The 72,089-nt window shown below is 41.2% G+C and overlaps 1 protein-coding gene across 4 annotated transcripts; it reads left to right on the top strand.

Moving 5' to 3' along the window:
• Positions 1 to 2,999: 2,999 nt before the first annotated feature.
• On the top strand, positions 3,000 to 57,652 carry LOC102576314 (uncharacterized). Of its 4 annotated transcripts, none has more exons than XM_006270519.4 (7): positions 3,003 to 3,179; positions 18,304 to 18,384; positions 19,955 to 20,841; positions 28,724 to 28,860; positions 31,924 to 32,081; positions 44,355 to 44,467; positions 54,575 to 57,650. In XM_006270519.4, exons 1-7 carry the CDS (start codon positions 3,089 to 3,091, stop codon positions 55,091 to 55,093), a joined length of 1,986 nt encoding a protein of 661 aa, XP_006270581.2. In that variant the 5' UTR covers positions 3,003 to 3,088; the 3' UTR covers positions 55,094 to 57,650. The 4 variants fall into 4 exon arrangements, with proteins under 4 accessions (XP_059580204.1, XP_006270581.2, XP_059580205.1 ...); XM_059724222.1 differs by having other exon boundaries at positions 3,115 to 3,194; XM_059724223.1 differs by lacking the exon at positions 3,003 to 3,179 and adding an exon at positions 16,963 to 17,129.
• The last annotated feature ends 14,437 nt before the right edge of the window (positions 57,653 to 72,089 follow it).

Raw genomic sequence — 72,089 nt, forward strand, 5'->3', positions numbered from 1 at the left:
GTCATACTACAGAAGCCTTTAATTAGAGTAATTTAACACATTGTAACTTACCAATGATTTTGCATTCAGTATATTTTAAACAGCTGAGCCCTGAAAAAAATGCAGTGATTTGCTCACCACTACATATCAATGGGCTTCTGCAGCTGTGGATTCTCACACACATCTAACTTGCACAAACAGCCAAATAATTCCCTGGGAAATGGAGAGAGTTATAGAAAAAATATCAGGGGAGGTAATGGGAAAATGGATTAACTGTTGGGCTTCCTGTTCTGATTCTGGGGTGTTTTACTCGGTTACAGATGTCAGTGTGTTCTTAAAGATATATATTTTTAAAGCCAGGAACTCTTTATGGCTCTGCAAATTACATTCCATTATTAGGCTTCACAAAGCAGTTGCTTTTTGCATACAAGCAAACCTACATTCAGTGCTTATTAGTGTCCATCAATACCAGTCATTTGTCACCCAGAGAAAGGTGTTGTTTAAGAATGTATTAGTGTCATAGCAATCTGGAAGGAAAAACACAACAGGTGTTACTAGTTGTAAAAGACAAAAATGAAGCCAGCTGCAAAATGGCTGCTTTAGAGTTGCTATTGCTTGTTTCCACTAAATGTAAAGCTCAATGTAAATGTACTAAATTTCCACTAAATATAAATGTAGTTTCAGAAAAATATGTTGGAAAAAGTTTCTGTAGGGGCAACTCTGAAGTGAGAAGTGTGCATAAGGATCAGAAAGTCCCCAAGGAAGTTCCTTTAGTTTATTGTGTTTATCACCATTGTGTTTTCTATTGTATTGACCTGTGACAGTTTTGAAAGCAAAACCTCAGTTGTTGATTCTCCATTGCCTTAGACCTTGCTTAGTGGCTTTTATCGGTGCTACCAGTGGAGTGGGTTTTCTGATTTGACAGTGCTTTATACACAGTTTGCACAAGTTTAAATAATTATGGAATAGGTAAGACAGTAGAATTAAATTTAAAATTAAACTTATGGTGTTCTACATTGCACCCATCAGGAAATCAGTCATATTCTATTAACTTTAACTTTTTCATTTAAAGAAGCATGTAAGCATATTTTACATTAGGAAAGTTATTTTAAAACATAATATAAAACTTCCTGTATTAATATATCTTAAATTTTTATGACATATTGGTTCTGTACATACTAGATGAATCTAACTTGTAAGGAGTGTAAGTAATTCAAAAACCAAGACATTCCTCTAAATACACCTCACTTAGGTCAAGATTGTTCAGGTAATATTTTGAAAATGACAAGGGATGCGCAAGTACTAATTATCATAGGCATATCATGAGGAAATTCTGCACAGCCAGCTAAAACTTAGGATAGAGGAAGATGTAGAAGCATTTGTTCAAGTTTTACGCATAGATTTTTTTAACTGACATTTTGAGTCAGTTCTTTAAGTGATTGTGTTTATGATGGAGGAACAGATGAGGCTTCAGTTGATTAAAACTGGAAACAATCCATTTGGATAGCCATAAACGAATGTTATTGAAGATAAGCATAAAAAAAAAAGAAAAAAAAAGAAATACCCATGATTATTGTTTGTCTTTGAGGCAAGACAAAAAAACAATGCCAGAAGTGTTGTTTTTCCTTTCTTATGAGTGACAATTCTGCATCTTACTATTGATATCACACCAGGTGGAGCCTGGGGAGATACAGTAATATCACAGGACACATTTCAGTCACACAGTGATTCAAATCAATGGAGTTACACTGCCATGCAACTTTTATAACAGAGTGGGGAATCAGGTCCATTGATTTAAACGCCGTTACTTTTCATTTACAAAAGTGCAACTGAGATCATAATCAAGCATATAGCATCAATAAGTATTTTGCTACATTGTGTGGGAAGGTTTCAGGATCTTTACTATTTTATTGGCAATTCTTCATGAAGCTTTTCTGTAATTATGGTTTTGATGTGAAATTTCCAATGCAGTGGCTCCTGTTGGTATTGAATGATAATGTGCTAGTGCAGAATTATGGCCCTGATACACTGAAAAAACTGACAGCAATAGTTATGATACAATGTTTGATTTTTTTTCCTGCACTTAGTATCTCGTGTTCCTCTTGTGGCGTATTTACAGAGAGAAAACTAACACCTCAACATCTATAACTAACATCTATAAAATGTCAAAAATCAACAAACTAGTTTTGCTATACTTTTTGCCTACCTCAAAGGTTAATTTGCTTAGGCAGTAATTGTTGCTTGTTCTGCTTAATTATTCAGAAGGTTACCTCTTTTACTGCCAATCTGCTAACATCTAAAAATGCTGGAAAAGCTTCATAAACTACCCTTACTAGCTGTGATCTTTTTCTCTCTTAAAAAAGAGAACCTTGACTCTTGGGGGTTTTTTTAGAGCAGTGAGGCCAACCTTTTTTCTCAGATGTACAACAAATTAGCCCCACACCCTACCCAAGAGCTACTTCTATCCCATTCCCTTATCTGATTTCTTGATTTCTTCTCCCTGACCAAGCTCCCCTTGCTGCTTGTGGCAGACACCCATGTTGCAGTTCTAAAGCATGTTTTCTCCTTATATCTCTTTACTCATTTCCAGTTCATATCCAAATGGCAAAAGGCGACTTTTCTTAATGATTACCAGGCAGAGATTACTACTGAGAATAGGAGATCTAGGTAGGGGATAAAATGATTTTTATGGAAGTGGTTCAAAATCATCCCCCAGGCAGTCATTCATTAATGCTTATCTGGCTGCATTCATTGGGGTCTCTGGATCTGACCAGAAAAAAAAACCCAAAACAGGTCAGAATAGGAAGTACTTTGTAATGAGAGAAGGTTAATTTGTCTATACACTGTTGCAGGCTGCATCAAGGACTCTGTAGACTCCAACCTTTGAGAATTTGTTCAGTGCATCACATATATCAATCTCTTACCTTCCCTCTCCCCCAGAGACAATGGCTGGTAGAAGGTTTGCTCCATGATTGACTGATTCATTCCCCACAAGTGCAAGTAGGTCATGATTACAAAGATTACAGCAGGTGAGTCAGGCATGGTATTAAAAACCTACCACAGGACACTAGCTCTGCCTATGCTGTTGTAGGGATGAATTAACAATTTCATGGCAGTGTGTCCAGCTGGGTCCTCTGACTTAAATGCTCACACTGATGTGAAGACTTCTTACAGTGAAAGCCTACTACCAGTTCCAGAAGGTGGGTAGTTGTTGGGTATGTATTTAGCTAATTCTGTAACATCCTTCTTGTTGTATTCCTAATTCCTGAAGATCTGTGACTGGTTATATAAGCTTATTGGACATGCAAAACCCACACTACAAGTCCATAAAAAGAGTTAGTTTTTAATTATTTAGGAAATGGATGGTACTACTAAGGGTTTAATGGAAAAGAGCCTGGTGTAGTCTAACAACTGACTCTGTGTGGGCTGGAGCTAAATGAATCTTCTCTGCCTAGGAAAAAATTATTGTCATTTGGAAAGTTTTCAGTGTGTTGTTTTAATTCAGCAATGTGGGATATGATACTGCTTTCTCTTTACAAGGGGAAATCCCCTGGGGTGTCTTCCCTGGGACCAGGAAATGTATCATAGTGCTGTCTGTTAGTATAGATAGGAATAATCCTTGTTTAGAGGGCTTAAAAATCATCTGTTGCAATTGTTGGTGTGTGTGATGCTTTTTTGAACAAGCATACTCAGCCAAGATCTCTGAGAGAATAAAAACAAGCCAGACAACAGCAGCAACAAAACTGAGGAGAGAGGTTTACTGTAGTTCACCTGAACTGCAAAAAAACTAAGCATTTACATGTTGTTATAAGAGAACTGGACTATAAAAGTATTTTTCTTCAAAAGTGTCTTCCCTTCAAGACATCTTTGTTTATGTTAAGCCAGCTGTTTATAGATGCAGAGGCCCAGATGGCTTTCTCCTACTGATCTAAATAAGATTTAGATACCCAAACACCTTCTAAGAATCTGGAGCTTTAGAGTCTTGTAATGTATTTAGCTAGTAACAACGGTACCTGTAAAGTGGGTGTAGTCCTTGGGCTACTAACAAATGGAGCTGGGTCAGCATTCTTGCATTTTCATTAAAATTATGATGGCAAACAGCAGGAAGAATAAAAAGGTCAGCAATATTCTCATTTCCCCACCCCCTGCCTTAACCACTTCTTGGCTAATTTCTTTAACCAACTATTTTGCCAACTAATTTTAAACTCTAATGCAGGGGTGTCAAACTTATCCAGTCTGGATGAGTGGCATAGGGTCACTCTGCATCAGGCCCATGGACTCCTCCCCCAGCATACCAGATCCAGCAGCTGCTCTAGAAGGCCTGAGACCTGTGCTGCATACAGTGAAGATCTCTGAGCAGCTGAAATAGGCAGCACATGTGGCACAGTCTGGCTGGAACAGCAATGAGAGCAGTTTTGGGATCCATGCCCCATGCAGCACACCTGGATTGGATAGAGCAGGCAGTATGTGTGGTACAGTCTGCCCAGGATGACCGCTTCATGCAGCGGGACTGCTTCTCTGGCCAGACTGCGCTGCATGCGATGCCCATTCTGGCTGCTCTGGGATCTGCACTACATGCAGTGTGGGTCCCAGACTGGAAGGAGCCACCTCTGGATCAGCGATGTTGGGAAGAGGGGAGAAAGAAAGAGACGATCTATGAGCTGGATCTGGCTCACAGGCTGGCCCTGTGCTGTGCCCCATGTGGGTCTGATCATAAACAGCTAGGGTTGGAAGAGACCTCAGGAGGTCATCTAGTCCAACCCCTTCCTCAAAAGAGGATTGTTCTGGCCAAAGCTTTGTCTAGCCGTGCTTTAAAAACCTTCAAGGTTGGAGCTTCTACCACCTCTGGGTATGCTCTTCCAGTGTTTTCTTCCCTCCTAGTGAGAAAATTCTTCCTAATATCTAACCTATTCTTCCCTTGCAGCAATGTGAGACTGTTGCTCCTTGTCATCTGCCACCACTGAGAACAGTCTAGCTCCATCCTTTTTCTAATCCCCCTTCAGGTAGTTGAAGGCTGCTGTTAAATCCCCACCACCACCCAGTCTTCTCTTCTTTAGACTAAATAAGCCCAGTTCCCTCATCCTCTCCTTATGTCACCCCAGCCTCCTCACCACTTTTGTTGCCTTCCTCTGGGCTCTCTCCGATTTTTCTGCATACTTTCAGTTTTGGGCCCCCCACTACAGAACACAGTACTCCAGATGTGGCCTCACCAATGCTGAATAGGGGGGAATAATCGCTTCCCTTGATCTGCTGGCAACAAACCTGTTAATGCAGCTCAGTATGCCATTAACCTTCTTGGCAACAAGGGCATGCTGATGACTCATGTTTAGGTGCTTGTCCACTGTGACCCTGACCACCCCCTAAGTCCTCTTCTGCAGAACTGCTGCCCAGTCAGTCAGCCCCCAGTCTGTACTGATACATGGGATAGCTCCATCCTAAGTGCAGGACTTAACACTTGTCCTTGTTGAACTGGATGAGATTCTTTTTGGCCCAATCCTCCGATTTGTCTAAATTTCCCTGAATCCTAACCCTACCCTCCAGCATATCTGCTACTCCCCCCAGCTTGGTGTCATCTGCAGACTTGCTGAGGGTGCTCTGTATACCATCTTCCAGGTCATTGATCACTTTTCCCTCTAAACCATACGTGTTGGAAACTAGTAGAAATAAAAGACCGGACAGAGGGTGGGTGGGTTGGTTGGTTTTGTTTGTTTATTGTTGTGGGAGGTTGTGTTTTTGTTTTTGTTTTTTTTTTTTAATGGTGCCATGACTTACTATGCAACTGATACTGAAAATAGCTTTATGTGACCTCTCTGTGCCCTCTGCTGTCTCTGTAGAAAGCTGATCTACAGCCTCTTTAAATCCCATAATAAGGCTGAATAACATCTATATATTTCTTTTCTGTATTTGTGACAAATCACTGAGCACATTGTTAGAGGCATGGACTACATTGCACAGCAGTGTTTCCTTTTCTCTTCTCTGGGGGAACCACACTTGGAGTCCTGGAGAAAAGAAATCTGTCCATGCAAATTCAGAATTGCGGAATATTTGTGAAATGCACGCTGTTGCTTATCTTGCAGCACTAGATAATTCCTATAGGTGTTCCTTTCTGTGAACTCCCTGCTAGACTTTTTTTACAAAAAAACAAATAAACAAACAAAAAAACTAGTCTGTTAGCTTTAAAGCTTTAGAGTGCTGATGGGCTTGTATCCAAAGAGATGTTGTAACATCTAAAATGGATTGGTCACACAGTCTGCTGGTCATCGTTACCAAAATCTGTGGCAATTACTGTGAATTTTCTCCATGTCGTCTTTCTGCTATAGTGTGGTTTGTGTGTTTGGTGTTTTTCTATATCAAAATGCTTGCATAAATGGTGTACTGGACCTGGCTGAACTGCAAAATAGTGTTTTCTGCTGTGGACCTCTGGGCTGTCTTTTACTGCACGGGAGGTTTTTCATGAGAGTAAATACAAAAGAATTATGATGCTTATGCCATTCTCATTCTATTGTAACTTACCCTTTAACAGTACCAGTGCATTTGAACCTCCTTAATGTACTGCCAAAAGCCACAGCAAGCAAAAGCTGCATGTAACAGCAGCAGCTGAATAGCGTTAACTCTTTTTAGAAAATTAGAAGCTGTAGTAAAATCACTTTTGAGACCCATCAGAGAATGAGCTGCTTCCCCCCCCACAACTTTTCATCAAGATGCAGTAGAATAAAGAGTTGTATTTAGGGATCTACTTTTAATTGTGGCTCTGCAAATTGCCATTTTTGTGGTTTCTGTGACATCTCCATGATTGCTGTGAAAAATGGCATTTGGCTGTGACTTCCCAAGAAGTCATAGATTGATAGATGCTAGGGTCGGAAGGGACCTCAACAGATCATCAAGTCCAACCCCCTGCCTAGGCAGGAAAGAGTGCTGGGATCAGATAACCCCAGCCAGATGCCTGTCCAGTCTTCTCTTAAAGACCCCCAAGGTAGGGGTATCAACCAAGCCCCCCCCCCCCAAAAAAAAAAAAAAATGCTGGCTCCCCTTGTTGCTGCTATGGCCTGGCCTCCCAGCCCACTGGGAGGGGAAGGCACCAGCTGCTGGGGTGGCATGAAGGGAAGCAGCTTTGTTTTGCATGGTTCATGAGATTAGTTGCTCTTCAAAAGATAGTGAGCATTACCGCCTACCTGACCTACTCAGTTTAGATAAGGAACTAAAGAAAGTAGTACAAATAGTTCATACAAAAAGAATTGTGATCCAAGTGACTGCTTTCATATTGAATGAGAGTACACAGTTTTTGTGTGTCGTCCATTAATAATGAAAATAGCTTCACTCTTTGTTCAGTTTTTATAACTTGTTTGAAAAAACAATGGTGAAAACATAGCATGAAGTCAGTGGAGAAAACAATATGAATGATGGATTTAAATTGGCTTGGTCAGAGCTACTGGTGAAATTTGTGCAGAAAACAGGTATGCTGCTATGATTAGTGGAAACTAGGCAAGAAAGCATCTGGGAGATGCTCAGGGAAGAGGTGATCTACAGTTTGACAAGAGAAAATAGTGCTCGCAGCTAATGCTGTTCTCCTTATTTTGGAAAACTTTTTTTTTTTTTTCCTGCCTTAGAAGTGACTGAGTGACTCTTCACCATTGTTTCAGAAAATTGTGTTGTTAAATTTCCCATTCCTATGCTTATACAAACACTGCATCTAAACACCAAAAGTTACTAACTTACATACCATTGTATATTAGTATACTTCATTGCAGTCTGAAGTTTTGGCTTTCAACCAAAAAAAGGAAGGAATAGTAATACAGAATTAAGTTGCTAAGGAAAACAATTTAATGTGTTGAACAGAGTCTTTTAAAGAGACTTCTATAATGGCATAGTTCTGGAGAGCAAAATAGCAGCTTTGTTTAATTTTAGATGGTGAATTTGTGGTCTAACATACAAATATGAAACTGAATAAAACAAAATATGCCAGTTGCTCTGGTATTGTTGATTGTTTCAAGTCAATGTTTCTATTCTTTGCCCAAGTGCAGATATAAAGTGCTCTTTAAATTTTTTTTTTAAAGGGGCAGTGTTCCTCTTAATGACAAAAGACATGTACTTTGCAGAATTTATTCCTAGTTATCAAAGCAGAGGTAGTTTCTTAAGTCTGAATAAGAAACCTTTTCATCGATTTTTCTTTTCTTTTCTCTCTCTCTCTCTCTCTCTTGTGAGGCCTTATGCATGCTGGTGTGCTTCCTCAGAAAAGCAGTAACTTATAACCAGCACTGGGGCAATCCTGACCTATTCAGGATAAACTGCAGAAAGTGTACTACTCTACAGAAGCCTTTGTTTGCAGAGTGGAAGAAGTTGTTGAGGTTATGGTTTAAAATTGTGCAAGATCTACACTGCTTACATGCTTAAAACACTTGAAAGGAAGTGTTTGCGGGTACTACAACAAAATACTAATGATATCAATCTGAATTTTTTTTCGAGGCATGTTCTTCCCTTGTTTAAATCAGTTCTTTTTTTAAAGGCAATTGCAAATGATACCTACAATTTATCTGACTTGTTTTTGTTTTTTTCTTTTAATGCTGCCAATCAAAATTGCCCCATCCTGAGATGAATTGTATATCTTGGTTGAGAGCTTACTCTGTACTAAATTATCATAGTTCTTTTGCCACTGCCACCCCCTTACCCCCATGGGGTAACACTTCCCTGGGGGAAAGAAGAGACTTGCCATAGTTGGGCTGTGCATGGGAGATCCATTCCAATTTTATTACAAAGTCAATTTGCTCCACAGTAATCGTAATGTGTGTTTACACCCTTGGTTTTTTGCACAGTAGCACAATATCTGTAGAAGGATGGAGAGTTCCTTCATCCATCAGAATGGTTTTTGGTCTGGTACTTGGGTCACTTGTGCAAGGTTTAAAAAAAAAAAAAAGCTGGATTTGAATATCCTCAGCCTAAGAAGGTAACTAAGCCCATGTTCCCAGCTTCTAGGAGACTGCTCTAACCATTAAGCTGCTACATGAAAGGTGAACATCTCCTTCTTCCAGACCTCCTTTAGAAGAAGAGGTGAGCCCTGCTCAGTCCTTCAAAAGAGAGGGCATGGGTACCTATGTTTGAGGAAGTTCAGGACTGGTTGTTCTGAGTGGGTCAACATGTTCTTCTGAAGTCCTGAGTGAAGTATCAGGAGGAGGTGGGATCTTGGATACATCTCTCTTCGGTGTTCCCATATTGGCTAGCTGTAAGCAGCTATATGGTGCGAATGAGGTGACTTTTGTTCAGCGTGCTGACTTCCAGTGTTTCCTCTAAGCTGCGCATGTGCACGGCTGCACACAAGTAAAAATCTTGCTGTGCACAAACTTTTTAAGGCTGTGCACCTGCCTGAAGAGGAGCTGGACACAGCGTGGCTGAGGCACTGGGGCCAGTGTGGGACACTTACTGAAGGCAAGTTCCTTGATCGTCATGCAGGGCAGGCAGCTGCTTCTCCCCGGGATGGGGGTCTGGGGTTGGGGGCTGGTGCAAGCTCTGCTGGCTCTGGGGAACTGCTCCACTCCCCTGCATCACATTGGGGAGCAAGGACGCGCATGGCGTCAAGGCTGGGGAGTGGAGCAGTTCCCCAGAGCCTGTGCCAGTGCCAGCCCCCATCCCTGCCTTGCTTCACCTCGGGGAGGAGGTGCTGCCTGCTTACAGCTTGTAAGATCAATAACCCATGCAATCAGAGGGCACTGTTTGCACCATGACATCTGTCAGAGTCATGATGATAGAGCAGAAGTGTCTGTATTTGGCATCAAAAATCACAATCTCTATCAAAAAAAAAAAAAAGTAAAACCCAACAACCAGCTCTTGCTGCTCTGAAAACTTGCAATAAAATTTATTTATAAAAAATAAATGTGAGCTCAAAGATGCACAATCTAGTTTTGGAGGCTATCTTAAGATGTAAATCACAGGGAAACTGAATCAATTCTCCATGGAGAGGGGGAAAAATACAGATACAAAATTGGGGTGTGGGTACCTGAAAAATGTATTGAAGTTAATGCTTCACACTTCCAAGAAAAACAAATGCAAAAAGTAGGCTGTGGACCATGACAAGTAGAAAACTGGAAGCAGAATTCCCAGCCTGCCACAGAAAGGCAAAGCACTGCCAAGATCTGCCACTGAACAAGCAAACACCAGTGGCCTCAAGAAGCAATTGGAAGAGTTTTGAAAGTACTGGCTTGATTTGTGTGGTGTGGGGGTTTTTTTGTTTGTTTGGTTTGTTTTGTTTTTTACAAGGTAGACTCATAAATCGGGTCCCAAAGCAGGTTAATGAAGGTAGTAAGAGGACACGGATAAAAGCAAGGAAAATGAGCAGGTTTGGTGTAGTGGAGCTGGGCTGGACACCACTCCACTGTGCTGCTCTGGGCAGCAGTCAGCATGGAGAAGGGTGGTGGCCCAAACCCTGCCCACTACCATCTGAACACTTACTTTGGGACACTTACTGGTGGACCACTACTCCTTAGAGGGAACATTGCTGACTTCTGCAGGCCCCATTCTGAAGTCCCTAATGCTTCCCATGCACTGGGACAGGGAAGCAGAGATGATTTAACTCGTTCAATTCTGCATTTTTTACTCTAGCCCTGGCACCTAAAAGTTAAGTATTGCAGTGGTGTTCCATGCAGGTATGAGTCTGGAACAACTTGCAGAATATGCGTGTTGGTACTTGGCTTGGAAGGACATGTTTTGTAGTTAAACAGAATACTTGTATTCTAAAAAACAACCATTCATGATGCCTTCTCACTTAAGGGCTTGGTGCTTACAAATATTATGTGTCTGTTTGCATAGTCTTTTGATATATTCATATTCATGTGCATATTGCATTTTCAATCATCTTTTGAAAGTGAGTATTAGGTATATAAGAGAAACCATTCTACTGAGTAAATTCTTTAGATAAGGATTACTGTTGCAGCTGGTCATGGGAAAGCCTGTAACTCCATGCCATTTTAATTACTGCTTATACCTTACTTTTGTTTAAAAGTCATCATTCTAGCAGAACTGAAAACCAAGTATCTAGCTTTACAACACTAACTTGCACAATGCTTCAAGTGAGTAGGATACTTTAAAACTGTTTTTATAACAGTGCTGGGCTTGTCTTTGCTATACACTTAAAGCAGGGGTGGGCAAAATGTGGTCTGTGGGCTGGATCCAGCCAACAGTGGACTCCATCTCCCAGTAGCCCCTGCCTGCATGGCTGGGGCCAGCTTCCATGGAGAACCCAGCTGCAGCTGTGTTATAATAGTGCAAGGCTGGGGTCACCATAGAGGCTGGCCCCACCTGTGCTGGCAGGGGGCTGCTTCGGAGCCTCTGGGATCCTGTGATGGGGGCAGCATGGTTGGGGGCCAAAGCAGAGCTGCGATCTGCAGCCTGCACACTCTCTGGGCAGGAGTTCACAGGCAGTGGATCGTGGCTCTGCCCTGGGTCTGGACCAAGATCCCAGAGGCTGTGGAGCAGCTCCCTTTCCTGCCCTGCCAGTGTGGCTGGGGCCAGTCTCCATGGCAACCCCAGCCTTGTGTCCTCACAGTGCAGCTGTAGCTGGGGTCTTCATGAAGACATGCCCCAGACATGTGGGCAGGGGCTGCTGGGAAATAGAGTACACTGCTGGCTGGATCTGCCATTTTGTCCACCCCTGACAGAATTTGCACACAAACCAGTTTAAGTGATCATAAACTTGTTTAAACCTATAACAGAATAGAAGTGTGGTGCACATAAACCATTTTCAAAATGGCCAGAACTGGTTTAAGATAAACCTGGTTGAATTTAGTATCAGACCTAACTGATCTAGGTCAAACAGGCTTATGAAAAGTCTGTCCCAGCCCCCTTCCTAGTTCAAGTTAAATCACAGTCCCCCAGCATGCTTTTCAGCCCTGGGCTGTGCTGTCTGCTCCAGACAGCAGGGCTGGCCCTGCTCATCTGCTCCCTAGCTGGAGCAGTGAAGGCTGGCTCACTTGCTGCCTGCCCTCCCCCCCCAAAGCAAACCCCAGCTGGAGTCTGGGGCCAGAAGGGGGGTGTCCCTGTCCCACTTAGTGCTGGCTGTGACCTGTACTAAAAATCCCAGAGACACCTAGAAACAAGAAGAGGAAGTGACGAGCAACCCTGCAGAGTCCTGCTGCTGTGAACTACAAATCCCAGAGACCTTGTGGGCAGCAGGAAGAGGATGTGAATACATGGCCTATCTGTTTTTATGGTGGGTAGGAAATGCCTGAAGTGAGAGAGAGATGAATCCTTTCTGGCTGATGGGGAACTGTACTTCCCATCCCAGATCATATTTTTCAGGTAGCATAGGGACTTGAACCAAAATTTCCTACATTCTAAGGGTATTACCAACAGGCTTTCTTTCTCTGCTCAGTACCCTAAACCTCCCTGGCAAAAGTTTTTTTGTTTTTTTTTTGTTTTTGTTTTTTTGGTTTTTGCTGAGACCTGATATATTCCCGCCAAGCATCTTAGTTTTGATGAAACAGCATATTTTAATAACCGTCTATATATGCTTATCCCTTATTGTTAGTTCTGTATAGGGCAGGTGTCTTAAAATAGCAGAAATAAATGCATGTTTTTTAAAAAGAAAGATGTGAACATTAATGATAAGTGTCAGTATCATTTGAAGTACATGCAAGCAAGTTCCTTTTTTGCAGTTGGTCTTAAATTTATCTCTTGCTTCATTTTTAGCTAGTCCAATGAGAATTCTAAATGCTTTCTCAGTTATGGCTGTGGCCAAGAGTTTCCAAAAATGCAGCTGCAAAAATACCAAATGGTTTATGGGATCAGTGAAATGAGACACAGCCTTGGCTTTTGCTATGAATTATAGCTCAGCACGATTCCAATGAATTGTGGTCCATTGAGCAGCCATTAGATTACGTGAAGAGAGGTGGCCACTGCAGCATCTACTTTACTGACACAAATGCAAGGGATATTTGTCTCATGTTTTAATTTTATAGAAAAACTTGTAACTAAATCTCAAACACTGAATATAATTACTGATTTTTTTTTTTTTTTTTTTTTTTTTTTCTTTTCACTCTCAGGCAGGATGTCAGATAAACAATAGCTGACAAAGCAAGTTACACAGTCTTTTAAAAGTCAATTAATTAAAATCCCTGTTCAGTTTCAATTGTGGGGTTTTTGTTGTGTGGTTTAAAAAAACAAACAAACAAACAACCCCCCCCCAAACAAATCTTGTCTGAATCCAGTAAATGACTATCTGCTTTGTCGAACATCATTTTATGTTTGTAGAAATATGCAAAATGTTAAACCCTGCTTATGTATGAATATGCTAATAATGGCTTATTTAATAAGTCAAACTTTTTTTTAATCTTTCAGCTGTACTTTGGGAGCAACTCATTCAGTGTGTTCTGACAATGTGTTGAATTTTAATAAGTCACTGAGGAAAAACTGTCTGTATAAAGTATGTATTGCCTTTGCAGAGGTCTGGTTGTATCCAATGTGTGCAAGTATGAACTATAATTATTTGGTAGAATCTTTTTGTTATTAGCTTCTGGATTTTTTTTTTTTTTTTTTTTTTAAACCCTGTTCCTTCAAAGCTTCTGTGTCATAGAACAGGTCACAAACTTAGTACAGCACCAGCTAATGTACAGAATTGGTGACTTCCTATCAAGTAGGAACTTGGAACATATATTTTGTTACATTCTCGCCAGACTGCTGGGCTAAGTATTGTACTACAATGTAGATTTGAAATTGATAGGTGCAAGTTGGTACTCGTTACTATTTTTTATAATGGAAGGATAGAACTATAAATGAAAATGTCAAGAACAACTCTTCAGTTTCTCTTGATTTAACAAATATAAAGAAGGTTTTGGATGAATTCTCCTCACTCCAAAATGGCTTGGTTTAGATCTTGAATAAATCTCTAACCTATACAAAACTTGTAAGCTTTAGTTTATGGTAACTGACTTGACCTGAATTGTTATTGTGGCTACCTGTCAGGTGTATCAGATGCTCTTATTCCTTTTCACTCTTTGCTTTCCCCTAGAAAATAAACCTACAACAAATTGTCAAGGAATGACAAAGGACAAAAGGATTGTAATAGCAAATCATCACTTATAGCAGCAGATGAGTCTGTCTCTCTTTTTAACCCTGACTTCCTCAGTTCTTTTCTACCACACCACGTCTTGTCAACTGCAGACAATTTTTTTTATACTTCCTAGGGTGCAACAGAGTAGTAAAAACTAGATGCTCTAGCTGAATCCATTTTGCATTCTTATCTGCTGACATGCTTTCAATTTAGTTTTAATTGGAAACCAAATGGAAAACATTTTTGTGACCTACTGTGATGATTTATAGCAGGCTATTAAACATGCAATTTAAAAGACCATTATAGTTGGATCTCTGACCCCCACCTCGTCTCTTGGTCACAGAAAGCATTGACTATGAGAGTGGCAATATCTTGACAAGTCAATTACACTTGTATGCATAGTAGGCTTTTCATCTACTATAACACCTTGTAAAATCCTGTAGAAAAAGAAGTCTTTATCTACCCAGAAACTTGGTGTCCCTTTTGATAAAACAGAAAGCATTAATTTCTCTGCCTCCCATCCCTCACAATGCCTATGAGTACCACTTTATGATATTAAAGTTTAATACTGTTATAAACTAAGATTTACATGATTTTAACCAGTGGTGCTCAATCTTCTGGCCCCATAAGCCCTGTACCACTTCTGGCGTGTCTGGGGGTCAGGATTGAGCCTCGCATGCCTCTGCTGGTCCTTGTAGGCTGGGATTGAGCCCTAGTGCCCTGAAGTATTCCTACTTGGCCTCCAAGCACTGGGATCAGGCCCTGCACAGTGAATAAGTGGGATAGTATGGCTATGCCGTACTAACCCACGGCGGTGTTTCTGGTGGATCCAGAAATTTTAGCAGTAGAGAAACAGCCATTGCTTCCCCACTGCCAAATTTTCAGTCCCATGGACTAGATGACATGGTTCTGGTGGCTGGCTCTGGCCTGCAGGCCAGGAGTTGAGCCTTCATATTTTAAACTGAGGGGAACACCTCCAGACCTAAGGTTGAGGAGGACTGGGTTAGAGTGCTTCTGGAGGGGCTGGACATGTTCAAATCAGCAGGTCCAGATGCTCTCCACCCCAGGGTGTTGAGGGAGCTAGCAGGGGTTATTGCAGGGCCCTTGGCACAGCTTTTCAAGTGTTCATGGTGCTCAGGCCAGGTGCCAGATGATTGGAAGGTGGCCAATGTGGTCCCCATCTTTAAAAAAGGGAGGAGGGAGGACCCGGGCAACTATAGGCCTGTCAGTCTTACCTCAATCCTGGGGAAACTTTGAGAAGATCATCAAGGAGCACATCTGTGATGGTCCAGCATTGGGGATGATGCTCAAGGGCAACCAGCATGGTTTCATTAGGGGCAGGTCATTTCAGACCAACCTGATTGCCTTTTATGATCAGGTCACACAAGCATTGGATGCAGGTGTCGCTGTGGATATAGTCTTTCTGGACTTCAGCAAGGCCTTTGACACTGTCTCCCACCCCATCCTCATTTAAAACAAACAAACAAAAAAACTAGGCAACTGTGGCATTGATGCCTACACAGTCAGATGGATTGCAAATTGGCTGAAGGGTCCTACTCCAGAGGGTGGTGGTGGATGGGTCATATTTGACTGGGGGGGGAAGTGGGCAGCGGAGTCCCCCAGGACTCGGTCCTTGGGCCCACACTGTTCAATGTCTTTATCAGCAATTTGGATGACGGGGTGAAAAGCAACCTGTTCAAATTTGCTGATGATACCAAAATTTGGGGTGAGGTGGGCACGCTAGTAGGGAGGGAAAGACTGCAGCAAGACCTGCATAGGTTGCAGGGGTGGGCCAACAAAAACAGGACACGTTTCAATACTAACAAGTGCAGGGTGCTGCACTTGGGCAGTAGTAACCAGCAGCACACTTATAAGATGGGTAACTCCCTTCTTGAGAGCACAGAGGCAGAAAGGGATCTTGGAGGTATCACTGACTCCAAGATGAACATGGGCCAACAGTGCGAGGTCATGGTTGGCAGGGCTACCTGGATCTTATCATGCATCCACAGGTGCATCTCAAGTAGGGCCAAGGAGGTGATCCTCCCCCTCTATGCAACACTGGTCAGGCCACAGCTGGAGTACTGTGTCCAGTTCTGGGCACCCCACTTCAAGAGGGATGTGGACAACATTGAGAGGGTCCAGAGGAGGGCCACCCACATGATCCAGGGACAGCAGGGCAGACCCTACAATGAGAGGCTACGGGACCTGAACCTGTTCAGCCTTCACAAGAGAAGGCTGAGGGGGGACCTGATGACTGTCTATAAACTCACTAGGGGGGACCAAAAGGGTTTGGGGGAGAACTTGTTTCCCCTAGCGCCTCTGGGATGATGAGGAATAATGGCCACAAGTTGTTGGAGAGTAGGTTTAGATTAGACATCTGTAGGAACTACTTCACAGTTAGGGCGGCTAGGATCTGGAACCAACTTCCAAGGGAAGTGGTGCTGGCTCCTACCCTGGGGGTCTTTAAGAAGCGGCTTGATGCCTACCTGGCTTGGGTCATTTGAGCCCAGTTTTCCTCCTGCCCAAGCAGGGGGTCGGACTTGAAGATCTACAAGGTCCCTTCCGAACCTACATCTATGAAACCAGTGGTTTTCCAACTTCTTAGAGTTGCAGAACCCTTTCATAGCACTTCAGCTGTGGAACCCCTTACCCTTATCCTGTGAGCAGTGGCAGCTCGCTGCCTCCTGGTCTGTTCTGCCATTATCTTTAATCTCTTTGCAGCTCCCCTGATGACCTATTGCAAAAACCCAGGGTTTCAAGGAAGATGCTTTTGAAATTCACTGATTTGTTCAAAAAAAAAAAAATTCTCGATGGACTAGAGGCAGTGTTGCTGCAGAAAATCGCCTGTTTTCCCCAGCAAACCTGGCTTGGTTCTTGCTGCTGTCCTTTGACCTTGTCTAAATTGGTTTAGCTCTGTTTGAAAGTATTTATTTTTGTTTTTCAAGGTTTCTGCTCTGCTAAGGAAAGAATACTAGTGTAGAGGTGCTTCCTGGCAGCCATTCTGAATTTTTAAGCGTTATGGGTGTTGAACAATTGCTGTGTGTCAAAATCCTACTTCAATTTTCCAAGATGCATGTCATTCTGACTCTCTTCCTGAACAGGGCTAACCAATGAGGTATGTGGTATGGCAGACATCTGTGGTGTCACATGTTCAGCTGTTTTCTGCACTGCAAGGGAGCATTGCAGAGGGTTAGCTTTTTTTTCCTTTTTGCCCCTGGATTTCCAGGGGTCAAAAGTGTAATGGCGCATGTGGTAGCAGTGTGGGGCACCCAAACCCAGAGCCATACTTTTGCTGCTGGCCACGTTCCCTGTGGTAGGAGTGACATGGCTGCAGCCCCGGGAGGCCCTCGGGACCTCGGATATGGCTGCTGAGGCCAGCCCAGTGCTGGCCCCAGCCACTCCTACACCACCTGGGATAACTTGCTACATGACAGGGCGTGCCTAGCATGGGTGTTCCCCAGGGACAACTAGAGGCGGCACAAGATGAGCCGCCACTAGTTGTCTGTATGGAACCAAATATCCATGCACATCTGGATGCAGCCAAAGACATTAAATTACTCTTCCCCATGACTCTTATACATTGGTGCAGGTATTGGCATCAATTTGGATACAGTTTATAGATTTTGTTTGTTTGTTTCTTTTACTATCAAGTGAGAAGTAGGCAACTATTGCCCAAGGGCTGGAAGGTATCCAGCTCTAGGGCTGCCCAGATACTTACTTCAGAACTTTGCCAGCAAGCATTTGGCAGGGTCTCCGGAGCTGCAGAGTGTGGAACAGAGCAGAGTCTTGGTTGTACAATTTAGATGTTAAGCCCTCTTTTTCAGAAAGAAGCTTGGAGGGGTGTGCTATGTATATGAATGCTAAAGCATAGAGCAAATTGTTATGTGGGAGCCTTGTAGTTAAATGGCAACAAAATAGAAACACTAGTTAATTTACTACCTACATAATAACATTTGTTTAAAATTAAAATATTCCAAATACTATTTACAATGTTTCTAAAATATTTACTAGTATGTTTCATATTCTCCAGTTGACTGGAAACATTATCTACTTACTAAGATTTTTACTATAATACCCTTGAGGTGTAACTTTGTAGTTTGGTGTGGCTTCAGCTAAAAGCTAAATTGAGATGAAGGAAGACTAATGGACACACTAATTGGTTTTTCATCACTTCTTTCCCCTTTCATGTACACTGATAACTTTTTATGAACAAACATAAGTCTATCACAGAAGTTGCATACATGTAACCTAATATTAATATTGAGATTTCATGTTTTGGTTTCTTCTAGTTTCTCACTTGAGAAATGAGGACATTGCTGCAATGGCAGAGCTCCCCTTTCTTAAGGCTGACATCAGAGAGATATTTGAAAGTAAGCATAATGCCTCTTCAGCACTCATCCCAGGCTATCTACTCGGCAATCAGAGACTTAATATGGCAATGATTTAATGCTCTTCTTGAAATCCAATCTTTTGATAAAGCCTATAAGTCACAAGTAATATCTGACTTCTAACTAGTTAACAATTATGATGTCTCCTTTGTATAGAAGTATCACTTATATATTTTAAGCATTTGACTTGAACCACAGTTTTTACAGCACTTTAGATTTGAAATATAACTAACTTCTGGGAAGTATAATCTTGTATGAACTTGTAGTCTTTTACCCATCATCATCTTTAAGATGAAAGACATGAGGCAACACTTGTGACAACTGAATTTGCTTTTAGAAAAGAGTTAACCCTTCATGAAAACGCCTCCATCCAGAAGATCACAAGATTTTTTTTCATGCCAAATCGGGACACTTACTAAGTTTTTTTTTTTTTTTGTTTTGTTTTGTTTTGTTTTTTAGTTTTTTGGGGGGTTTTTTGTTTTGTTTTGTTTTTTGTTCTGCAACCTGAGATGTTTGATGACAAGTATAACATTGCATACAAGGACTTGTCAGTATTACTTCAGGTTGCTTACCACTTGCATTAAGACCCCAGCTTCAGCTATTTCTAATTTACTCAAATTGTAATCCTTGGGATGAAATTTTACATTATAAGAATCTGATAAAGTTCAGTTGCTTTGAACAATAAAATGAATATTTTTCTTAATAATTTTTCCCCGTAACTTTAACCATTCCATTGAAAACTACAGTACCCTCCATGAGCTAAAGGGATAGCCTTGTTTTTTGGCAAGAACATTGCCCTAGAGGGTTATGGGGAGTGGTGCATAGTTTTTGTTTTTGTTTTATTTTTATTTTATTTATTTTATTTTTTGCACCTATGAAATCCACCCAAATTTGACTGTTATGAATAAATGGCAACTTACAGAACATGAATAAATTATTAACTGAGGATGAGCAGTGAAGTCCTTGGAAGACTCCATCTGCATTGCTGCTGCTTAAGGACAGAGCATGCTCAAATGTTTTTTTGTTTTTTTTTTTTTTAAGCTGGAATTCTTCCTGTAATTGCTCCTCTTAGCTCCCAGGGCTGCTGGGGGTCAGATACTGCAACTACCCACAACAATTATCTTTTATGCTGTTATTGCCCTGCCTGATGATATTTTGGTAGCATGAAGTGAGGAAAGATGCCTGATTGGATTGCTCAGGAGTGAAAAGAAGAAGAATGGGTGTGAGGGAGATGTACAGGATGAAGGAAGACATGCTAGAGGTTGGGGATAGGAAGCACAGGAAGTCTGCTTCAGTATAAGAAACAGCATTTGAGCATGTAGGATTATATCATAATTCATATGCAAAAGAGTTGCAGGGCTGTTTCTGGCATTTCTGAGTGCTTTGCATCTGTCTGTCTGATCTTTGTACGTAGTAAATGAGTTGTATTGCAGTGGTATATCTACAGTCCCCAAACTTTTTAGGACTGTAGAATTGAGTCGATACTAAATCATGGATATGTAGCTATATCTGGACATCATAACTGATGGAAGTGTTTTGCTATTTTTTTCAGTTCCGTTAAAAAGCCATTTCAAATGCCAAAAGAGGAGGAAGTGCTTTTGGAGGAGGAACCAACTCTGGAGAAGAAAGGTCCAGCACCATAGGCCAAGGCTCCTTAAGGAGCACAAACCACCCAGCAGCAAATGCCTGAAGGCAACTTGGAACCAACACCAAGCTGACACAGATCCAAAGGCAGCTGTCTGCATGCAGCCACAGCAACAACAGCAGGGGCAAGGAGGCATGGCCCCACAGGTGACTGTACAGGTGCAGGGACTGGAGTTCCCACAGGTGACTGTGAATGTGCAGCCACAGATGCAGCTGCTGAGCCAACGATGGGAAGTGCCACAAGTGACTGTGCAATTGCAACAATGGCAACAAGGCCAGGGTGCAGTGACTGTACAGGTGCAGCCACAGCAGCAGAGTCAAGGTAGGGTGGGTTTCCAGGTGACTGTCCAGGTACAGCCACAGGTAGGCCATGACCAAGAAAGGCCACAGGGGACACCACTCCAGGCTGAGGGCCAAGGTGAGGAAAAGTCCCAGGCCACCGAGCAGGAGCAGCAAGAGAACCGAGATGAGAGGGAGTTTACTGTGACTGAGCTGAAGCAAGAGAAGGATGAGGACGTGGAAAAAACAGAAGTAATGAAATTTCAAGTGCCAAGTCAAGAAGGGCCGGAGAAGCAGGCACAAGACCAGAGCCAGGAGGAAGAAGAGTCAAAGGTAGTGGTTCCCCAGAGGCTGGCCCAAGAAGTGGAAGGGAGAGAGACTATAGGACCAAAGGTGATGGACCAGGTGCAGGAACAGCAGCAGGAGGACAAAAGGCAAGATAAACCACCCACATCTAACAAACTGCCACGGGAGATGCCAAATTATTTTGTCTCTATTCCAGTAACAAATGACCAGGTATTGTGAAACTAACTGAATGAAACAAAATGAGCATATCAGATGACTAAAATGCTGTTGTATCCATTGCTAGCACCACTTTATCACTTCCATATTTTTTATTTTTTTTTTTTTTAAACAGTGTGTCCAATTCTCTCTCTTTCTCCCCACCTCCCCATTGCTTTCATGTTGGTTCTTTTTTTTAAACGTTCTGTGGTTCCCTCTAATTGGGGGTGGTGTATGTGTCTGAATATTTTGCAAATCTCTGTATAGTATTTTTCTAGTTGTACTGTATGAGGTGGAAGTGGTAGATTATATGATATATGATTATATATCTTAGTATTGTGCCAAATTTTTTACTTTGAAAACAAACTCAAGTATAGATCCACTGTATCTGCAAAATCCTTTTTGGAGAAGGATATAGCAGATTACTTCACAATAATTTCAAGGCCCATCACAAGCTGGAACTGAACCCTTTTGCAAGGTTAAGAAAATAGTTTAAAATTCCATCCTGTCTTAAGAAAACTGTGGTAAGACTTTTACTCTGAATCCTCCTTTAGTTGATATGTCAAGAACAAGATTTATTTAAACTGCTTATGATGAAGGAATAATTTTGCACATTATCAGCTGAATAGAGTTAGCAAAGAAGTGTCTTATTCCCAGGTTATACAATAGGGGTGCTACTTTCGTTAGAGGAACTAGACGTCTTTTTCTGAGCCTTCTTTTTTTTTTTTTTTTCCTCTCTCTCTCCAGGATAGATGCAGGGGTTGGTTGGTTTGTTTTAGTCCAACATGTTTTTGCATGGTCTAAGCTAAATTGTGCAAATGAGAACAAGATTCGACCCTGTACTATAAATGCCGTTTATTGCTTAACTTGGTTAACCACTCCTGAAATGACTTAACAGGTTGTTCCAGTGCAGACATCAACTGGAACAAATAGCCCCAGCCCCCTATAAATTATAGAAAGGGTCTGTATGTGCTCACCTTCCTACAATCAGACTTAGGATCCTGACTATGCTGCTGAAACTTGAGTTTCTCTTTAAATTTGCTTTTATTATAATTCAGGGTGGAGGCCTATACTCAGCAGGGAACAGGGGCAATAACTTCACTGACCATCTACTTTTAAGGGTAAGGTAAGTGGTTTCTTAAATGGACTCCCCACACCTCCAGGAATATCTTTGTAACCAGTTGAAGGGGTAGACCAGTCTCTTAGCCATAGAAAACTGGTTGAAAGGCCTCTACATTTGGCACAACTGCTTTTTCCTTAATTTGTCTCTGTACCAGATGCAGGAAACCATTGGCTGACTTCAAACTAACCTTACTGAGCCATTCATCTGGGATGACACTAAGCCAGTTGGAAAATCTTTTCAAAATATCCTCTTCTTTGTGACTTGGGTAATACTTAAGAGCCCCTTGAGCTTCTATAATCTTGTCATCAAAACTTGCATCCCTAATTTCTAGGAACTGGTGCAAAGGATTGTTTTCGGATTGACCTCCTTGCTTTCCCTGGATTTGTGTGCTTTTTTTGCAGCTCTTGTTGGTTCATCCAAACTCCCCCCCCCCCCCCCCCCAAGCAATGCTTTCTCTATAGATAGAGCCAAAACTTACTGGGATTAAAATTTTTTTTTTTAAACTTTGACTGGCTGCTGTGCAATCAATGAAATGTGATTGGTGTTGTTCCATGTTTTGAGGTTGAGATGGCTATTGGTCTCAACATCCCTATAGGATTTTGAGAATTTCTTCAGCATGAAGCCATGAACATCTACCTCTTGGTTTAAATTAATAAATGAGAAAACACCCTACAAATACATTTCTTGATATTTGGATAGGTTTCAATGCTCTGTCTCGCCAATAACCTTGGTGTATCTAACTGGTATCCACCAGAAAGGAATCCATTTTACATGTACATAGGAGGACAGTCCTGAAACTGCTGGTTTTCTGTGGTACATACAGCTACCTGTCTGTCTGTGTGTTTTATTTTTCTGTATGCCATTATACTTAATTTGCGTTGCTGCTTATGATGCATCCTGCCTCCACTCTGCCGCTCCATCATCTAATTGTTTGCAATATATAATTTGACCTTTTCTCTGTTCTGCATAACTTCTCATACTACACTCATCACCATACTATTTAAATGCTTTCCAGATGTGCATTAAAATGTGACTGAACATCTGCTATATCTTTCTGTGTTCTCATTCTTTCTCCAGTGCAAGAAAGACTATGTAGTCTTTTGTAGGATTTCTTTTATTAAAGTTTCTGGTTGATTGGTTGTTAGCTTTTTTTTTGTTTTCTAAAACAAAACAAAAAACACAAACAAAAAAACAATTTTGCATTTGAGAGAACAAGGTCATGAATATACCTTGGTCTTGACAGATGATGATTTTATGATCTTTGCTTTGGGGTTATCACAAGGGCATGGCAGAAGATCATTGTAACTTTCTGTGATTCATTAAATGGATGCTGTATTGCTCCTCCAATGAGTGAACAAGTGTGGGGGATAAATGTAAGCAAGAGAAAAGAACTAACATGTATCAAATCAGCATGGTTGAAGCTGGAAATTGGAAGAGGGTTTCTAACCATTAGAAGAGGGATCTAGAGTTCAGCTCCTCCAACAGGAGTACTGAGGGCAAAGTAATTTATTTTAAGATGCGACTGTAGCAAATGTTTCGCCCAGGGGTGGTCATGTTGCCCCCAGCTCAGCTCTTGCCAAATTGACTCCCCTTGGGGCCCTCTCCCTTTTTTTACTTGCACGCCATGCTTTTATGTCATCAGTTTCTGATAAAAGGGAGGTTATCTGAGAACTTCCCAAGCCTGATCTTACTCCTAGGACCACAGATATTTGTGGTCATTGCCTTAATGTCTAGTTTTTGTGGGCTCCATCCTCCCCACTACCTGCTCCCATGCCTTGCAGGTGATCTGGTAAGAGATGACCTCTCCTGGGCTACAGAATCGCAGCCCCACTCCTCTCCACTCCTGGGCTCTCTAGCCTTGCTGACCTTACTTTCTCCCTCTGGTAGGCCTCAGGCACTGGAGCTTCCCTTCAATGCACCCTAGTCCCCTCTGGGCACTGGACTGTCTCTGGCTTTCCTAGTACCCTCTAGGCACTGGATCCCCTTCCTCCTAACCCCCTTACCCCAGCTACCAGACCTGATGATGTGCTCTAGTATCCCCTGGGCACTGGACCCTCTTGGTCTTCTTCCCTCTACCCCTGAGGCTCCAGACCTTCTAGTCCTTGTGCCTAGTCCTTCCTGGGCCCTCCACCTCTCCCTCCTACTGGCTTTGTTCTTCTGGTCTATCTCTGTCTGTCTTCCACAGCTACCAGGCATATCTGTTTTGCCCTGTCTTGGGTGCTGGGCCCCTGACCCCATTGCAAAGCAGGCCTTCGTACTCTTGGGCTCTGGTCTACTTGCTGTTTGGAATTTGGGCACCCTGGTCCTCTGCTCTCTACCCATCTCCAGGCTATGGGCTCTCTTGCTCTTCCCAAGCCTGGTCTATTCCTGGGCTCAGCGCTGCTTGCACCAGCTTGGCAGTTATCAGGAGCCTTGCTTCCAGGCGCTCTTATTTCTGTGGACTTCTTTTCACATTTTGAACCTTTGACACCCCCCCCCCCCCCCCCCGCCCTTCACTCCTACCATTTTCTTCCTTGGATGTCCCACCAAAAAAAAAAAAAATCATCAGCTGTATCTTTCAAACTTTGGCCCCAAATGGGGGGGGGGGGCAGGGGGAAGAGCTATTAGTTAACTAGGTGGGCCTTAAGGCCCATGATCTCTGGGAAGATGCAAATAGACAAGGGTAGACTGCCTGCCCAGCTCAGGCCCAAGGGTTACACATCTCAAGTCTGGCCCCCTTCTAGTCAGCTGACTCCTTAATGGACTCTTTTTTTCCCCCCCCCCCCCCCCCCCCTTTGCAGGCTGCTCTTCCAGCAGACTTTTCTCTTAAGATGACAGGCATGCACCGAGCACCCTGTCATAGTGAACTTGATCTGTTTTGGGACCTATTTTAATGCTAGTTGTCTGTAATTTAAAGAATAGTCTCTGACCCAGGAAGTTCTTTCTAGTCTGTGGCATGTACATGTGTGTGTACACAAAGAAGTGTTCTATGAAGTGTAGAATCTTTTGCTTTCTCTCTTCATTTTACTTGTGCCCCTAAGGCTGAAAACAGATGTTTGTATGATTTTATCTTGGAATAAAATGGTTTACCCTGGGATAAATACAACATCAATCTGTTGCCCTTTTTTAAAGTGTCCTGGATAAGAGGTAGTAACAGTTTATCCAAGGATATTGCAAAGTGTTGGTACAGTTATCCCAGGATTAGATAACTGAATCAATGGCAGAAAAATGGCAGCACATTCGGCTACTGTCCAACACGGGCATTAGTCTATTCGGGGACCAATGCAACATCTGTCCCTAGCCTAAAGAATTTGTTTGACTGTGAGGGCATGGGGCTTCCTGCCATCTTGCTGCTTCCTGGGCAGAAGAGAGGCCACACTGCCACTTCTGGAAGGTTAGTACTGCAGGCATGCACCCATTGTGACAGGGAGTTCCAAGGGGCATTTTACTAACCTAAGCCAATGAACTTCACTTGAACTGGTTTTGACCCAGTATTACTGTGGTTGCAGGGGCAGGGGGGAAGACTGGGACCCTTCTTTTCATATTTTAAGTGATTAGTAGCCGGTCTTCTTTTTAAAAGAGGAAGAAAAAAATTCAACTTGAGGCCCCTGATGCATTGTATTACTTGTGCAACGTACCAGTTAAATGCACAATAAAACTTAGACGCGTTACATATGCAAAATAATTATCAGACAGTAAAAATGGCCAACTAGCCACACAGACTTCTTTTGTCTGGTTTCTATCAGGCTTTACTTTGAACCTGTGACAGACATGACCAAACACTCTTTTCAGCATCCCAGGGTAGGCTACTCTTCTCCCCCCTGCCCCTGCCGAAAGTCAGTGATTTTATTTTTTATTTTTTTCTTCTGAATTCTACTGCCCCAGGGTCTCTCAGTAGGAGATGTTATGACTGACTTTTCCTCCTTTTTCCCAACCAGTCTTCAAAGCTCTTTCTTTAAAGAGCTATGAGTATCTTTTCCTGTGAGAAGCAGGAAAGAGATGCTCAATGTGACATGCTTTACTTGCACATAATAGTAATCTGAGAGAAGGGGAGACGGTTTGCTTGGAAAGCTGCCAGTAGAGACAGCATGGGGAAAGACAAGAAGCACAAACTGAAATACCTCCCAAGGTCCGTGGGCGAATTTGAGTCCTGCTGCTCTTGCTGCCTTCTGTTTTCAGGTGGATCTCCTTTGATTTTGACAAGGGTCAGGGGAGTGGCTCCTTTACCCAGGGGAGCTCAGTCCTCACTTCTTATTAGCAGCATAGCTAAAGGTGTGGGAGGGGGGAATGACAGCCCCTTTCCAGCTCCCCTTGGTTGTGAGGGGAATGATAGTTGGTTTCTAGCTCCCCTTGCTGGTGAGTTCTGCAGAGCACATTTCCAGGACACCTTTTCCCCCTCTGGATAGTTTGTCCTGTGAACATGAAGCAGGTCATGGGGCATGACGTACCTGTTGCTTGATTGGAAATAATGTCTGCCAGTGGCTTTGCTTTAGCATAAATTGCTGATCTGTTTGTTAGATACCATGATGCAGATGAGGTTAGCAGAAAGTGTAGGAAGAAAGCTCTGGTGGGATTTAATATAGAACAGTGGTTTTCAACCTGTGGTTCATGGACCCTTGCTGTTCCCCTTTTTGACAGTCTGTAGTCAGCAAAAGATGACTATGATCAATTGTAAATGTGCATATCCATATATTTTTAATTCAAATGGTCTGCACCTCCATTTGAAAGTTTTTAGGGATCTGCAAATGAAGAAAGACTGAAACCCACTGCTCCAGAGTCTTCCCCACATCCTCTTTTTTCAGGGAGCAGGAGATTATTTTGTGTAGGTCCTTTTCATAATGGAGAGTAGTCTGCACAAGATGGTTGGTTAGTTATTAGATTTACACCCTGCCCTACCCAAAAGTCTCGAATCAGTTTATAATAAGCACGCAACCCACAACCATGATTCCCCATACATCTCCCCAAAACCAGAAAACTTTTTTTTTTCCCCTGTCCAACCTTGATGCAAGCAAACCTTTCACCAACCCCAACTACCACTTGCATCCTGATACAAGAAATTTCTTCCTACCCACTCCCCCTGCCCTGACTCATTCCCAGGGGGAAATCTTTCCTCCTCCACCCTCCTGCAATGTTTCCTTCAAGCCAGCAAACCCCTCTGCTACAGAAAGTCTGTGAGTGTTACCACCTTCCTCCAAAGTCATTCCTAACTTCTTTCCCTCCCCCCAATGAACACAATGCAAATTCCCAAGCATGCTGACAATCAAGTAAAAGAGAGACTTTCTGGCCCTACATTGGTCACCACAAGAAGAGTGTCCCTAAACAGCACAACGGGCACAGCGACTTTTTTTTTTTCTTACCTCCAGAATACTTGTGGGGGTGGTATAGATGTGCCCTTTGCTATGTAAGACTTTAACCTGCTCAGTGGAACTGAAGTCATTAGTTTCCACTGCTCATCTGATACTGTGAACCACTAAGGTATTGCTGAAGAAAAATGTTTGATTCTGATCAATCTTCCTACAATCTGAGGGAGTGCCACACTCAAGGCAGTTTGATATTGGAAATACAGATAAGTAGTACCTTATTCTATTAAATTAACTGGCTGCAAAGTGAGGTGTTATTCACAGTGAGAAATTGTCCAAAAACTTGTAAGAATTCAAGTAGCTCAGTGTTGTTTCATACCGTCAAATTGGTTGCCTTTCTATGTGTGTTTTTTGTATTGAAGTTCAGCAAATATCCATTATATTTCTCCCTTATTGTACCAGCATTTTTTTTTTTTTTGATTTGCTACAAATATGTCAATCCTTCATCATGTGGAACAAAAATCAAGTTGCTCCCAAGAAGGAAGTAGATAATTCATGCTCTAATATTAAGTCATTTGACTGAAGCATATGTGTTTATGTACATATGCTTGCTCTTATATATATTCCTGAATACATACTCTGGAATTTATAATTTACTTTTTGGAACCATTTGAAAATATAAATGTATAAACAGAATTTTACAATCTTTGTGTATACTAGCATCTGTCTTTCTCTTCCCCCCCTCTCCCCCTCCCCCCAAATCCTTATCAAAGACCATTTTTTCAGAAAAAACTCTAGGTCTCATCATGTCAAGACCCAGAACTGCATGGTCAATTCCTATAAGATTCCATCCTTGGAGAAAAGCACATTTAATCTGAATTATGGGTTGGCTATTCCAGTTCCCTTTGGGAAGAGACATCAATTTAATCTGTGATCAAATTTGTAATCAGAAAATGGTATAAGATTAATTATGGAAATACTATTCAATTTCCACAGTCTATTAACAACTGACATATGCATGACGATCACATTAACATTTACACATCACTGCTAGCTTTATTCTAGCACACTTATGGTCAAGTTTAGAACTGGTATAAGATCCATGGAGTTTGCTTGGCTTATGTGTGGGACAAATTCAGAACTCAGGCTTTCAAAAAGGAAAGCATATTGGCTGATTCTTGAATTGGTTTAGCCATTCTAAACCTTAAGGTGCAAATTCTGCTTGGGTTTACACCTTTAACCACCTTTAAGTTCAAGAGGCTGTGCAAATGTAGCTGAGGACAGAATTCCAAGTATGTTTACTTGGGATTTTGAGCTATAAGTGCATATCTTCTCAGCCTGAAGAACCCAGGTGTAGGACCTTCACAAATCTCAGAATTACTTTTGTTCAGGTGAAGGTAACTGGTTCCTGAGATGTTCATTTCTTTCTTTCTGGAAAATTCTGGATTCTTTTAGTTTAAAATGATATGCTTTTCATCTGTTTACTGCATTGCAGATTTTAGACAAAATTGAAGATGTACAGGAACTCATATTTACTAAAGAACCTGCCTTGTTGAGAGCTTTAATTCCTGTTCAGACTATGCATCTTACCATCATTGTTGCTCATCTGAGAACAGAAGAAGAAGTAAAAAAGTAAGAATTAAAATAAATGCAAAGAAAAGTTTCTTTAAAATGACTCCAGGGCCTTTCCATTCAAAAAAGCCAAAGCGGAAAAATTTTCTAGGCACTAGTGAATATAATTATTCATAACTACAGTGCTAAACTATCTGCTTTGCTAAGCACTGCTTTTATGAAATCTAGATACAACATAACATTGGAGCTTTAATTTTTTAAAATGAGAAGATCTTGCCAGTGCATGGAGGAAAAGCAGCAACATGCATTTAAATACTTCTTTGTGATAATTAAATGAAAAATGCTGACTTTTCTGAGCTTTCCTGTACAAATGCATTTTGGAGTGACTATAGATTCTTAGAGGGAAGCTATGACTGGATTAAATGGAAAGTCTTTAGTCTTCCATAAAACCTAAAGAGAAGAGGAAACTGAATTGAAAGGGAGCCCTATTTTGAATGGCTATTAGTCTTTATAAGAAGGACTTCAGCATGGCCAGCTCAAATTATTCTGAATGTACTTAAAAGTAATTTTCCATTTTAATTTGGGAAACTCAACTGATTGAAAGAAAATTGTCTGTCTACATAAATAAAGACCTAGGAATCCTCTTCTTAGGACCCATCAAATAGTATTTTGTTTGAAATGAGGTTGTTGTTTTTTGTTGTTGTTGTTGTTGTTTTGTTTTTTTTATCGGTATGGCCCTTTGAGCATTTTGGTAAGCTTGCAAGAAGGGATATGAGAGGGGAAAGCCTTTAATAGTGCGATTGATTTCTGCTATAGCTGCTAATTAGGGGGGCTGCCCTCCCAGAGGCTGAGGACATGATATGAATGTGAATCAGGTGGCTGAAGAGGTGATTGAAACTAGCAAGTGTCAATGAAACTAAAAGTGTGTACATGCACGCATGCACACACACACGAATGGTTATATCTAATAAAAAGAAGTCTTCCTGCCAAATTCTCTCCATGTTTTACCCTCTTCTTATTGGTAGAGCTGTACTACACAGAATCTTCCTCTAGCTGGTGCTTTCTGTTAAGCACATGAAAGGACCCAATTGCATTTTGTGAGTGAGTATTTTAGGGCATGTAGATGAAACGGGGGGGAGGGGGGAAGGCACCTAAATAGAAGTGGTGGGTTTTTAAAAACACCACTTCAATTTAGGGCCAAGTAAACCCCCATGTCATGCACACACCCTGCTGAGCCATCTGCCTTTCCAGCGGCGGGAAGGGGAGGGCGAGCTGCCAGCTACTGGAGTGGTCCCTGGGTTGCGGGGATGGGGCTGGTGCTTCCCTCCATGGCAGCAGCGGCTCCTGCCTGCAGTCACATGGCTCGGGTGGTCCTGGGGGGCACCACAGCTGCAGAGGGAAGCACTGGGCTCCTGTGCAGCTCAGGCAGGCAGGGTCCAGGGGAGGGGAAAAAAAAAAAGGATCGTGGCTTTTTTCTTGGGTGGAGCCTGCCTTCCTGGGCTGCTGCCAGGCTGCCTGCACGGGCTCCCTGCAGACCCCCTGAGCTGCATGGAGTCCGGTGCTTCACTCTGCAGCTGTAAGGCAGTGAACTAAAGCTCCTTGAGGAGTCTTAGTTTGCTGTGCCCCGAGTCATTTAAGGTCCATCATGCTGCCAAATGTGCTACAGCAGCTGGAATTGCTGCACAATACGCTGCCAACATGTGCAAACACCAACACCATTAAAGAGGTGCAAAAGCATTTAATCTGCTTTAAAGTGTTGTGCACATGTGCCCTTCATTTTGTCTACACACGGCCTTACTTCTCAATCTTAAATTATTGAAGCCGAAGCTGAGTCTGTGGAAAATGAAATCTCACTATAGAGCAAAAACTCATCTAGAAAATTTCATTACATTTGTTATTTTGAATGGTGATTATCCCTTAATCTGAATGATGTCACATCAGTAGCTATGGTGAGAGAGAGAGATTCTGTGCAGTGGTCCCTCCAAAAGTTCTTGTCTTCTAGTAAGTCCTAGATCAGCAGCTTTTATATCAAAATAGAAATAATAGTGTCCTCTGGTAGTGAAGACTCTCTCTAATATAGACAGTCCATGGTGTCAGTAAAATATTAAGTGCCTTCTGCATGCACAGAACAATGTCAGGGGCATTAACATTCACACTTGCTGCATCTGAAGACTAACCATGGATTATACAATGTGTCCTGTATGCAACAGTTTACTAAATTTTTGGACAAAATTTGGACAGCTTGATTCTATAAATCAAACACATTAAAACTTATGTAATTGACAGGTAGGTGTCCCTTAACCTTATTTTCTACCTGTGACAGTTGCCATCTTGGATGATATACCAGTGACCCCCAGCATGAGTTTTTCAAGAGCCAGGATGTGCATTTGGAGGACAAACTGTAACTGACAATTCAGTTGCATTTAAATCGCAAGCCCCCTTGAATAATGACAAACCTCTTACTTAAACATCTCAGTGCCTGATTTAGCAAGGTAATTAAAGCATGTTAGCAATGTAACATGTAAGGTACTTAGCTTTAGCAAGATGTTTTAAATATCAGCTTATGCATTTGCCCGATTTTATTATAGCCTTTCAAAAATATTGTTTCAGATTCGTAATGGCTTCTGTCCATCATCCAAAGGTTAAATGATCTCCCACTGAGATCATGGATTGTTTTAGCTTTAACACTACAGAAAAATAGGTTAAGTTGTAACAGTAACATTTAATGATAGCACAAAAAATCGAAGTTTGTTCTTTTGTGTGACTTTTTTTCAGTCTGAAAGAACAATGTAGTATACTTTTGATGTACTAACAATATTGGGCAAAATACTGTAGATGTATCAAACTCTAAGTGCTTGAAAAGGCCATTTAAGGATGTAGTGTATCTCAGTTTACTCAGACCACTCCCATATCTTCTATCTGTAATCCAAGTGATTGTATTGAACCTTACAGCAAAAAAGCATTTTGCTCTCATACCTTCTGTAACACTGAAGAATGGTCTCCTTGCCAAAAATCAGAAGCATCATAGCAATCTCTCATAACTCTAGTGTTATTCTCTCTGGGTGATTATTAACCTGTCAAGTGAATCTCCCTTTTAAGGTGTTGATTTTATTTATTTTTAAGGGCTGTCTTGGCACTGAAACAGAGCAAAGCTAAAATAGAAGCCATCTTACAGGGTAAACTCCTTAACATGACCTTTCATGGAATTGGGCAATTCAACAACCAAGTGGTATATGTAAAAATGTCAGAGGATGAACAACAAATGCTAAGTAAAATTGAAGGTAAGCATTTATTTAAACTGACCTGCCACTTGCATATGATTTTATTTTTTTTTCCCCAATATTTCATAGGGTTACCTTAAATATTCAGGATGGCTGGGACTCCTGTGGGGAAGTTTTTCACATTTTATTTTTGCTTTGTAAACAACCGTGGGGAAAAATGTCTTTGCTTAAGACACTTCTTTCTTTCTTTTTTTTTTTTTTTTTATGTAGTTTAATCATGGCTTCCCCTCAAGGGAGGGATGGAATAAGTTTTATGTACTAGTATGGGGAAACTTTTCTGTGCCTCAGTTAAGTTGTTAAGGTAATTGAACAAATCTGTTGCAGAAGAGGAAACTGGAGCTGTTTAATTTTCCAAAATATTCTGTCTTCAAGACTATGTGCATGTGTGGTGCCTCTTTTAAAGAGGAGACTAAAAAGGCTTACTAGAGAGTGTAGAACCTCCAAATGTTAATGACACTACTCTGCAAGTGAGAGTGTTTACTTCCCCCATGCTGAGTTTACCAGTATTTTCTCTGCAAGCTATTCTTGCCTGCTATCATCAGTCCCAGAGATGGCTGCATTTCTGTAGCTGGGATGCATGGTATTTGTGCCCGAAAGCTTGCAAAGAACTTTTTTTTTTTCCAGCTATTCAGTTGTTCTAATAACACATCTACCCAACTTTGCCTGATATTTGTGAAGCACTTTAGGATCCTTTAGACTGAAGTTGCTATAGAAGCATGACCTAATTTTCCTGAAAGAATGTGATTTACTGTTCACTTTTTACTATGTACAAAATTCTTAAGAATACTTAATTTCTTTAGGCAAAAATAGCTAGAAACTAATTCATGAAAAAAAATTACAGAAAACTTATGAAATCTTTATTCTCAGGGAAGAATGGCTGATAAGCATTTCTGTTTGCTTTCTGCATTCAGAAAGACTTCAGACTGTCTCTCCTTAAGTTTCCAAAAGCTATTTTAGCCTGCAGTGCAGAGCCTAGTCTGAGCTTTTGGATTCCCAATTCCAGCAGAGCAGAAATAATCAATATATGATGGCATTTTTTGCCAACTTCATACTTGGCCAAAAATAGCTTCTTCCAACAAATGTTTTTCAAAACGTGTTCAGCACAGAATTGGCCATATGTTTGTATCTGACTTCTGTCAAAATATTTCCCCTTTTTAAAGGAAAACAGAGTTCCATAATTAGTGATGAATAAGAGGATAATACATACCACTCTACCAAAAACCAAATACGAGGTGTATGTTTTTTGTAAACTTCTGCTTCACTATTAAGGCTATTTAGTTAGCTACCACATTTGTTCATTTTTATATTTAATTCATAAACAGAATATTTTTTCCCCTCCTCTGCTCCTTCCTTTTCCCCCTCTCACATTCTTGAATTCTTAAACTATGCTGGCTCTTCTTCCCCTCTTAACTGTTTTTCCCCTTCTCTAATAAATGGATAGTATTGTACCCAGGTGGGAAATGTCTCTTTAAATGTCTCTCTAAACTGTTTTGTCTCTGTGCATCTCTGCTAAATAAAATTAGGCACTTCACTATCCATTACCTTTTGCTGGACTCTAGCCTTCATCTTCCTTGATTATCCTCTGGTATGGATGTAGATAATTTTGGACCAAGCCAGCTGTGCTTTTGTTAAAAATAGTCTGACACTGTCCTTTCTCATTTGGAATAGAACCTCAACAAATTTCTCTATGCCCAAACTGTTTCTTTTTCGATGTACCCTTGATACATTTGTCTAGAGACAAAATTATCCTGATTTGTGTTAGATAAATCCACATCATGTGCCCCTTTTACTTATTCATCCACCAATCTTGGTACTCTCTAAATTTAACACTCTCCTGTGTCCCCTTGAAACAATGTATTATAGCATGTTCTTGAATGCCTATTGAAATAAACACTGCATATACTGTTCTCTGCCATATACCCCTCCAAACAAACCTTGTAGAACTGACTCTCTTCTCAAAGTCCCCATGTCATTGTTGCCATTTACCCCTTACCCATTATCTTTTTTTTTTATAGAGGGGTATTATTTTTACGGCCAATCACTCATGCCACATAAGAGCTATGTCCATCATACAAGTATCATACAAGCACAGATGCATGGAGCTTCCCCCCACCCCCCAATTTTGACCTGTTCCAGGACTGTGCACCCTATATATAGTTATCTTCTATGACAACTGAAGTTGCAGTAATTTAAAACTTGGTTACAATACAGGGGCACAAACTCCCACCTGGATTGTCTGTCTGGATAACTTAGAAACTTCAGGAGTTCTGGAAACAAGGGATCTAGTCCCAGTGATATTAATGCTTCCCCCATTCTATCAGGAAGAGAATAATTTTGATTGCAAACCCCAGGCATATGCTTTCAGTGCTTTGTTTCTAAGATATGATTTGTTCATTTGTTGCCTGTACTACTTCAAAAGTTGCTTGACCATGAGACAGCCTGCAAGTTTTTGAACTATGACCTTTGTTACCAGTGCTTTTGCTACTCAGAAAACACTCAAGGAATATAGTATGCCTTCTCTTTATCCTCTAAGCACATAATGAGACTTGAAAATATGCATCAAAGGCCATGCCAATTTGACTGTACTATCTCCATTGTGAGTTTTTTAGGACCAGTACCAAGATGCCTGTCTTGGCCATTTGCTCCCATGCAGGATACTACAAAGCTAAAAATAAAGGGTGTAGTTTATGCTGAAATTGAGTACACTCCAAAATACAGGACCAGGATACAAAGCCAGGAGTGGTCCTGGGGCATGTGCTCAGTAGGAGTGTGTGAAACGGGCCATATTCCATTTTCCCCCTCGCCCCCCAGATTTGGATTTGGCCCAAATTGGGGACAGTGATTTGATTTTGTTGATTCGGATCACTGTCCCAGATTCAATTCAGCTGAGTCTGAAGATTTGATGCTGATTTGGAGACTCGGCGATTCGGACATAGATATAGCTTTAAATGTCTTTTTCCTACATACTTCGAGGTACCGGGTGCAGCTTGTGAATGCTGCAATGCTGGGGCAGATGGAGCATCCCACAGAAGCATGGAGGGGAGGGGGGAACCATGTGCTCAGCAGCGAACCCGGAAGTGGACTGGAAGTACTTCCAGTTCATTTTTGGGGCCGAGCATGGGGGGGAGCCCCCCCCCTTGTGCCCCCAGCTCAGCAATCATCCAAAGGAGGCACCCCGGTGCCTCCCCAGACCCAAAAGGCACCAGTTGTGGGGCATGCAGGGGGGTCCACGCGCTCCCCAGTGGACCCAGAAATGGACTGGATTCGTAATGACCCAGAATTGGACTTCCAGCCTCCTGCCAAGTGCACTGGGGAGTCCCCTGTGTTCCTGTGGGACACTCCATGCATCCAACCATCACAGCATTCACAAGCCACCTGGTACCTTGAGGTACGCAGAAAAAACATTTAAAGCTGCGTGTGTCTGAAATAGTGAAATCTTTCCAAATCTCTCTGAATCAATTCAGAAGGTTCCCATTTGATTCGGAGAGGTTAGAGTCTCCTGACTCGATTCAGATTTGGCCACCAAATTGGGCCGAATCTCTGCCAAATCAAATCGGGGACCAAAGCTTCGTACAGCCCTAGTGCTCAGGCATGCGTGAAGCTGGCTACATTACCCAATTTTTGTGACTTACCCACTGAGCTGGTGCCTAAAGGCATTTTTTTTCTGCCACAGTGCCAGGATCAGTAAAGACAAGCCTGGAGTCTCTTTCTTGAAATATATCTCTGACTTAAATGCATTCCCAGTTGATTAGATTATCCCAGTGCAGAGCAATTGCTGTAAACACAAAAAGCAAATCCTCTTTGTTTCCCTGTTGCCCCATTTCTTTTCTCTCTCTCTTTTTTGAGCGGGGTGTAGATTAAGCATTGCTTTTTGGACATTGTCAGGTTTTCAGAAAGAAAATCCATTTGGTAAGAATGATTGATTTATTCAGGTGAAGTTCAGGTAGCTTACTACCAGCTCGGTTAAACACTGAGTTGGAATGGTCTTACCAATAGTGATTTTTGGTCAGAGTGGGTCAACATTTTGTAATTCTGAATTTAGTGAAATTTTCATAGGATTTGTAACACATGGAAACAAATACTTAGACATCCCCTTTCTCTAGTATTTATGTTCTGGAGTTGGCCTGACCTCTAAAATGAACTTTCTGTCTCTTGATGTCAAACAATGCCTTAGAACTTGGTACCCATAGGCTGCCAACAGATGTGGAAAAAAAACAAACAAACAGCACTTTTACCAGAAGAGGAAATGCATCAGTTTAACTCTTTTCCCCAGGATCCTAGCATCTGTATAGATTGGGTGTTTCAGCAGAGATTTTTGGCATTTTTATATAAAGGTGATTAAATCAGCTACTAGATAAGTGCCAAAAAGCCCTGCTGAAGCACCCAATCTATACAGATGTTGGGTGAGCTGAATCAAATTAACACAATGTTTCTTCTGGGCATGTACTGTGCTCAGTGCATGGGGAGGGGTAGGGGGCATTGAGCTGAAAGTAAAGCTTCTTTTTAACATCTGTACGCAGCCATAGATCTCTGGGTCTGTTCTGGAAACTGGTATTCCTCCCCCAACTCCATACAACAAGTAATTTTATTATGTAGAAATGAAATTTATGAAGTGAATAGATAATTATTTATAAAATGTCCATTTTTGTGGCTTATTTAAAACTTATGCTACAGTCATCTCAAGCAGTTATTACCGAGCTAATGACTAACTCTTCTTCAAAGTAGGTTTAAGTGGAATTTTCTAAACCGGACAAATTTTTTTGGAGTATTCCTCAGGGCTAGGGACAAAAGTTACACAAACTGGTTTTAAGTGATCAGAAACCGGTTTAAACCTATAACAGAGCAGAAGCTCAGTGAACATAAACCAGCTTTAAAATGGCTGAAACTGGTTTGAGATAAACCTGGCTGAATGTAGTATCAGACTTAACTGATTTGGGTCAAACCTCTTTTTGAAACTTCTGTTCTAGACCCCTTCCTGGTTTTAGTTAAATTGGAGTCCCCCCACATCCCTGCATGCTTGCTTTTCAGCCCTGGGCTGGGCTGTGTTATCTGCTCCAGAAAGCAGAACTGGGCCCACCCATCTGCTCCCTAGCTGGAGCAGTGAGGGCTGGCTTACTGACTTGGATAGCCTCCCCAAGCAAAACCCTGAATCAGGTCTGGGGTCAGGGAGGGGGATTAAACTTCCACGAATGGCATGTGGCCCAGTGGCTGTGGGGGGCATGCTGTACTGGTGGTGGTAGGAGCACGGCAGCGGTAAGCGTGGAGCTCCTGTGGATGCTGCCAGCACTGTTGGCGGGGGCGGGGCTTGCAAGTGCCAACCAGGGGTTGGCGACCCATAGGCACCAGAGGTGGTGGTGGCCAGCAATAATCATGGACTGCCTGCAGATGATGCTGGTGGTGGTGACTGTGGGGTGGCAAGCAGTGACCACCCACAGGCACCGCTGACACTGTTGGCAGTGCCTTTTTGCAGGGAGTGCATCATGCCACACGGGGTGTACGTGCACCCATGTGCACCCCCTACGCATTGCTCCTGTAAACTTCCCTTCTCCTGTGTATGGTGGGAAGGGGTTAAACTTCCCTGCCCCGCTTGCTCAGTGCTGGCTGTGACTGTGGAATAGAAATCCCAGAGGCACCTAGAAGCAAGAAGAAGTGATGAGCAACCCTGCAGAGTCCAGCTGCTGTGATGTGTGGACGACAAATCCCAGACACCTCTGGGGCAGCAGGAAGAGGGAGTGAATATACAGCCCATGCTGACTACATGCCAGAGAGCCATGGTCTAGTGCCTCCTGGCTTCTGGCTTGAGCCATTGCAGGCATGTGGCTACATTTCCTGAATCAGAAGTGAATGTCTGTTCATTTGCTTTATTGGTTCAGTCTTTGCAGCTTAGACTAACCTGAAAAGACTGAATCACTTCAATCTCAGGCTTTTTGACTGTTTTTACTTAGCCCAGAGGTGAGGGTCAACATAGTCTTTAACCAGTGTGCTATTATTAAATCTAGTATACGTGAAATTCATTGTTAAATGGCTTACACATGACTGAGACATGTTGGAGTACTCTAAAAAGACTGCCACCATGATGCTGTACTCTCTTTTGACAGGACTTGCCCAGTCTCAGTATCATTCAAATCACCAATCTTCTTTTTGCAACTAGCAAAAGGGTTCCTAGTTGCAACAAATGCAACCCAAACCTTTGTGAAAAATCAACTCATAAACCACCAAAGTGTTGTAGCAATAAATTTCATCTTGGTTACCAATCCTTTCAAGTCAGCAGTATAAATCTGTGGGTGACTGGTAGAAGAAGCAATTCCAAATGTCACAAGTTTGTTGCTTTTTGTTTTGTTTTTATGAACTTGGCCAAGCTGATTTATATTCTCTTCTGTATATACATCCTAAGAGTTTTTGTTCACATGAATATTTAGAGCAGGGCATTGTTTGCTCTATTTACTTGAATAGAAAACAACCCTGATCATAAGATGACCCCCCCCCCCCCCCCCCGCCCCATAGGTTCTATATATGGAAAACTTATAAATTTGTTATAATTTTCCAGGTATAGAATCTAATCACTGGAGATTTGCCTTTTAATTTGTCCCCCTCCCACGTGCTATAGCAAGGAAAATAAAGCTAGGGGGTCAGGTAGTCCCTTTGCTCTCTGCTTTCCTCCAGCTTTTTCACCTGGCAGGCTCTTCCTCTTCCTTGTTGTCAGGCCCTGGTGTCTGTGAGCACATGGACATGAGGAGGAAATTTTGAAAACAATAGCCTTAAAATTAAACATGGCTGTAGTAATTTTCATACAGAACTCATACACTTGGTTTATCCAGAACTGATGTATGTTACTTTTTTTTTTTTTTTAAACTGTTGTAACTTTTAGTACAAGTACTCTATAAACACACTTTAAATAACACTTTGACACCTACCTATGTATCATACAGACTATGGATAATATTAGTCCAAAACCAAAAGGCTCATGATTTATCCCATAGTTAATGGGGCTGGGCCCCAATAGAGTCGACAGCATTTCAGGTCATGGTGACCTTACAGCTCAGCACTGCTTAGTGTGTGTGTGTGCACTTCAGATACCCTGCTCACAAAGGATGCATGTGTTAGTTATCCCCCTAATAATAAATAATACTGCAGCCAGGTGTTCTTGACACCAATCCTAGGAAACTCCAAAATGTATATACAGATGGGGCACAAGGCAACCTGGTTTGGCTTCACCTCATGAAGGATGGGGCCACACTAATCATATGCACAAGGCTAAGAGAAAGGGTGACAGGGATTCTGGGTGAACTATATGCGATATTGTGGCTTACCATGCTTGAAAAAGAATTGTGACTGAGGGGGGCTGCACTTAATAGGCACTATAGTATGTATTGCTCAGATGGGCTGTACTGGCCTATCCTTGTGGTAGCTTCCAATCAGCATATTACTTCTTGATCTCTTGTGGCCTCAGATCAAGAGTGGCTACCTGAAAAAGAGATGGCATTTGGGGTAGTCATGATGGGCAAGGACAAATGCAAACAAGGTGGCAGCGTTGGTGATGTTAATTAAAAATCTGGGGGTTAAAGTCGTGCAAGTGTTAGTAGAAGGAAGAACGCAGAGGGTGTTGTTGGACGTAGAAGAAATGGAGGTAGATTTGTTTAATGTATACACACCCATGGAATGGGAGGGAAGTGAAAAAGGGGAATGGAGACTGTGTAGAAGGCCAGGAGGTGGTATGAAACACTGTGGCAGACTTCTAATGAGGATTTGTACAGAAAGTGGAAAATTGATAATGAACAGTCTTCTTGGTGGAAATCAAGGAGGTGGTGGAGGATGAAAGGAAGTATGAGTTAGGAGGGGAAATAAGGATAACAGAAGTAGGAAAATGTTTGAGAACTTTTAAAAGGAAATGAGTCACCAGAGAAGGATGGACTTCCAGCTGAATTTTATGTGAAACTCTGTCTGTGGGTGGGAAAGGATTTGGTGGAAGTCTTCAGAGAGCTAATGGAAGAAAAAAGGATTTGGGGAAGGCTTTGCAGGCTGAGTAGTGATGCTACTGTATAAGATAAGAGATTGAGAATGGCCTCCAGCTCTTGAGGCAATCACATTATTGAATACAGATTATAAATCCCTGGCACAAGTCATAACAATACAAATGAAAAGTGTTCTGGATCAGGTCATATGAGAGGATCAAACATGTACGGTGGAAGGGAAAAGAATCATGCAAACATGCTGGGTATTGAGAGATGTGCTGGCGTATGTGAAAGATAGAAAATGGAATATAGTGCTAGCAAATTTTGATCTCAAGAAAGCCTCGTGTGTTATCCTGTCATATGGTTTTGGGGGTTTTTTTCTTTTTTTTTGAGGTGCTGCTGAAAACAGGAAAAGTTGGTAGTCTGGGTGGAATTGTTGTATGACATAGCACAGTCAGGTCCTGTGGAAGGGAGACTTGAATCATGTCTTTCAGATACAAACAGGGGTGAGGCAAGGGTGCCCCTTGTCACCTGGAATATTTATATGCACCATGGAACCTCTGGTACAGAGGATAAGGGGGGACAAAATAATCAGTAGAGTTAATATTTTCGGGGAGGGGAGTGAAATGCTCCCTGTATATGGATGACTTTAACATGATGGTGGGAGATAGCCTTGTTTAACTTTCTCCCCTGAAGCTTCCTCGCAGTCTTCCATGTTTCAGGATTCTCTCTAATGAGACCAAGAGTGAGATGTTGGGGATCAGAAATTGGGGAGACCTAGGGAAGTTTAGCATGTGGGCAGTTAAGAATCAGATAAAAATCTTAGCAGTGGTTCTTGATATAGAAGGAAAAGTCACAAAAGCATGGGAAGAGAGGGTCATGGGTTAGGAAAATTTTGGAGTTTTGGAGCACAAGAGGTTTATCATATGCAGGGAAGGTGAAGCTGGTGAAATGGGTGTTGCTACCCATTGTGGTGTTTGTGGGTATAGTATATCCTCCATCATGGATTCAAAGCAGGAAAATCCAGATACTGATTTGTATGTTCATTTTAGAACCCCAGAAGGAACAGGCTGTCAGGAAGGAATTGTATAAGGGACAAGAGCACGGAGGGTGGGAATTACCAGACATAGAGATGTCATTTATCAATGCACGTTATGTTAGAATGGTGGTGAGGGAAGCATCAGAAGAAAGTAGGAAAATGGGAAATTTTTGTAGACTTTGGGCGAGGAAATGGCTGCTGAGGATGGGCCTATATGGGACTGGGTGGAAGGGGTGGTGGGCTTGGAAATTGCTGATAAATTATGGGAGAGCAGAGAACTTTATTAAAGTATGGGGTTTGGAAGGGCTAAGGATACAAGGTTTGAAAGAAAGGGGGAAGGATTTTGAAGGAAATCAAAGGAAAAGACAAAGTAACTGAGGTGAGTGATTTGTCAGAGCAACAAGCAAGGCAAGTGTGGAAAAGAGTAATGGGGGAACATTTAAAATAGGAACATGCAGACCTGATGTAGAAAATGGTGAGGAGAGCTTTAACAGTAAGAGAGGTTCAATATAGGTGGGGTTTGGGAAGACCAGCAAAATTTCCACAAGAGAAGTGTGGGGGCAGGAGGGAGGATAGAATCAGTGGTAGATGTATTTTGGGAATGCAGCTTTGCACAGGAGGTTTGGAAATTTTAGAAGCGAATGATAAGATAAATATAGACATTGGCTTTATGACATATTATAACCTTCCTGACATCTGACTCCCCAGGTAACTCTCCACTCCACTATTTAACTGCTACATTCATTCTCCTTTTCTCTCTCTCTCTCATTCTCTGCTCTGCCCCCCCCCCCCCCCCCCAGCCTCTCATCCACTGACTCCTCAATTCACAACTTTACTGACTGCCTGTCTTACATGCATACCAGCCTCTGGCTTCTTTACTATTCATTCTATCCTGGAAGGGCACACAACAACTGCAGAGACTTCCTCAGCCTGATGAAGGGTTTTTAAACCAAAAAGCTTGCCAAAAATTTATTTTCCAACTATTTAAGTTGGTCTAATAAAAGATATCAGATTCACTCAAAGAACCTCATCTGCCGATGTCCTTAGACCAACACGGCTACAACCTACACCCCTGGTAAGTATATTGTCACTGGAAGAGCTTTCCCACATGTTCCCTGCTGTTGGATTTGTGGTTTGGGAGAGATGGTTAAGGGAAAGAGAGAGACTGGACAATGAAAAAACAGTTAAACGTTGATCAGCCCCAATGAAGAGCAGGAAATGAAAATGTCTGGAGCAGAGATACAGTACAGAAATCAGTCATTTGACCTTTTTATTTATATTCCAACTCCAGAACATAGTACAGTGCAGAATGAGCAGACACTGAGGTGAGAGAGAATAGTTAGGATAAATATCCTGCATGGGATAGGATACTTGAATGCATTAGCTACTGCCATTAGATTAAATTACAAGCAAGGGTATATGGCAACAAATGATACACAAGCAATTCCAAATATAGAGGTGGTTGTTAAATTGTTTCTGATGGTGACTGAGGTGAATGCAGCAAGATGAAGAAAGAAAATTGGTGAATGTACTTGGGAGGTATGTGAAATGCTGTTTATGGTATTAACTACTTAATGGTCCATCTCTGCCCCTAATCAAAGCCCTAGCAGTAAAGCAATTTAATGATTGACAGAATTTAGAAGTAAGGTATGGCTTTTATTACAACATTTCTACCAGATTTTAAAGCCTGGAAGAAATGGCATTTAAATTCTGCAGATAAACTAATGTAGATATCCTCAGACTCTACTGTGGTCATCTGGAGGAGGTGGGGTAAATTGTTCTGGTAGGACGAGATGTAACCTAGGATAGACAGGATCTTAGAAGTGGATCTTTAATTATGGACAGACAAAACATTAATTTAGAAGTGCGGGAGGACATACTGCATTTCAGGCTGACTTATCGTATCTGTTTTGTCTGCTTCATTCTGTGGTTAGTGGAAATGAAGTTGTAAATGTAATAATGTAGCAGCTGCTTGATTCTAGGCTAAACTGGTCTGGTTAAGCTTCTTATTGTGGAATAGGAGTAGATACATGAAATAGTTGTAACAGATCAGCTGACAAGCTCTTGCCTGGTAAGTCCCCTTTTCTTTTTTTTTTAATTCATCTGCTTGCTTCGTCTGTTTACAGTCAACAAGGGTTCAGGAAAAAGCTGAAGCTAGTGTTGCTTTGGACTTATGCTTTCATCAATGAGAAGTCACGTTCCACAGAATTATCTAGTTTTGAATAATTGTTTTGCAGAGCAAGAAAAAAATATTCACTTAATCATGCAACTAGGGGTGTTTGACCGGGGCACCAGTCCCAAGCCCCCACATAAAGTGTGTGTGTGGGGGGGAGGGGGGTGGTAGTACAAGAATGGCAGCTGCTGGCCCAGGTGCCCCTGCTGTTGCCACTGTAGCTGCTGCTGCTGCTGTCCAGGGAGCAGAACCTGGTTGTTATGGCTCTGAATTTGCTGTAGCTGATCCTAACCACCCCACCCAGCCAGGTCTTCTCATCTTCCTATCCAATCTTTCCAGTCATCAGAAAATAAAATGCTGTATTGCTTTCTAATAAGAGATTGAAAGGCATAGTCATGTTGTATGTTCCTTTTCTTCAAGAAACGTATCAAATCAGTTGTGATGCTCTTATAAAGGTCTGCTTTGACTTGATTTACTGCATAGACATGAAGCCAGGGAACCAGAAGTGCATTTTAGTGGAATTACTATCAATAGCAAACCATCTTATAGTTAGACAGCTTTACTCTTCAGTCGGACAAACTAGAAAAGAATAGGAAACATGAGCTAGAAAAGAGTGTATAGTCATGCAGATTTCTCTATTGCAATTCTTCTACATGTTGCATCCTTCCATGAGAGATTACTCTTATTTTGCTACTTTTTCCTTGCCTTGTCTTGCAGTCTCTTGCAAACAGAAAATATCCTGACCCCTTCTTTTTCTTCATGTGGGATCTATGTCATTCTGTTCTCCATTTGTTGCTGCTCAGTTCTGTGTACTGTTTTTCTTAAGGTAGTTGTAGACACATGACTCCTTGAACTCACTTTGGACTCTCTACACAGACTTCCCATAACAAAGCACCTTTTTTTTCTTCTTGCTTTGTGTATTGTAGCCCAGGCCTGTTGTACTTTTTCTATTCACCAAAATATTTAACATGAATATATTAAATGTGAAGAGTCATGGCAACATGGTAAGCCAATGTCCCCAGGTTGTATTTTCCATGTATGTGCCACATTTATGAAAATTATTTCTATTTGACATCTTGTATTTGTCTTTCCAATGATTTGTTTTCTAGAAATTGTGGAAGAGTGTTTTGGTGAAATGAATCTGAATATTTCTGGGAGCAAAGACTTCAAGCCACACCTTACTTTACTGAAGCTTTCCAAAGCACCTGCACTAAGAAGGAAGGTAATTTAAGCTGATACAAATTCTTTCCACTGGGCTTTATTTTAAAGCTGCTTTTCCTTCTGAAGAGGCTTTTAATGACTACTGGAAAAGCAATTTTCATTGCATTCCTTGAAATACATAATTTCCTACACTTGACTATGCTAGTTTGTAAGCTGGTACAAAGGGAATAATATTGGACATATCTATCTTCCTAAACATTTGAGAGAGACGGTTTGTCCTTTCTTCATTGTAGAAAGCATAGTGTGCTTTTTCTGCCATGTCTAATATTGTCTATAAAAGAGAGCTACACTGAATTGTTTCCATACCAGCAGGGTACCTTTTGTAAAGTATTTAGCTGAAAACAAGATTAATGTCACATTGGAAGCCAAACTGCTGGTTTCTTTTACAATATAAATATATGATGTGCTGATCTAACCTTTATTGCGGCATGGTAGGGGATTTGACTGCTTTTATCACTTACAATTAAAGTAAAAAACAACTCTGTGATTAGATTGCTCTTTCCCTTGTGGAATATTGTCCTGCTAGTTTCCAGGAATAGTCTTTGTATTTATGAGGTCAATATAATGCAAACTAAAAGTACACACACAAAGAAAACGGAAAATGCTATAATAGCAGAAGAAAATGACCTTGCATTTGCACCCATCAGGTTCTTCAGATTTGACTTGATATTTGCCTTCCCTATGAGAGATGCGATCAAGGTTTTTATTGTCTGTGGGGAATTATTTGAACTCAGGAACCATTGATGCCTAATGCAGAAAGAAAATATAATCATCATAGTTTATTTCGTTCCTAAAACTGAAATTTGCATAGCAGCAAGCTTAGTTTTGAAATGGAATCTACTGCATATGTTCCTCAATGTAAATAGTCTATTTTCAGCAACCTAATTCTGCACTATGTATGTATGTATGTATGTATGTATGTCTTGCATGTTAATACCTTTTTAATTCTTGTTCAAAAGATTACTCTTCTCCCCTCCACCACCCCAACTCTATTGGAACTGGAGCTTCTATGTTGGTGGTGTTTAGGAGCTCATGTAACTCTCAAAATGTCATTCTCTCTAGGGTTCATAAATCAGAGAAGTAGGGCTGAAAGGGACTCGGAGGTCATTGAGCCTAACCCCCTGTCTGAAATAAGATCGTCCCTATAAAAGCCATTCAGCATTCCTTCTAAGCTGTGCGTGGCCGCACAGGTGTGCTAATGCCATGCTGCCGGGCGCACCTGCGTGGCCATGCATGCCGCGTAGCTTAGAGGGAACGCTGCCTATATTTTAATAATCTAAATTCTACATAAGATGATCCTCAACCCTGATGCAACACAGACATAACACCCTAATCTGCCACAGGTAAAGCAAGGGAACCATGGGAGCCAATGTTGTGCTTCTATAGTAGGCAACTACCAATCCTCTACATCATGCTGTACACATAACAGGTCTAGTTCTGATGAATCCATTTGTGGCTGATGACCAATTTGAGAGTGACACAGCTTGTTGCAAGTTTCACAAATCCATATGTCTGTGTTGGAATGCAAATTTACAGCCTGCTGCTCTCTTCTTTCTTGCTTTGCTTCCATCCTTTGGTTCAAAGTGGCTTCATGTTGAGCTGCATATGATGCCAGATCTTCCCTCCAGATTGGATGGGATTCTGTGTGCTCCTCCCACATTTTGATATTGAATGACTTCTTCATATGACTTTTGCACACATCATGGCAGCACCATAGAGGGTGACCTTGCTTTCTAGAACTATCTTGAATCTCACTGTACAACATATTCTTGCAGATACAGTCTTCTCCTTGACATGGTTGATCCATCATAACCTCTCCTTCTTGATAGTGGTTTCTAAGTGTATCAATCCTGCATGCTACAGTACCTGTTTGGTATTCTGTCCTCCCACTTTATTTTCAGGATCTTCAGCAAACATTTCATGTGGAAGCTGTTTAGTCTCTTGATATGCCTGCCATACATAGTCTGTGTTTCTGAACCATAAAGCAGGAATGACATCTTGCAAGTCTCATAGATTTGCATCTTCATGTTAGATCATAGAATTAGGCAGCAAAAACTGTCAATGGCACCAAGAGACTTATCCTCCAGAATGATGTTGGGTATTGGCTCTTTCACCCCTTGGTACATGATTACAGTTGTCTTCAGACTAATTGCCATGACTATTTCAAAGCTCTTGCATGACTCAGAAAATCTGCCCAAGAGATTTTTTTAGGGAAGGTTGACTCTGGGCACCCAAGGTTGCTTCATCTGCAAGCAGGAAATCTCTCAGAGCCAGTTTTTTCACCTTGTTTTTTGCTCTAAACCTTGTGATGTTGAACAAGCCTCCATCTAGTCTGTTTCAAAGATAAATGCCATAATTTCTGTCTTTGAATTCATGAAGAAGCAGGAATGAAAAGTTGATGTTAAAAAGTACAGGGACTAAGATGCACCCCTATTTTTTGCCTCAACAAAGGTGTTTGATTCTTTGTTTTCAAACACTACAGTTGCCTTTATATCTTCATGTAATGAGCAAATGATATTCTACAGTTAGGGGAGACAACTCAGTTTCTTCAGAACAATAAAAAGGCTCTGTCTGTTGACCATATCAAAGGCTTTTGTCAGATCAATGAAGGCTATGTACAGTGGTATTCATTGTTTTTCTCTGCACTCCTCTTGCAGTTGCTTGACTGAAAATATCATATCAATGGTGAAGCATCCTGAACAAAAATTGTATTGACTTCCAGGATAGATTCTTTCACCCAGAGACTGCAACACCTAGGGAACACGATGCAAGTAACAATTTTTCTTTTGATGTTCAACAGGGAGATACTTCTGTAGTTATGACAGTTGCTTCTATTCATTTTGTTTTGTATAATTGGACAAACTGAGCATCTTTGAAATCTTGTGGTACCACTTCCTTTTTCCAGCAGAGCAGTATACTTCATGAACCTTTGAAAGTAATTCTTAATTGGCACACTTCTAGATTTCAGCAGGCAAAAAGTCATTGCTGGATGCCTTGTTCCTAGGAATTGATTTAATGGCTTTTTGCAAATCTTCTAATGTAGGCTTGTTGTCTAAATCCATCATAACTTTGAACTGTGGTAGTCCTTCAAGCTCTTTGTATTTGATCTGAGTTTCACTGGAGTATATAACTCCATTGTATTCAATCTGATGCTCAAGTTGTTTTTGTTTATCAGTAATAGCATTCCTATTTGTCTTTTAGTAGAGCTGTTTTCTTCTTGACTGGACCAATTGCTCCTTTGATGCCTTTGTATATTCCACGACCTGTGTCAACTTCTTTCTGAATATCGTCACAGAGTTTCGGACAAAAATCTTGGCACACGCCTTAGGTTTACAGAGAAATGCAAAGAGGATTTCTCAGATTTTCTACAGTTATGGTGTTGGGAAATTTCTTATAGTTGGTTAGCACTGTCTTTTTGTTCTCAGCCAGTGGTAGAAGTATTTTGGGGTGTTCTTCAAACCAGTCTGTATTTTTCTGGCACTTTTTTTTTTTTTTTTTTGTCAAATACTGTTATAGCAGTATTGTACATTAGTTTTTTAAAACTTCCCCAAGCTTCAGTGGCTGAGTTAGGCAAGCTTGCTTTTACAATGTGTTCATTTGAATAGTATGCATTTTTTAATGTCTTGAGTTTTGGCTGATGTCCATCTGAAGATGACTGGTCGTTTTGCTATGGTGGTTCCTTTTGACATTAATTCTGACTTGGAAGCAGTTTAAGGCATTGTCAGTGTCACAGTCAGAACTGTGATAAGACCTCGTATATAGGATTTATTTTCAGTTGGTTATATCTGCTCAGTGCTAGCACTAATCGGTACCAGTGCCCCGATCTTGGGCCGTCTGTCTTATGATTTCTCCACCCTCTCACACAATGTCTGTCTTGTGATTTTTTTTTTTTTTTTTTTCCCCAGAGAAGTAGGTGTTGGTAATCCATAGATGTTGACTTGTACAAAATGCTAACACTCGCTGGCCATTTTCATTCATATTACCAACTCTGTGTTTGCTTAGAATACCAAGCCAATTCTTAAAACTACATCCAATTCATGCATTGAATTTGTGAAGTATTAGAATGGTCTCATTTCTCTGAGATTTTGTCTTTCTCCAAGTTGTTAGTAGAAAGCATTCTTGTCTTCATTGCTAGCTTGAAGGGGATATGCATAGACACTAAACAACATGATGAAGCCAGTCTTCTATGTGTGCACTCTGAGTGCAATGGGGCTTTCACAGAAAAATAATAAGCTATTTCTAATAGCAAAGCCTATTACCTGTTCTCTTGGTTTTTTTTCTGCTGGTTTCCCATGCCAGAATATGGTGTAAACACTACTTTGGATAGAACTTGTATCTGAGAGCTGAGTTTCTGATAATACAGTGATGTCAGTTCCGAGTCTAACCAATCCATAGTTTAATAGTGCAGTCTTCCATAAATCTGAGTCTGAATACTCCAGCTTGCAAGCTGCTTTATCATTTTGGCTAGTGTAGATCACACTAAGACCTTTAGTGTGCTTAGACAAGAGTACAGAGAAGTGGAGGCTGCCCCACACCTACCGCCCCCCTCCTTTAGACTATCAAGACTTGGTCTGACTTTCAGACTCTGTCTAGATGTTCAGTGCTTTGATAGTTGTAGCTTCTGTCAGAGTGCAGCAGTTAACAGCTGTTGCTGACTGCTGAATGCCTCAGCGAGGGCACATTTCTGTCACGGTGATGTCCTTTAGCCTTTTTCAACCAAGGAATACCCACAAGACATTGGGGGCTAGGGTTTTGGGGAACCCTATACTCGCCTTGTTCTGGAAGTTGCAATTTTGTGGTATTGCGAGCCACCCTGTCATGAGTAGTCCCACCACGCTGCCACAAGCCCTCCAGTTGGCTGCTGTTTATGGTCAGACTCGGGACCAGTTACATATGCTAACTGGATCTTTGCCATTTTTGTACGCATGCGTGCACACACTAAGGTTTTCAATATATAGAAGCAGGACATTGGCTGCCATGGTTCCCTTGCTTTACTGCTGGCAGGTTAAGGTGTTATGTCTGTGTTGTGTTGGGGTCCATGGTAGTCTTATGTAGAGTTTAGATTATGGATTGTATAGGATGGTTTGGATAGGGAAGACCCTACCTCAGGCAGGGGTTTGGAATTGATGACCTCTGGGGAGTTCCTTTCCATCCCTACTTCACTATGATTCTATGAACACTACAATTTTGTGAATGAAATGCCTGTGGTAATTTCTCCCTCTTCTCCCCTCGCCCCCTTTTGAAGGACTTCTATAAGATGTGTTTATTTCAAAATACTTAAGGGTCTGATCCTCTGAAACGCTGAATGTTTGGAAGAGTGTTGAGGGTGCTCGGTATGTTCAGTAGCAGTTGTGGATATTGATCCTGTTGCAGGACATAAATCTAAAGCCCTGATCTTATCTGTTCTCTATGGATGATTCCTACTGCATGGTTTAGACATTGTAGACCTGCTGTTAATGTCTTTAATTTCCTCCTACAATGACATTAGAATCTCTAATTTTCTTTTTAGAAGAAGAGTGACCAAATATGGTGTGTGGGCCATATCTGGCCTGCAGAAATGTCATCTTAGCTGCAGGCTCGCCTTGGGTCCAGAAACTTGGTGATGGTAGAATAGTGGTGGCATTAATTGCTGTGGCATCCCAAGCTGTGTGCATTGAACAGGACTTGTGCAACCGGATAAGTTGGGCTGACCTTGAACTGATACCTATTTGAATCTGACAACCTTATGAAACAGCAGCTTTAGGAGGAGTGAACTACACTCTTTGCCATACTATCGAAATCTAAAAGAAACCATGATATCAGGATGTGTCTGTGGCACTTGGGATTGTTTCTTTCTGGCCCTGCCTCTATTTTATATGTAGTTGTATTACAATTAAGTGTTCTTTACAGATAGCATTTGCTTTAGCAAATGAAACTGGGAGGTCAGGTTCTACATATATTAAAAAAAAAAAAAAAAAAAAATTACATATCAGCCAAAGAATAGAATGGTTAAAAATTATTTGTATGTATTAAAAAAAAAAAAAAAAAAGTGGGGGGGGGTAAAGGAAAGGGCATAGATTACAGCCTGAAAAGAAAAAAACAACTTGATGTTGGTACATTTTTTTTTTTTTTAATAAAGGACAAAATATTATTTTAGCTATTATGATGCCATCTGCTGGTTATAATTACATTTTCTTTTAGCAAATTGCCACTTCACTGTTATAGAAATGCACTTTGAGTGGGGTTTTTATGTGAAGTTTGAGATGCTTGCTATCTTTCTCTGTTAATTATGGAGAAAAAACTTCTATTGACAACAGTCTATATGTGTGGCATGATTCTAGCTATTGATGACCTGCATATTTGACCCTCTTTAAATTACTTCTCCAAGCACTAAGCTTTATCTCCACAGAGTAGTACAAGTAAAGCGGATCCAGGGTCTGGGAAGCAAGATGGGCTTGTTGAGCAGCATACAGCCAACTAGACAAATAAGCAAAATGCCATGTCAATTGGCCGATCTTGGCTGTGTGCTGTTTGGCAAAACTAAATGACCAATGTGCTGTCAACTGGGTAAATTCGTTAATATAGCTTTTTAATCTGAATGTAAAATAATGGGCATGGATCTTGTTTTTTGCCCTTCCCCTTTTAAATACACATGACAAATAAGTTAAATGAGACCATTCTCTTAAGGCCTGATCTAATTGCTGTTGAAGTTAGTTTGGGGCTAGACGAAGGTTGAGGGAAAGGTTGCAATTAACGTAGTAAGAGTACTGATACAGCGTGTAATGAGCAAACTGGACAGGCTCCCTATTGCTGAGAGTCTTAACTATTCAGTGTCTTGCATTTGTATTGTCACGAAGCAAATTTGTCAAGTGCTACTAGTCTGATTTATTAACACTTCACATCCACTTTACTAAGGTTTAAGTTATAAAGTGCAAAACAATAAATAAAGGAGAATTTGGATACTTCCGGCAATTACTTTCCTTACCTTCCGTACCCCCACCTTTTTCTCCTCTCTGATTTATGAAACCGCTGGGGAATATGTAGCTAGAATAAACTGTTATGTGTTCATATGATCTGGGAGAATTATTTCAGGTTGATCTGGTTGAAAAACTTAGACACACCTGAAGCAATGTTCAGATGCTGAGCCCCTGGAGAGTAAAGAGCTTGTGACATGGATGCTGTGCAGCCAGGGGGCCTCTGCACACACATCAGCATGCTCTGCAGGCTCCCTCAGTCTACCTAAAGATGGTATGGCAGCAGTGCACGGGGAAGACCTGATTGGCTGACCTACACTGCTCAGAGTCAGCCTGCATCTTTCTGCAGTGTGATGTGGGGATTGTGAAGAGAAGGGTGTGTTCTGCTCCCTGCTTGGCTGCAGCAGTAGAGTCCAGCAAGTGACATGCTGTCTCCCAGAGGGAGGGGTGAGATGGGAGCAAAGCACCCTGGGATGCTGGAGCACTGCTGTGGCTTTTCTCAGAAGAGGATGTGTATGGAAATTCACTCTCCCAGGAGAAACTCTCTTGGGAGTGGTTTAACCCTAACCCTCTGGTTATTCTTCTCTCAGAGCAGCCATTTCTGCTGTGGGAGAAATCCTGAGTATCTGTACACTTGTGGTTTCTTCTGGGAGAGCAGTGGCTCTTCCAGGAGAAACTTAATGTCTGCACATGGGCCATGGACTGCTAAGGTACTCCAGTTGTTTGCACCTTTTATTTCAAAGGCTGTCAATTCCTTGGTCAGGTGGGTCAAACAGTTGATATGCTCCATCTAATTGGAGAAATAGCACCCTTTTAAAATAAAAGCTCCGGTAAAAAGTTGAATGGCTCCTCTTTTAATTTAATGGCCTTTTGAAAACTAACTGAGTTACAAACCATCCATTTAGGATCCAGATTCAAATGTATCCATTGTTGACAGAAAAAGGCAGGTTGAGATGGCACCTTATAAATAGGTTCACTTGTTCAGAGAGCCATGGACTTGTACTAGGTATAGCTTACATTGTCAGATTCTGAGGATGGATTTACTAATACATCTGACAAATCCATAAATCAGATAATATTCATAGCAATCCTTTCAAAGTAGGCTGTAGCCTATGAAAGCTTGGCTTATCTGAATGAGGTAGCCTATACGGTGCCATCCTACTATACCTTCTGCCTAACTTCAAACCAACATGGCTAGCTACCTCTATGCAACTTGGTAAAGTAACTCTACTATTCTGGTGCAAAACACTTATGGCGGAAGATCACAACGCTGAATATTGAAAGAGCAATCCTATGCCTGCTCCCTCCTAGGTATGAATGTTGTCTATTTTTAGTGATGATATTGGTCACATTTCTCAAATACGTTGTTTTTCATACAGATATTCAAATTATATGTGCATAAAGTTTGTCAAAGCAATGCACAAAACCCTAACCACAATTTTTATACCTAGTTGGAAAGCCTTCATGCGCACTCTTGGTGGTGGAGCTCCAAGTTTAAATTGGTAATTTAGTATGATAAGTGATCACAGGGAAGGAGTTGCAATTAATACATGCAAGTTTATGAATGTCTGCTTTCCATTTTCAATATCATAACATTATGTCAAATTTTGAAACCACTTCTAGCATTAATGTGACACTGATGTTATTTTTACAGTCTTCATGACATTTCCATGTTACAAATTAGGCAATTTTTCAACAAGAATGCTACTGTTAGTAGTAGGTTCAGGAATGCTTTATTTTCATAGTTATTTTACTGTCTTAATATTACTGATGTTCAGACTGTTGAGCTGAGAGAAATTGGTACAGACTTCCCCATGTGAATGCTCTACAGAGGGCTCCCAAGAGTCCTGTTGGAATTCTCCTGTTAGGTTGATGGAAAGGTTGGGATTACTTCCCTGACTTCACTAATTCATCTGCCCCTTGCTTCATTTGCACATGCACTCCTGACACACATGTGGTTTGTTAAAGGCTAAAAGCTTTCTTGTGAGCTCCTTATTAAAATATTGCCAGCACATCACTGAATGACTTAAAACCCTGAGGGACTGAATAATTGTAAAATTATTCAAACCTTCTTATTAGTCTTTGTAAAGGGGAACTAACAGTTATATTTTGAATTTGTCGATGAAGAGAATTGCAGAAAAATTACTCACTTTTTGTCAGTGGAGATTCTGGGGGCTGTTGACTGATACATTTTTAATATCAAGTCTTAAATTACAAAGATCATTGAACATGCTACTTGATCGTAACAAAATGGCAGTCATTACTTTTATTAATAAGGGTCTGAAGAAAACATACTTATTCCTTGAAGCACTCTAATATATTGACATTTCCATTTATACACTCTGACTGCTTTAGGATTTGGCTGCCAAGACATCAGCAGCGATGAACACTTTTTTTCTAAGAGATGGTGATGTTGTAGTTGTTATACCCCCCGCCCCTTTTATTTTCAGCTTGCTGAAATGAGTTTGCTTTTACACTAGAGTATGGAACTGAATACTTTTAACACTTTCTGCTTCTGGGTAAAAGGAAAAGAAACTGTTTGAGCTTTATTTGTAACCTGTCTCTGGTGTACTATTTACTTACCATTGTAAAGTGTTAACACCAAGGATGGAGATGAATTATTCAGGTGCACAAGGTGGTAATGGGAGGAAATTGAGCAAAGAAAACTTCAAGTAAAATAATATAGAAACCTTCCTGAAGGTGATTAAGGAGATGGTAGAAGTAGTTTCCCAATGGACATCACTTTTGCAAAATTACTTAAGGCACATTTTAAAACTAGACAGAATAATACATTTAAAGAATGGTGACAGACTAGATTTATCTAGGTTTCATGCTTTTATCTGGGACATTGAGGAAATTACCCCATAATGTGCTGTTTGGGGAAGAAACGGGGGCAGGGGGTTGGGGGGAGGAAAGTGTGTGTCTGTAATGTATAAGTGGTGCTAATAACTTGTTTTACTCGGGGCCTCTATTTCATTACTTTTTATATCTCTAAGATTCTTTTTTCATGTTGCTTTTTTCCAATATTTATAAACATAACTAAATGTTACCAGGTCCTGGAGGGGGAAAATATATTTCATATTGTATTAAATATTTAATGTTCTTACACACTTAAAGATGCCAGTATAATGTTAAAATACTTCCTTAATATTTAGGGCTTCAGAAAAATAAATTCGGATCTATATAAGGAATATGAAGATAGCTTTTTTGGTACAGAAGTCTTCAGTCAAATTGATCTTTGTGCTATGCATAAGAAGAAACAGGAATCTGGTTATTATCACTGTGAATGCTCAATTAATGTAGGCTCCAGCAATATAGAGGAGAAGCAAGAAGTGCAGACAGAAGATTTGGGGGAGAGATCCATTGACATTCTTCCTAGCAGTGCTGCAGAGGTCAGAACTGGAACAGTTACTGCAGGCTATAAATCTGCAGCATGTGTAACAGAAGATGATGACAAACAATCTGAAAATCTTGCTGAAGCTCCAGTCGCAAGTGAGGAGAAGAAAGTCAATGAGCTAGATGTATGGCCTGAAGCTAAAGATGAGACGTTCCTTGCAGAGAGAGAATTCAGCTCTAAGTCAATGCCTGATCACTTGCCAGTAGATCCTGATGCATTACAAGGTAAGAATGAGGGACAAGGAGAAACAAAACTTACACATGGTAATTTACAATGAGTTCATATAAAAGAAGTGGCATTTGGTCAGCCCAACTTCACAGCATAAGATAGACTGTTTCAATTTTTGGTGAAATGTAGATGTTTCCATAATTGGTGATGTTGATCAATCAGGGCAAACTGCTGTGGTACAATACCGAAATAGCACTTGGTTGCTGTATAAAGAGAGATATTTTGATAACTTGCATGTCCGGCATGCTATTTGGATGGTGAATTACTTTTCATCAGAAGTTGGATACAGCTTTCTAAATAATTTAACAAAAACTTGAGCAAAGAATTCTGTAGGTGATATGTGGTTGAACATTTGCCTTGAAATAATAAAATGGGTTTTGGAGTAAACCTATGGCTCAATTGGCAAACATTGAAAGCCTCAAACATTCTCACTTTTCAAGACAAGAGACAGTTTTGCAGGACTTGGACCTTTTACAAGTGGTGAATTGATATCATTTTGAAGGAGCCGTTACATAGGTAAACACTAATGTCATATCCATACTTGGTAGGTGATTTTAGTTCTTATGAAGTTTGAAATGTATATTTTATTTTATTTTATTTTTGGATAGCGGTGATTTGAGAAAATACTCTGGGTTGGACAAGCAGCACATTTAAATTCTACAAAGACACCAAAATCTTTGATTCTCCCTCACCCCATCTTTAATACAGTGTTTTGCAAAGGTAGTACAGGTAAAGAAGGTCCACAGCATTACCTTTTAAAATAAAAAATGTGGTATTCTGGACTGAGAATTTGTATTAAAAAGAGAATAAATATATTAACTTTCCTTCTTGGGATGTTATAGTAAAAGTCTTTGGGCCAAATCCTTACTTGCCTTAATGAAGGCTCACCAATGGTGGTGTATGATGATTTCCATGAATAAGGTAAATAAGATTTGTTTTGTAGAAAGTCTGATGTTTAATTTACATGAGCAAAGATTTAGAACCTAATGACAGATTTAAACCAGTAGATGGCACTAACAGAAAAATAGCTGCAAGTAAAACATAATGGAAGTGAACTACTTAAGGATTTGCAAGTGAGAATTTCATTCTTACAACATTTAATAGTTCTTAGTTTTAGAAATCTATAAAGGAGGAAGTCATAAATGTGGAGAGGATAGATCAATTAAAGCACTTGTATAATAAGATGCTCCTTTACTGCACTGGGTGCTCATGAAAGAATTATTTGGTCTCGTCAAAGCTCTGTTTCTCAGTATATGGCTACTTAAAATAAGTGAAGTATGTTCAGAGGTTGTAGGATTTTTCTTTGGGGGAGGGGGAGGAAATTAGACATTGGGTGTTTGCAATTCCATACACAGTGTGAAAATGCTTATCTTTGGGCAATATAGTGTCTGTGATGGATCAAAATAACATTATATTGTTTATAAAATGTTTTGCTTGTCATTAGACTTAAGTACTACTCATTATCTGTAATGATTCCTGCAGCAAGAGGATGTTGTATATGAGATAGGTCTGGTGCTTAATGCAGCCATTTTGTCACTGTGTACTAGATGCCCCTCCTCCTCAGTTCTATACTATTAGGTGTCTCCTGAACAGGGCCTAGAGTCACCCTGAGATGACTCCATTGAAGCTTTAAAGTAACAATAGAAGGATGAACCTGAGCCAAATGTCTGGAGTTTCTATTTCATTCCCAAATTCTCCCGTTAAGTATCTCAGAAGTATGATTTGTATTCTACCATGCTAGTAGGAATACGCTTGAAAAAGTGATGTTTTTGTTTTAAATAAAATTGTGTAAGAAAAGAACGACTCATTTTCAGGAATTTAAGCTCTGAGTATCTTATGCTCTTAATTTTATATATGAAAACCATATATAGCATTTTTTTTCTCAGAAGGTTCTTTTTAGTAACATGGGTCCATTTTCAGAAATATGAAGCCTTCATCAAGGAACTGAGATTCCCAATTCATATTTGGAAAGAGAAATAGTATACTCATGCATCTTATGAACTTGATTTGGAACCAAGTATACTCCACTGTAAACTATATTTCTTCTTCCTGAAAATGCTAATTATCTCTTTATATAGACAGATGGCACTGGAGTGTAGCAAATGTGTGTTGAAACCTGTGATTCATTGTATTTGTGAAAGATTTGCTGGGTTTTTTTTTTCTTTCTTTAAGTGTTCTACAGATTATGCAGGTTTATAGTTAAGGTTTGTTTTTTGTTAAGGTTTGTTTTTTGTCTTTTTTTAATGTTACTTCTGATTTATTGTGACATTTCTAGCTAAGCTGAAAATAGATTACCTTCTTTTTTAGAAATATAGTGCTCTTATTTTGGAACATTGAGTTAAAATAAATACTATTATTCTTGACAATTCAGAGCAACTTGTATAGCGTAAAATGTTTATCATGTACAGGCTTGAACTGCTTAATTGTGTCAAAATTCTTTTACATAATTCTGTCCACATTTCCTCACTTTCTACAGCCTGTAATGAAATTATGCTATTACAAACACTGAATTTCATTGGCATGTTTTATTTTGTTTTTTAGCTGTAGATACCCATTTCTTGTTCCCACTCTGGTATTTTTCTCACATTAAATTAATTGGAAATGCATTTAATTATTGTGCATTTATGAAGTGGGCAGGGCAGGTGGGAGACAGCTTAAAAATTAAAGTAATTATGTAACACTGAAGCTGATGAATTATCCCAGTTTATGGCAACTGTTTGAAAATTACATTACAAAATCTAGGTCTTGAAGCAAGTTTCACTCATTCTTAATGATCCATGTGTTTACTCTTCTATCTGGATCCATAACAGATATAATTATCCCTTTTAAGGCTCCTAAATTCTCTGGGTTTTTTTTCCCTTTTGTGGTGGTTTTTTATAACCACCAGTGCTCACAGAAAGGATAAACACAATACTTTGATTTTAGTTGTAACTGAATTCAGTTTATTCTTTGGCTTGAGCTATAGAAATGGTAGTATGACTTGAGGAAGAAAAAACTTGTATGAAATATTGCCTGTTGGGTGTGTTTGCACATAACCATACCCTGAAGAACTTAAACTAAAGTGTAAAATGAGAAGAAGCTTCTAACTAAGAAGGTTTCTGTTACTTTTGGTGTCTGGGCCAGAGGGAGTATAACCTAACTTCCTCATATGACAGTCAATTTGATGAAGATGATGAAGTGAGGAAAATAATGTAATAGTCTAAGCTTTAATAACACTGGGGTTAAATCAAGAATAAATTGAAACTATCTTTAATAGCTTCAAGGACTTCAAGAGAGACATTTTCTGACACTCATCGGGTACAAAGAGAACAGAGACTGATTACAATTCCATTGCTGGGCATTTTCCTGACTCTGGGGGTGTCTTTGCATATAGAAAATTACAAGGACGGTTTCCTGGGGCAGGACCATCAGGGAAGGGGAGAGAGGGGTATGTAATGCTATCTAGTTATCCACAGCCGGTGGATGGTCCACAGAGTTTGCTCCAGGCGGAGAACTAACAGAGGGTGGGGGGTGAGGGGTGCTGCAGAGACGATTGCTGGTCTGGTCTCTCAGCTGTGCTTTAACAGAGAATGGGATGTGTTCATATCCTGCGCTTTGATCAGTTAAGTTTTCTGTCTCAGAAGAATAGATAGAAGTGTCTTCTCCAATGGCAGGTTTATAATTGTTTCTACAAATGTAAATAGTCATTGTTTATACCAAAATGTCTCTTTTTATAAATGGAACACCATTCACTGGCAGATTTGCTTGATTTACCTGTTGGAAATTACATATGCAATTTGAACACTTTTCTAGAAAAGAATAGAAGTGATTCTGGGTTTTTTCCTAGAAGTACTTTCTGAGTCAGGAGCTTATCACATATAAAAGAAGTCTTGACCTTGGGGTGGGGATGGGATGTACTCAATCATAGCATACTGTTGTATGCATTCAGAGCGAATAGCTGAAGAGCTGACAAGAAATTGTTTACTCCCTGTTAAGAGGTTGAGTGTTCTTGATCTACATTCTCTTGTTCATTCTTGCAAAACTGACGGATTAACTTAGGACCAGTTGGAACTTTCTGTGGGTCTGCAAAGGAAGAGGATTTGGGTCTGCAAAGCTGCCAGTCCCAAGTGGCTTTTCATTAATGGAATTTCATCCTGCATGGAAAATGAATTCCTTCTGAGCCAAGAGTGATCACATCAAAAGGATAGCTCAACTGGTATCAGGAAAATTTAGGGGTTTTTTTTCAATGATATAATGTAGTTTCACAAAATCGCCACTCCCTAATTTGTCATCTGTTCAGGCACTGTGCAGGGTTAACATCTATGAATGCTATGGACCATAGAGTGCAAGGAAGTCAAAAGTGAGATGTGACAAGAATAGAACAGACCAATCTGCTGAACAGTTGAGAGTGTGTGTAGGTATAGAAAGAGAGAGAGCTTGTATATCTGTAAAGTATTTCTGGGAGAAGACATAGAGGGAAAAGATGGAGGTGATTTTGTGGTAGGAGGTATCCACAAACCACCTGGTCTGTAAGATGAGGCAGCAGTAGATGGGAAAGAAAAGGAATATATCCTAATAAAGGGGTGATTGATGAGGTCCTGTCCTCTGAATATTTCTGATAAATTAATGGGGAACACTAACTACACAGATATCTGTTATAAAAATAATATGCCATGACACAGTCTATCAAATTCTTACAATGGGTGGAGAACGGTGGGTTTTTGTTTTTTTTTTTTTTTCCCCTGCTCCCTTTCCCTGAAGTGGGGGAAACGACCTTATTTAGTCAAATATAAGACAGCCCCTCCCCACACTTGAACAATTTGATTCCATATATGGAAAATTTATAAACTTGATATAATTTTCCAGGTGTAGAATCTATTGGAGGTTCATCTTATATTTGTTCTTCCCCAACTGCTACAGCAGAGAAAATAGATCTGAGGAGTTGGGTAGCCCTTTGCTCTTTGCTTCCCCTAACTTTCTCCCTTGGCAGCCCTTTTCCTTTGTCCTTACCATCAGACCTTGCTCTCACTGAGCACATGGCAGTGAGGAGCAGATTTGAAAACACTGACTGAAATGAACATACTTAGTAATTTGCGGAGTTAGCTCATCTAGAATGGGGGCATTTATATATATTTTTTTTAATTGCTGCAAGTTTTAGCCCAGGTACTCTATAAATGCACTTTTCAGCAGCATTTTTGTACCTACTTGTATATAGTACAAACTATGCATGACATTAGACTAAAGGCAAAAGACTCATGATTTACCATATACTTTATTGGGCTGGGCCCTAGCAGAGTGTTTCAAGCCATGGTGACCCCAGAGCTCAGCACTGCTGTATGTGTGTACTCCAAATTACCTCTCCCCCCACCTCCAACAAAGGATCCATGTGCTAATTACCTGTCATTCCCCCTTCTCCCCCACTGTCTGGAACCAGGTAAGTCCTGGGATCCTCCAAAAATGTATATGCAGATATAGGGCAACCTGATTTTGTTCACCACATGGAGGGTGTTGCCACACTAATTATATGTGACAGGCTGAAAGCAGAGGCAACAGAGGGTTTCTGGGTTAGTGAAGAAATAGGAACTATTGGAAATGGGAAAGAAAGACATAGTTCAGCTGTGGGAATGAAGAGGAAGTCTAAATGGTGGTTACTAAGAGGCTACATTAAAAGCACAATAATAAAGTCTTCTGAGAAGATAGGAAGTATACAAAGAGACCATTATGGCTTCTCCAGAAATTCTTCAATGACTTCAGTTTCCAAATAAATTACACAGAAAGTAGAAACAAGGTGTGTAACTAAAACAGGGAGTAGCACAAACATGAAGGGATAAAATCAGGCTAAGGTGGAAAATGACTCTCTTTATTATCAAGGGACATAAGGCAACAAGAAAAGGTTATGTAAATACACTAAGGCTAGGGACAGACATTCATAAAGCCTGAGCCTGAAGTGATTAAATCTTTGCAGGTTAGTCTAACCTGGCTAGGCTAAATCAGTTTTGTAACTGGGCAGACATCCCAGAAATCTAGGCATATGCCTGCAGTGGCTCAGGCTAGAAGCTAGGGGGTGCTAGAGCAATCCTCCCCCTTCCTTCCACAACATGCAGCTGAGGGGGATGTGGCTGGGCTCCAGCAGGAGCTCTGATTAACCCAGCAGGGAATTGATAACAGTGTTTATCTCCAATTAAGAAAACAACAGAGGGACATTACCAGCTACATGTTGATTCTACCTGTTGATTCAGCACTAACTGTAGCCAGCTTGTGGTCCACTATCTAATACACCTCCTCAGCAAGGCAGAGGGAAGGGGAGCATTCCTGCTTAGCAGGGAGTGGTGAGGGAAGGGGGGAAAGAGCCCCCAGTCTCAAGAGCTGCAGTCAGGGGGCAGAGGAGAGGGGCCAGCCCTGCTGTGGAGCAGAGAGTCCTGTCCAGCCAAGAAAGCATGCCAGGATGCTGGGGGTGTCTGGTTTATCTTAATCCAGCAAGGGGGCTGGGACAGACATTGCATAAACCAGTTTGAGCCAAATCAGTTAAGTCTGATAAGAACAGATTGACTTTTATTAGTAGATGTTTAGGATTGTAAATCCAAGAAAAAAGATGACAAAGCCAATAGGGAAATACAGAGCGCCCGGGCGAGGTACTAACAATAGAAGGATGGGGTTTATTTTAAACCGGTTTCAGCCATTTTCAGACTGGTTTATACACATATAAAAAGATCTGGAGTCTATATTGGATCACAGATTAATGTGTGTGGTGCTGCCACTAAAACACAAGGCAAAGTTCAGTAGGGGATGTATTCATAGGAATTTTTTGTGTAAGATGCACTGATAATTCTGCTGTACTTGCTTTTGGTGAGACTAACTAGAATACAATGTCTAATGTTAGCACCACATTTTAAAAAAGGTAAACTGGTGAGAGTTTACATGAGGGCTAAAAAATACAATAAAAAGTTTAGAATCCAACCTGAAGAAGTTTAGAATCCAGCCTTCCTATCTGGAAAGGCTGAAGAAGTTTGTTTTTTCTCTAGGGAGGGGTGGGGAGGAAGACCACAGAAGACTACTTATTCAACCTATGAAAGGTTTTTAAAAAGGCCGTGGTGTTCAGCTGTTTTCTGTGGATACTGGGAGGGGAAAAAAAGAAGAAATCAGTTAATTTTTTTTCCCCATCTTTGCTGCGAACTAAACTAGAAACACTGGAATGAGCTGCCATGACATAATGTGGACTCTGCTTCCTTGGTAGATTTTAGATCAGGGCTGTCCAACTGGTGGTCTGTGGACTGCATGCAGCCTGCAAGGGGTTAACATGTAGGTTTTGGGCTCTGGCTCCTGCCCTGACTGCAGTCACCAGGCTCCCCATCTTTCCTTCAACTCTCAGTCATTGCACTATCTTTTTCTCTGGCTACAATGAATATAATTTAATCATGCTTGTATCCATTCAGAATGTTGCTATACAGATCATTTTCTTAGCCTGTCACTATGCCCCATTACTCTTCTCTCTGGACCTCTCTCCACTGGCTATCATCTCCTGTTTGCTTGTCAGAACTCTCTCTTGCAACTTGCATTTGATGCTAGTCTCTATATACTGGTTATGAGATTCTCTAATAAGTGCCTATGGGCATTTGTACATGAGCAATCCTTGTGTACATGTGACAAAATCACCATTTGGCTAGCATAATGGTGTCACCATGTACACGTGCATGAGGTTTTAGGTCAAACTGTCCTGGAGCATGGCAACTTAGACCAGCTCCGATGCATTTTAGTTTGATTGTGGCAAAATATCCCATTGTGGACAAAAAAAAAAAATCTGTTTGTGTACGTCAACTCACCAAAGTACATGTTTTGAGCCCCCTTGCCCACCAGGTGCTACTACAACTCACTTGTACTTTCAGGTAATATGCAGTGTAATTCGCAGGCTTTTTGTGTAATGAATGTTTTAGCATACCAGGTCTAGCTGCAAAGCCCCACATGGATTCATCTTCTGCTGACTTCCTTTTTTAAAGTACACTAATTAAATGAAATAAATATTTTAAAAAAACCTTTTTGTGTTAGCCATCTCCAAATTCAGTCTACTGACAGCTAGGGTATATTGGTATGTTAAAGATTAGGATGCTTGAACTATGCCAGGCACCCATCAGCACAGGAGCACAGTTACATTCCTGAAAATCAGTACTTTCATTATGACAGTAATGAAAGTACTGAAATTACATGCATGTAAAATACCAATTAATAAAACTAAACAACTGTTGCTGACCTGCACATATATTGTGCGAGCTGTAATTTAGTGCCCCCTGCTGTAATTTAAGACAAAGAGGTAAGCAGGGTTGAAATGGTATGTGATGCTCCCTACCCTATTTAACATTTAATAGCACATGATGTAATTTGGAGATTTTTTTTACCTGTCACCTGTAACAGTGACAGCATAAATTAACACCCGTCATGTCACTTTAAGGGAGACAGATTGAGACAATGTGGAAACCCCACCATCACATGTACAAGGCTATACGCTTTTCCTCCCATGCTGTTTTTTCATGGGTGGAAAAGGGTTCCCTGTAAGCACACACAAAGTTAATTCATTGTTGCTTATGTATGCTGTCCTTTGGAATTACCTACGGAGAGAAATGGAAATACTCCGGTGACTAGGGTGCTGCTGCCACTGCCTGCTGTGCTGACTACACTGTCTCATTGTTTATTTCTCTGTCTATAACCATCTGTTGTGTTTTGGTTTTGTGCTTAGATGGTAAGCTGCTTGAGCAGGAACTTTCCCCCCTTGCCCCATAAACACCATAGGATTGGGGCCTAGAATTGGGCTTTTTGGTGCTACTGCAATATTTAAGTGTATTGCTGGAATGCTGCTTGATAAAGTAAGAGCCAGCACAAAATGGGGTTGTGGCAAGTGTCCCACTGAGTATGCATCAAGGAATTTATGGAGTAGAATGAAAAAAAAACAAAACAACCTGGACAAAAGGACAGAATAAGAGAGAAATCATACGTAGTTGCTGTAGCTATTGTGTGATGTCTTGCAACTGATTTTGGTAACAGAAGAGCAGGATCTGATGTTATATGCCATTCTTTTGTCCTGGCTTGGCTCTGATATTATGACCAGCCACATACCTATAATCTATTAAGTGATATGGAATACAAACAAATTATTTGTACCCCTTGTTAGTTTCTAGAACATGGAGTCTCACACTAAGGATTTGTGACTGCTGTGGACTACAATGTAACGTACTATGCCGAAGGGCAGGTTAAATGATTCTGGTGAGACTTGTTCCGCTATGCCTAGGCTGTCTCTGGTATCTGAGCTAGGTCTTTTAAAACAAACTGTGTATTGGATGCCCTTCAGACTGCCGTGCAAGACATACCCAAAGGTCCCTGAAGATAGAATGTGTACAGCAAACAATTAGGATCAGCAGCACACAAGTCACACAAGAACAGTGCTTTCTAACGTGAAACTTATGCATGCAGCGCATTGCCTGTACTTCTGGGCTTTGGTTCTAGCAACAATGTTAACTCAGAATAGTAGCCATATGTCTAGCCTCCATAGCTGCAATTTGCTGTGATAGACACTTATTCCATATGCTTTGGGTCTCCATTCCTTTAAGGCTTTCCTGCTGCTTCACAAGCTCTGAAAGATTTGGCACTTGGCTTCAGCTTTGGCTGTATGTTACTGCTTGTTCTGTAAATGTTGGCAGGTATACAGTACATCAACATCTCTTTCATGCTTCTCTAAATACCATGTTTATGCCTTTAAATCATCGCTGTGATGGGAACAGCCATTCCCTCATTTCCTACTGCATCTAAGACACCTGTTTTAAATTGAGTGCATATGTTATCCCATGTATTATACCACAGTTTTCAACACTTGGCTCAGTCATTTGCAGCATACAAAACTTGCATATACCATGGTGCATAAACATGATGACTTGTATACACAATCTCTCTCTAGCATACACATTTTGGCACAAGTTATTTTTTCACTTGTGGAACAACTGGCAATTGTGCTACAATGTACATACATTTTTGTTTTAAGTGCATGCTGCTGAGGCACCAAGGCAGTCAGGTTGTAGCCTCTCTGAAAACGCTGGGCTCTTATTTTCTGTTCTGGCACTGAATTCCCTGGATATTTGAACAGCTCCTAACACTACACAGTTCCAAGCTTGATTGAGGCCTTTGGGCATTAGCTGTAATACTAATAAAGTAGGATCAGGTGTTAAAGCAGTTTGACCATTATTGTTGCTGTGAGCATGATAAGGCACTTTGAGTCAATTATTTCTATTAAATAATTTTACAACTTCTTCACTGTTTAAAATGTCAAAACAGAATTATACACATTTTCAGAAATTGGTGGTTTTGTAAGGGGGTGAAAAATTATACTGCCAGCTGGAAGGCCTAGTTCAAAATAGCAACAAAAAAATAAACCCCAGCAATCCCCCCTCCCCCCCCCCATTTACATATTTTTGAAGGCATTGTTGCAAAATAGGTATGATACTCTATTTTAAATCAAGTTTTGATTGTTGATATAGATTTCAGTACATGTTGATCTCATGAAGTTGTGTATCTGTGGGGTGTGAGAGAGGGTGAATATATAATCAGTGATTAAGTGGGAGGGCATAGTCTTGTCAGCATGCATTTCAAATAGGCATGCTACCCAAATGTCAGTCACCACTGAATTATGCAGGGCATTCCAAACTCAGGCTGGCCACTGTTACAGAAAAAAACATGTTTTTTTTTTAGCAATCTTTAACACACTTTGTGTGTTTCATTCTTCTGTGAGTTACTAGTTTTCTAAATGCAAACTTCAGAGGAAGCCATAAAATCATCTTACAATGACTCAAAGCATACAGGGATGTGTGTGTGTTCTCCCCGCCCCCACTATCCTAAGTTCATAATGTGTTAAGTCCAAATCCTCCCAAAGGCATTTGAAATGAAACTTCAAAACCCACTGGGGTAAAATCCTTGCTTCCAGCCTCTGAAAGGACATGAAATATTGTATTTTTAAGTATGACAATTATATATAGAAAATGCTATGGCTGGCCTAGTGTTGAACTTTGCCCATCCTATCCTTTAGGCAGCAGTAGTTTTGAGGGAAGAAATATACATAGTAAATGTATTTGTATGTGTAAATCTGAGCAAAAGTGTGTATATACAATTTTCTGTGCATGGGTGGAAAAATGGAGACTGGGATGGAAGAAACAGTGAATATACTACAAGGGTGTGGAGATATTGTAGGGGAAGGGGGCTGTCAGGAGGGGCAATCTCTTTAGGTTAGCATTTGTTCAGGAGCTGACAAATGGCCAAAGGCCTCATATGTAACACTACTCGCATCTATCTGTCCATGGATGTGATTTAGTGTCCATACAATCTATCCATAAAAGTCCTAGCATTAGGCTTTCATACCCATACAGAGATGGGCTATCTCTACAGCAGAAGAGTACCACCCTACCAGATCTCTTCAATTATAGGGCCTTCGCTTCAAACACCTATTTATGTCACGTAGAATAGTTTTCCTTCTGCACCCCCCCCCCCCCCCCTTCTCCACTTCCCATTCCCACTTCCAAAACAATGGGGGCCGGGGGCAGAGACAGAATTTGGTATCACTCTGTTTCATGGTAGCTGGGTTATTTAAAAATACTTAAAATACCAGAGTAATTTATGTATAACTGTAAAACCAAACATAACTTTGTGTTGAACATTTTGGAAACCTAGTTACAGTAGCTTGCCAGAAATTATTGCTACTGAAAAATGTCTTAAATATTGCCTATATGTGATTGAACTTGCTGGTTTATCATTAAGCTGTATGAAATGTTGATTTAAACATAGATGAATGTTTATGTTTAAGACATAAGCAAATGTATTGGTGGAATGAAAAATTCAATAAACATTTATCTTAATATTTCTGTAAAAAAGATAATTAGTTTTAAATGTGTCAAGTTTCTTTTATTTATTTTTATTTATTTTTTTTGGGGGCGGCCCTATCATTTCTTTGGATCTTCAATGTAGGAGAAGCAAAAGCAAAGAGAGTTAGTAGTGCCAACAACTTAGCACTCCAGAACAAAAGGCCTCTGATGACACGTGTGATATGCAGATGGACCGGTTTTAGCATGTATAATTAGGCAGAAGCAGGCTTGGTGTTTGCATTTCATCTACTCTATTAGATCTTCCAATTTAATTAAAAAAAAAAAAAAAAAAAGTGTGGGAGAGGCAGGCAGAAAAGCTCCATTTCTCTATTATGCTAGTATTAAAGTAACTATGACTGAGCAGGGAGCACACAGCAAAGGCAATGTGTTGCAACCATGAAGATAACAGTTCAGAAGTGTCATCACCATGTAGTGGTAACATCACACTGAAGAAGAATGCTTTGGATTTCAAAAGCTTGTCTAGCTGTATCCCAACTATACAGTTAGTCCAATAAAAGATATAACACCAAAAAATCCTTACCTATCACCATGTATTGGTAAACACAGCAGGGATTGGTCAACTCTTATTGGAAAAAAGAGGCAAATAAGGTCCATGCTTATGAAGTAGCCACAGCATGTAGATAGTGGCACATGTAGCTGTTTTACATACCTATTTCCCTCTTCTCGGTCTGATATTTCTGGTACTTGTTTGTCTACAATGACTTTGGATACAAGAAAAAAAGACAACCTCTCTGACGACTGGGTCGCTAAGATTACTGTGAAACACCTTTACTTATCATTCCTCCTACCTTTAACATAGAATCCTAGGGGTGGAAGATACCTCAAGTGTCATGTAGTCTATATGCAAATGTAGAATGTGCTGTTTCTACATGTCATGACCCAAAGGGTATGATTTTGTGTGCGCTTCGGTGCAAAGGAGTTCCTGCCACCCGTATGTAAATTTGTTTCCCACTATTGGCTGTTTCTAAATTATTCCCACGTGGTAGCTAGCGATTGGCTTGCTAGCCGTATAAGAGGCTTGAGCAGTTTCCGCCCAAGTTGGAGGAGGAGGACTTCACATCCATCTCGTGAAGAACTCTAAGCACGCTGTGGAGCCTAACAAACTCCGCGTGTGCCTTAGAGGAGGATATAGGGGCCTGATCAACCTCTAACCTCTCCCCGTCGCCGCCTGATCCCTCGACGTACCCTTCCCTGCGCGCTTTCGGTTGGTCCACGGAACCTAGCAAACTTTGTGTGTGTGTATATCCAGAGCTCTGTCTGGGTTGTTTCAAGAGGCTTGAGTTTTCTATAGGTCTTGTTCGTGTTTAAGAGGCTCGAGTTTTCTGCAGGTCTTGTTCGAGTTTTGTTTTCGTTTTGTAACTGCAACTCAAAGTTTTCCTGCCTGCACCGCGACCACCTACGGTGTAAGTAAAATAATCTTTAATCAACCTCTACGCGTCAGTGCCTAATTCTAGTTCACCGTGCCGACCCTTTCCCTGGCCCACGTGCCCGGGCTGCTGGCCACAGCCCCTCGGCCCCAACATGGCGACAAGGTTGGGATATGGGGAAAGCACGATAGAACTAGAATTAGTTGAGAACTGCCCTTGGCGAAGTGGGAAATGCGATGTAGCAAGCGTCGTGGAACTGGAGGTGCATATCGCTTACCATCAGGCGGGCAGAACGGGTGAAAGGTTTATTAGCGGACGCCTTTCGCTGAAGGGAGAAGAGGGAGCTTCTGAAGATGGAGCCCCAAGAGAGAGGGAAGTGTATCTTCACCCCGCGGCATTCAGGTGTATAATGAATGATGAGCGTGTCCTGTTTAGGCCCCTCAACACTGTGTCCCTCGCCAGAGTCAGCCTGGCACGCGCAGTAAACCCGACCCTCACTCAGGAGTGTGCCCGTTGCCTAAGATGTGCTCGGGAGAGTGAAGAACCAGTGCTGATCGACCGGTTCGCCCCCTTTATGCTGGCGTCTAGATTGAGGGGTCGCGAGCTTCCATACGAGCTCTGTGAAGATCTGGAGACAGAGGAACGCACCGCAGATGAGAGGGTAACCCCGGGATACGACAAGGGGGGAATGTTAACTGCAACTTTCCGTACAGTAACTGATCTAATGCAGAAAAATTTAAGTTTGAAAGCCCAGCTGCGTATGGCCATTCAAGCGGTCAAAGAGGCAGCTGTGAAAGAAAATCTTGAGACGCCACTCCAAGACGGTGCCGAGCAAGAGGGAGACCGCGTGGAAGAACTGGAAGAGAAGGGTGGAGCTTCGGAGGAACTCGCGAGAGTTCGGCCGGCGACCCAGCCCACCGACGCAGCGTCGCTTCCGGTGACCCCGCCTTCTTGCCGACGGAAGGGAGAATCGAGCGGAGGAGTGCATCCGCCCCTCCTGCCTGAAACAATAACAGCAGCAATGACTCCCGCAGCAGCAGTTCAACCTGTAGCAACAACCAGCCGAGTTGCTACTGCCTATTGCGCTCGCACCAGAACTGAACTGCAGGATTTGTGCAGAGAATCAAGAATCCAACCTGAAGAAACTCTAGCTGTATGGTTGGGACGTTTGGTCGTGGAACTTGGGTCTGACCTGCTGAACCAGGAAGAAGCAAGCTTCTTGGTCAGACAAGCTTCGTGGAGTAGAGGACATGTCACTGACATCGACATGGTGGCGTTTAACGTTCACTGGCCTATTCCACTGCCAGCGCTTGTTGCAGGACTGATCGGTCAAAAGGCCCACGCATGGCATGACGGCTGGCCAGAACATACCGGTGCAGAGCAACTCATGTTAGCGATTATCGGAGTCTCGTACTGTGCCTGGAACCCCAGAGCATGTGCACTAGGACTGACATCACTCCAGCAAATAAGACCATGGCCTCACCGTCCTCTACGAAATCCTGGAACCGTTCCAGTGACAATTCACAGCATAGATAGTTGTCTTGAGGTTTATGGGCGAAAGAACATCGTTGTCCTCCGGATTCTGCTTAACCCAATGGTTAACCAACCTGTGAGTAATCTTCTTTGTTAATTGTCACGACTGCGTATCCTGATGCAGCCAAGAATATCCAGCGATTGGGAACGTCAACACCCGACCGAGGCTCAAGGCGCAAGACATCACGAATCTGATCTTCCATCATTGCCACAGAGAACACCAGAGGAGCGATACTTGTTTGGATTTCTCCTACAACGTTCTGGACTCAATAAGCGGCAACTTCGGATTTTAGGGGATGCAGGCCAATGGCAACTGGCCTATGAGTTAGATTTTCAATATCTGGAAGAACTGGATGATGAATCCTCAACGATTTTATCTAGTTGAGTGTGCAAGAGACGGTTGTCCAGAGTAGAGTTGTGTTCAAACACCTGTATTATATGTTTTAGAAATGATACTGCGGTTTCATGTGAATTTTGTAAATATTAGTGAAATAACTGTTTTAAGAGAATTCTTTTCACAGATCCGGAATTCAGAGTGTGTGGCGGAGAGAAGCCCCAAGAAGGATAACATCATCGGCAGAAATGAGGGCTTGACGTGCGACTTCGCCATGACGCCCACTGAAGCCCTGATCGTGCAATTTTTTGTTATGAATCTGGTTATGCGTGTATGTATTTGTGCCGACTATTATTTAATTCGATCCCTGGAGGATGAACTTCTTATGTTAGCTGATTTTGTGTTTACCCATTTAGTTCAACGCCCTGTTATAAGAGCTACTGACGACCCGAGTGACGAGCATGTGGTATAATTCAGCTGTGCCTTCAGCAAGTGGGGGATGTCATGACCCAAAGGGTACGATTTTGTGTGCGCTTCGACACTGCAGAATTATTTCCTGCCACATGGAGCTTTCTTTGCACGGTGCAATTCTCAGTTGCATAGAGAAAACCCTGGTGCAAAGGAGTTCCCGCCACCCGTATGTAAATTTGTTTCCCACTATTGGCTGTTTCTAAATTATTCCCACGTGGCGGCTAGCGATTGGCTTGCTAGCCATATAAGAGGCTTGAGCAGTTTCCGCCCAAGTTGGAGGAGGAGGACTTCACATCTATCTTGTGAAGAACTCTCAGTGCGCTGTGGAGCCTAATAAACTCCACGTGTGCCTTAGAGGAGGATATAGGGGTCTGATCAACCTCTAACCTCTCCCCGTCGCCGCCTGATCGCTCGACATACCCTTCCCTGCGTGCTTTCGGTCGGTCCACGGAACCTAGCAAACTTCGTGTGTGTGTATCCAGAGCTCTGTCCGGGTTGTTTCAAGAGGCTCGAGTTTTCTTCGTGTCTTGTTCGTGTTTAAGAGGCTCGAGTTTTCTGCGGGTCTTGTTTGAGTTTTGTTTTCATTTTGTAACTGCAACTCAAGAAAGTTTTCCTGCCTGCACCGCGACCACCTACGGTGTAAGTAAAATAATCTTTAATCAACCTCTACGCATCAGTGCCTAATTCTAGTTCGCCGTGCCGACCTTTTCCCCGGCCCATGTGCCCGGGCTGCTGGCCATAGCCCCTCGGCCCTGACACTACATAATTCCAAAAAGAGGCTTATTCAGCCTCTTCTTGATGCTCCTTCCCCCCCCCCCCCGCCTTCTCTAATATATTTTTCTTTCAACTAAATGTACCTGGTTCTCTCAATCTTTTCTCGTATAACTTGCCTTCTGCTTCCTTTATCGTTTTTGTTGCTCTCAATTTGGATCTTCTTACTTTTTCTTTAATTCTTCTTAAAGAGTGATGCGCAGAACTGGACATGGGCCTAATCAACACTGAGTAGAGTGGTACTTTCACCTTCTATGTCTTGAACATGGTACTTTGTTAATGCAGCCTAAAATTTCCTTTATCTTTTTTGTGACATCATTATATTGCTCTCTCATGTTGTTGATCCACAAAAAAACCCATGGTCTTCTGGACAATGCTATTTCCATGTCAGTTAATATCCCATTCTGTATGTGCTAGTTTTTGTCTTTCTTCCATATGTGTAGAACTTTGCATTTACATTTACCTTTGAATTTCACTTTAATTTCTATAGCCAAGTTCTCTAATTTATCAAGATCCTTTATGAAGATTCAGTAAAAAAAAATTATCCTTCTGTTACTATGGCAAAACAACCATGCTCCTGGTCTTGTGGGTTCACTCATCATCTTCATATCTTCTGACACTCTGAAATGTTAACAGCAGACTAGATTTGTGGGAGATAAGAGGGCATCAATAGAGAGA

Source organism: Alligator mississippiensis, chromosome 3, assembly GCF_030867095.1.
Source record: "Alligator mississippiensis isolate rAllMis1 chromosome 3, rAllMis1, whole genome shotgun sequence".
Taxonomy (NCBI): Eukaryota; Metazoa; Chordata; order Crocodylia; family Alligatoridae; genus Alligator; species Alligator mississippiensis.

Coding starts and splice junctions, on each gene's coding strand:
- LOC102576314 (XM_006270519.4), top strand. CDS start 3,089: ATGGCAGTGTGTCCAGCTGGGTCCTCTGACTTAAATGCTCACACTGAT. Junction 3,180..18,303: donor CCTACTACCAGTTCCAGAAG/GTGGGTAGTTGT, acceptor GGTTTCTTCTAG/TTTCTCACTTGAGAAATGAG. Junction 28,861..31,923: donor ACAGAAGAAGAAGTAAAAAA/GTAAGAATTAAA, acceptor TTTATTTTTAAG/GGCTGTCTTGGCACTGAAAC.